This window comes from Chiloscyllium punctatum, chromosome 2 (genome assembly GCF_047496795.1).
Source record: "Chiloscyllium punctatum isolate Juve2018m chromosome 2, sChiPun1.3, whole genome shotgun sequence".
NCBI classification, from domain to species: Eukaryota; Metazoa; Chordata; class Chondrichthyes; order Orectolobiformes; family Hemiscylliidae; genus Chiloscyllium; species Chiloscyllium punctatum.
The window spans coordinates 37,491,420-37,563,508 of record NC_092740.1 but is presented as its reverse complement, the minus strand read 5'-3'; the positions used below and the strand labels follow the sequence as shown (position 1 = coordinate 37,563,508).

Below are 72,089 nucleotides of genomic sequence, written 5' to 3'. Positions count from 1 at the left end.
GGCAAAGTCACCCTGAATCGCATGTGATCTAACCTTATTAATCAATATACCATGTGGAACCTTGTCAAACACTTTGCCGAAGTCCAGATAGATACTTTGGAGTACAGGTTCATAGCTCCTTGAAAGTGGAGTCGCAGGTAGATAGGATAGTGAAGAAGGTGTTTGGTGTGCTTCCCTTTATTGGTCAGACTATTGAGTACAGGAATTGGGAGGTCATGTTGTGGCTGTACAGGACATTGGTTAGGCCACTGTTGGAATATTGTGTGCAATTCTGTCTCCTTCCTATCGGAAATATGTGAAACTTGAAAGGGTTCAGAAAAGATTTACAAAGATTTGAGGTATAGGGAGAGGTTGAATAGGCTCGGGCTGTTTTCCCTGGATCATTGGAGACTGAGGGGTAACCTTATTCAGGTTTACAAAATCATGAGGGGCATGGATAAGATAAATAGACAAAGTCTTTTCTCTGGGATTTGGGATTCCAGAACTAGAGGGCATAGGTTTAGGGTGAGAGGGGAAAGATATAAAAGAGACCTAAGGGGCAACTTTTTCACGCAGAGGGTGAATGTGTATGGAATGAGCTGCCAGAGGAAATGGTGGATGCTAGTACAATTGCAACATTTAAAAGGCATCTGGATAGATGGTATATGAATAGGAAGGGTTTCGAGGGATATGGGTCTAGTGCTGGCAGGTGGGACTAGATTGGGATGGGATATCTGATTGGCATGGACGAGTTTGACCGAAGGGTCTGTTTCCGTGCTGTACATCTCTATGACTCTATGTCTATGCCTCTGCCTTCATCAATCTTCATTGCCACCTGTTCAAAAAAAACTCAATTAAGTTAGTGAGACATGTTTTCCCATGCAAAACGTTGTGCTGACTATTCCTAATCAAGCCTTGCTTTTCCAAATGTGTAAAAATCCTGTCCCTCAGAACCTCTTCCAACAACTTAAGGTGATTTGTGCCTTGGTTGCTCATGACTGTGACATTGATGTTATCAGTTTGTTTGGAAACTCAGCTCTACATCTGGCAGCATTGACACTGCGAGCTCCTGGCACAAAGAAGTACAGAAATGGAGCTCTTGAGCTGGGGGAAATGCATGACCAGAATCACCTGTTTTCATGAGTGAAGTCTTAACTTTTTGATGTGACAAGTGTACGCCCAGTGGCGTGTTGGGAAACTTGTTGGCATTTTAGCCATGCACCCCTTTAGAAACCACGCCCATCTCCTGTCTGATTCAGTCCATTTAATACGTGAGGAATGTGCAGAACACCCTGAACTCCGAGCTGATTTCCAGGGGAACCAAAGATTACAGGGACCATGCAGGAACATGGACATGAGGAATGTCAGCTCTACCATGATCCTAATGAATAGCAGCCGCAGGTTTGAGGAGCCCAATGACATACTCCTATCCCTATTTCTTATGGATTTATGACTCCTGCCCAACTTTAATAGGGATCTGCATTGGTCCATTGCTCAAAGAGAGAGGTGGCACAAAAGGTGGCTATTTGGCTCATCATGCCCAAAAGCTATGCAATTAGCCACAGTGCTTGTCACCCTGCCCCCCAACACTGTAAAGTTTCCTCCTTCAAGTATTCATTTAATTATCCATTTGAGAATTACTATGGATTCTGTTTCCACTGACCTCTCAGGCAGAGTGTGCCTAAATCCCAACCTGTTGCTCAGGTTGGAGGGTTTGAGCTATGAGAAAAGTCTGAATAGGCTGGGACTACTTTCTGAAGCTGAGAGATGACCTTATAGTGGTTTATAAAACCACGAGGGATATGGATTGGGTAAATAGTCAAAGTCTTTTCCCTGGGTGGGGGAGTCCAAAATAGAAGGTATAGGTTTAAGCTGAGAGGGGAATAATATAAAGGGGACTTCAGGAGCAACTTTTTTAAGCAGAAGGCGGTGCATATGTGGAATGAACTGCCAGAGGAAGTGGTGGGAGGCTGATGCAATTACAACATTTAAAAGGTATTTGGACAGGTACATGAATAGGAAGGGTTTAGAAGTATATGGGCCAAATGCTGGCAAATGGAATTAGATTATTCAAAGTTTGGGAGAAGATTTGTAGCTCGGGTGCTCATTGTTGTGGTTCTGTTCGCCGAGCTGGGAATTTGTCTTGCAAACGTTTCGTCCCCTGTCTAGGTGACATCCTCAGTGCTTGGGGGCCTCCTGTGAAGCGCTTCTGTGCTGTTTTCTCCGGCATTTATAGTGGCCTGTCACTGCCGCTTCTGGTTGTCAGTTCGAGCTGTCCGCTGTAGTGGCCGGTATATTGGGACTAGATTAATTCAGGATATCTGGTCAGCATGGATGAGTTTGACCAAAGGGTCTGTTTTCGTGCTGTACATCTCTATGACTCTATTACTCTGTAATGTTCAATGATGCCCAATTTGGTTCCACCAGGGGCACTCAGCTCCTGACCTCATTACAGCCTTGGTTCAAACATAGAGAGGAGAGCTGATTTCCAGAGGTGAAGTGAGAGTGACAGATCTTGATATTGAGGCTGCATTCGACCAAGTGTGGCATCAAGGAACCAGAGCAAAACTGGAACCAATGGGTATCATGGGGCAAGCGGTCTGATGGTTGGAGCCATACCTGATGCATAGGAAGATGGTTATGCTTGTTAAAGGTCAGTCATTTCAGCTTCAGGACATCTCTGCAGATCTTCCTCAGAATAGTATCCTAGGCTCAACCGTCTTTAGCTGCTTCAAGGACTTACCCTCCATCATAGCGTCAGAAGTGGGGAATGTTCACTGATGAATGCACAACATTCAGCACCATTTGTGACTCATCAGGTACTGAAACTGTCCATGCTTAAATGAAACAAGGTCTGGACAATATCCAGGCTTGGCTGACAAATGGCAAGTAACAAATGCCACGTTATGACCATCACCAATATGTTCAAAAGTCACACAACATCAGGTTATAGTCCAACAGGTTTATTTGAAAACATAAGCTGTTGGAACCGAGCACCTGAAGATGGAGTGAGGCTCTGAGAGCTTGTGTTTTCAAATAAACCTGTTGGACTATAACCTGCTGTTGTGTGATTTTTGACTTTGTCCAACCCAGTCCAACACCAGCATCTCCACATCATGGTCATCATCACCAGTAAGAGACAATGTAACGACTGTCCCTTGACATTCAATGGTGTTACCATCACTGAATCCTCCACTGTCCATATTCTGGGTGTTATCATTGACCAGAAACTCGACTGGACTCACCACATAAACACAGTGGTTACAAAAGCAAGTCAGAGGCCAAGAATACAGTGGCAAGTAACTCACTTCCTGACCACTGCACCCCCAGCCCCCACCCCCCACCCCCAAGCCTGTCCACCATCTACAAGGCACATGTCAGGAATGTGAAGGAATACTCCCCACTTGCCTAGATGAGTGCAGCTCCCCAACAATACTCAAGAAGCTTGACACCATCCAAGACAAAGTAGCTCATTTGATTGGCACCACATCCACAAGTATCCACACCCTCCACCACCAACACTCAGAAGCAGCAGTGTGTACTGTCTACAAGATGCACTGCAGAAATTCATCAAAGATCCTCAAGACAGCATCTTCCAAACCCGAGACCACTTCCACCTCGAAGGACAAATGTAGCAGATATATGGAAACAGCACCACCTTCAAGCTCCCCTCCTAGTCACTCACCATCCTAACTTAGAAATATATCACTGTTCCTTCATTGTCTCAAGGTCAAAATCCTGGAATTCATTTTTTTATGGCACGTAGGTCAACCCACAACAGGTTTAAGAAGGCAGCTCACCATCACCTTCTCAAGGGCAAATAGGGACAGGCAATAAATACTGCCCAGCCAGCAATGCCCTAATTTCACAAATGAATAAAAACAAACTGACCCACCCCTAATGCAAGGCCCACTAGTCTATGGTTCCCTGCCTTTTCTATGCAGCCTTTCTTAAATAATGACACCACTTTAGCCAACCTCCATCTCTGGCACCTCACCCACAAACATCTCAGTAAGTCACTTAGAAATCTCTTCCCTAGCTTCCCTCAAAATTCTGGGAAACACCTGTTCAGGTCCTGGGATTTTTCTACCTTTATCTAGCACCACTCCTTTGTAATATGAACTCTTTCCATGACATTGCTATTTATTTCCCCAAGTTCCCTAATTTCTAAATCCTTCTCCACAGTAAATACTGATACTGACTTAGTATCTCACTCATCTCCTGTGCTTCCACACATTGATAGTCATGCCAATCTTTGAGAGGTCCTATACTTTCCGTAGTTAATTTTTGCTCTTCATGTATTTATAGAAGGGAAGACTGAAGGAGGGACATGATTAAGGTGTACTAAGTTATGGGATAGGGGAAAAATGTTTCTCCCTATGTACCCTTAGAAGTCAATAGCGGGGAGCACAAGTTTTAAGGTAAGGAGCAGGACGTATAGAAGGGACTTAAGGGGAAAAAATATCAACCATAAGATGGTGGGAATCTGTAACAGAAGGGTAAGTTTTCCTGCTTAAAAAGGGACTTACCTCAGGAGTTGGGCCTCTACTTTGACAGAGTGGCGAGGAGAGAAGGTAAGGTGAAGTGAGGGCTGCCGGGAAGGTAAAGGCTTAATTTATATTTGGGCAGTGGCTAAACCCGAGATACTACACGTGTAGTATCTCCCTCCCACCCCCCCCCCCCCCCCCTCCCCCCCCCCCCCCACCTCCTCTAACTGAAAGAAAGAAACCCTGTAAGGTAAGGCTTTTATTTCTTTCTTATCTTTTTATCTTTCTTTTTCATATATTTATGTGCATTGTTTGGTTTTAGTTAGTTCATATAAAGCTAAGCTTACAATGGCAGGGGACCTCAGACCCGCGGCATGTGCCTCTTGCTTGATGTGGGAGCTTAGGAACATGTCGGACATTCCTGACTCTTACACTTGCAAGAAGTGTGTCCAGCTGCAGCTGTTGTTTGACCGCATGACAGCTCTGGAGCTGCGGATGGACTCACTAAGGAGCAACTGCGATGCTGAGGAGGTCGTGGATAGCACGTTTAGTGAACTGGTCACACTGCAGGTTAAGATTGCTGAAGGAAACAGTGAATGGGTGACCAAAAGACAGAAAAAGAGTAGGAAGGCAATGCAGGTGACCCCTGAGGTCATCTCCCTCCAAAACAGGTAAACCGTTTTGGATACTGTTGGGGGAGATGGCTCACCAGGAGAGGGCAGCAGTTGTCAAGATCATGGCACCGTGGCGGGCACTGCTGTTCAGAATGGCGGGAAAAAGACTCTTAGGGCCATAGTCATAGGGGATTCTATTGTGAGGGGAGTAGATAGGTGGTTCTGTGGCCGAAAACGGGACTCCTGGATGGTATGTTACCTCCCAGGTGCTCGGGTCAGGGATGTTACCGATTGGCTGCAGAGCATTCTAAAAGGGGAGGGTGATCAGCCAGTTGTCCGGGTGCGTATAGGCACCGACAACATAAGTAGAAAACGAGATGAGGTCCTGAAAGAAGAATTCAGGGAGCTAGGGGAGAAGTTAAAGAGGAGGACCTCAAAGGTAGTAATCTCAGGATTACTACCAGTGCCACGTGCTAGCCAGTGTAGAAATAAAAAAATAGGCAGGATGAACACATGGCTTGAGAGATGGTGCAGGAGGGAGGCGTTCAGATTTGTTGGACATTGAGACTGGTTCTGGGGAAGGTGGGACTATTATAAAATGGACGGTCTACATCTGAACCAGACCAGAACCAATGTCCTTGGAGGAGTTTTTGTTACTGCTGTTGGGGAGATTTTAAACTAATGTGGCAGGGGACTGGGAACCAGAAGAGAAAACAAGTAGGCAGTGAGGTGGAGACTGGAGACTAAGAGTCATGAAGATAACATTAACAAAGGGAAGAGTAGGCAGGGAGCAGATGCCTGCAAAAGAACTGGTGGCCTGAAATGCATCTACTTTAATGCAAGGAGTATAGTGTGTCAGGCAGGTGAACTTCGGGCTTGGATTGGTGCTTGGGAGTGTGACATTAATGCAATCACAGAGACCTGGTTGAAGGAAGGGCATAATTATTGGCAACTGAATGTTCCAGGATATAGATACTTCAGACAGAACAGGGTGGGAAGTAAAAAGTGGGGCGGTGGTGGAGTTGCATTGCTGGCCAGGGATGATATCATGGCTGTGCTAATGGAGGACACTATGGAGGTCTTGGGTAGTGAGGCATTATGGGTGGAGCTGAGAAATAAGAAGGATGCAGTTACATTGTTAGGGCTGTATTACAGACCTCCCAACAGTGCATGTGAGGTAGAGGAACAAATAGGTAAACAGATTATGGAAAGATGTAGAGGCAATAGGGTAGTGGTGATGGGAGATGTTAATTTTCCCAACATTGACTGGGATACACTTAGCGTCAGGGGTCTGGATGGGATAGAATTTGTAAGAAGTGTTCAGGAGAGTTTTCTAGAGCAGTATGTCAATAGTCTGACAAGGGAAGGGGCCATATTGGATCTGGTACTGGGGAACGAGCCAGGACAGGTGGTAGAAGTTGTGGTGGGGGATTTCTTTGGGAACAGTGACCACAATTCTGTAAGTTTTAGAATACTCATTGATAAAGATAAGAGTGGTCCTAAGGGAATAGTACTACACTGGGCCAAGGCCAATTATATAAAAATTAGGCAGGAACTGGGAAATGTGGATTGGACACAGCTATTTGAAGAGAAGTTCACTTTTGAGATGTGGGAGGCTTTCAAAGATAGGTTAAAGATAGTGCAGGATAGGCGTGTCCCGTTGAAGACAAAGGATAGTAAGGGCAAGATTCGTGAACCATGGATGACAGGAGAAATTGTACGACTAGTAGAGAGGAAAAGGGATGCGTACATAAGATCTAGGCAGCTAAGAACAGAACGGGCCCTGGAGGAATATCGGAAGAATAGGACAAGTCTTAAAATGAAGAATCAAGCGGGCTAAAAGGGGTCATGAAATAATTTTAGTGAGCAGAATTAAGGAGAATCCCAAATCATTTTATTCTTATATAAGAAGCAAGCGGGTAACTAGAGAAAGGGTTGGCCCATTAAAGGATAATGAAGGAAGGCTGTGTGTCGAACCTGAGAGAATGGGTGAGATTCTGAATGATTACTTTGCATCAGTGTTCACTGAGGAGAGGAACATAATGAATCTTGAGATTAGAGATAGAAGTTTGATTAGTCTGGACCACGTTGACACAAGTAGGGAAGATGTGTTGGGTCGGCTAGAGGTTATTGAGGTGGACAAATTCCCAGGACTGGATGGGATCGATCCCAGGTTGCTAAGGGAGGTGAGAGAGGAAAGAGCTGGGGCCCCGACAGATATCTTTGTGGCATCTGTAAATACAGGTGAGGTGCCAGAGGACTGGAAGGTTGCTCATGTTGTCCCCCGTACAAGAAGGGTAGTAGGGATATTCCAGGTAACTACAGACCAGTGAGCCTGAGGTCAGTGGTGGGAAAGTTGCTGGAGAGGGTACTGAGGGATAGGATCTATTTATATTTTGAAAAGAATGGGCTTATCAGTGGTAGGCAACATGGTTTTGTACAGGGGAGATCGTGCCTTACCAATTTAATAGAGTTCTTCGAGGAAGTGACCAAGTTGATAGATGAAAGAAGGGCTGTTGATGTAATGTACATGGACTTTAGTAAGGTGTTTGATAAGGTTCCCCATGGTGGACTAATGGAGAAGGTGAAGTCACATGGTGTGCATGGTGTTCTAGCTAGGTGGATAAAGAACTGGTTGAGCAACAGGAGACCGAGAGTAGAAGTTGAAGGGAGTTTCTCAAAATGGAGAAAGGTGATCAGTGGTGTTCCACAGGAGTTAGTATTGAGGCCATTGTTGTTTGTAATATACATAAATGATCTGGAAGAGGGCACTATCGGTATGGTCAGCAAGTTTGCAGATGACTCGAAGATTGGTGGAGTAGCAAAAAGCATAAGGGACTATCAAGGAATATAGGAGGATATAGATAGACTGGAGAATTGGGCAGAAAAGTGGCAAATGGATTTCAAACCAGACAAATGTCAGGTGATGCATTTAGGCAAGACTAATTCTAGAGCGAATTATACAATGAACGGAAGAGCCTTGGAAAAAGTTAATGGGCAGAGAGATCTGGGAGTGCAGGTCCATTGTACCCTAAAGGTTGCTGCACAGGTGGATGGAGTGGTCAAGAAGGCATATAGTATGCTTGCCTTTATTGGACGGGGTATTGAGTATAAGAGCTGGCAAATCATGTTAAAATTGTACAAGACATTTGTTCGGCCGCATTTAGAATACTGTGTACAGTTCTGGTCGGCACATTACCAAAAGGATGTGGTCACTTTGGAGAGGGTGCAGAGAAGGTTTAGGAGGATGCTGCCTGGTATGGAAGGTGCTAGCTATGACGAGAGGTTGAGTAGGTTAGGTTTGTTTTCATTAGAAAAAAGGAGATTGAAGGGGGACCTGATTGAGGTTGACAAAATTGTGAAGGGTATAGATAGGGTGGATAGAGACAAGCTTTTTCCCAGGGTGAAGGATTCAATAACAAGAAGTCATGCTTTCAAGGTGAGGAGGTGGAAATTTTAAGGGGATACATGCGGCAAGTACTTCACACAGAGGGTGGTGGGCATCTGGAATGCATTGCCAGCAGAGGTGGTAGAGGCAGGCACAGTTGATTCATTTAAGATGCATGAGTAGGTGGGGAGCAAAGGGATACAAATGCTTAGGAATTGACTGACAGGTTTGGATCAGCTCAGGCTTGAAGAGCCAAAGGGCCTATTCCTGGGCTGTAAATTTTCTTTGTTCTTTGTTAGATAAAAAAGGGCAATTGAGTCAAGAACCCTCAAGACATTTAAGCAGTATGTAGATCACCACAGAAATGCCATTGCGTGGAAGACTATGGGCATGGACTAAATGCACTAAAGCATCTCTTTCCATGCTATAAAAAACTGTGTGACATTTACATTTCTCTGCTGGAGACACAAGAGTATATACTCAAATCAATTCTCTCATACTGCCGCGAGCCCAGTCTGGCAGCCAGACCTGGTTAACTAAGTCAATGGGACTACTGGGAAATGCTCATACCCTCGTGGTAACGTGAGGTGAATTGATGGATGTTTTATTACAGTTGGTCTCTGAATGTAAAGCCAGATATCTGAGATTAGAACAGACATGCAGTTGAGGGGAATAGATAAGGCACCTTGTATAATGAGCTGGGCATCTATTTAAAAGGACGGATAACTGAAGATATTAGCGAGTTTTGAGAAGATTTATAGCTCAGGTTAAGGTTTTGGATGTAGGTTTGCTCGCTGAACTGGGAGGTTCATTTCCAGACATTTCATCACCCTACTAGGTAACATCTTTAGTGGGCCTCAGGCAAAGCACTGCTGAAAATTTCTGCTTTCTATTTATATGTTTGGGTTTCTTTGGGTTGGTGATGTCATTTCCTGTGGTGATGTTATTTCTTGTGGTGAAGTCACTCCCTGTTCCTTTTCTCAGGGGTGGAAGATGACGTCTAACTCAATGTGTTGATAGAGTTCCGGTTGGAATGCCATGCTTCTCGGAATTCTCGTGCGTGTCTTTGTTTGGCTTGTCCTAGGGTGGATGTGTCGTCTCAGTCGAAGTGGTGCCCTTCCTCAAATGTACAGAGAACTCAGAACATAGAAAAGTACAGCACAGAACCGGCCCTTTGGCCCACGATGTTGTGCCGAGGTTTAATCCTAATGTAAAATATAATAATTTAACCTACGCACCCCTCAACTCACTGTTACCCATGTGTATGTCCAGCAGTCGCTTAAATGTCCCTAATGACTCTGCTTCTACCACCACAGCTGGCAATGCATTCCACAGCTCTCTGCGTAAAGAGCCTACCTCTGTTATCTCCTTTATACCTTCTTCCTAATATCTTCAAACTATGACTTCTCGTACCAGTCAATTCTGCCTTGGGGTAAAGTCTCTGGCTATTGACTCTATCTATTCCTCTCATTATCTTGTATACCTTGATCAGGTCTCCTCTCTTCCTCCTCCTCTCCAGAGAGAAAAGTCTGAGCTTATTCAACCTTTCTTCATACTGCAAGCCTTCTAGTCCAGACAGAATCCTAGTAAACCTTCTTTGCACCCTCTCCAAAGCCTCTGTATCTTTCCTATAGTAGGGCGACCAGAACTGGACACAATATTCCAAGTGTGGTCTCACCAGGGACTTGTAGAGCTGTAGCAAAACCTTGCGGCTCTTAAACTCGATCCCCCTGTTAATGAAAGCCAAAACACCATATGCTTTCTTAACAGTACTATCCACTTGGGTGGCAACTTTGAGGGATCTATGTATTTTCACACCCAGATCCCTCTGTTCTTCCACACTGCCAAGAATCCTGTCTTTAATCCGATATTCAGCATTTGAGTTCGACCTTCCAAAATGCATCACTTTGCATTTATCCAGGTTGAACTCCATCTACCATTCCTTAGCCCAGCTATGTCGCGCAACGTGAGGATACCAGTCAGAGAGGGTCATGTCTTTTTGTGGCTAATTGGTGTTCACGTATCCTGGTGGCTAGTTTTCTACCTGTTTGTCCAGTGTAGTGTTTGTTACAGTCCTTGCACGGTATTTTGTAAATGACAACTGAAGATTTGTAGAGGTCAGGTTCAGGATTGGACGTGTACAACTGCATGGTTTTCGTTGTGCTACAGCCAACCAGACAGTTTAATAGGGTAAAAAGAAAGAAGTCTCTGAGGATCTGTGCAATCAAAACTGTTGCAAACCTTGCAAAGGAGGTTTAGCCCAGGTGTGCTGTTTGGGAAACAGCCTATTTGTTTGTAATGGTCTATTTTTCTAATCAACCTGTTCAGATATATTATTACACATCTCTGGAGCAGGTGTAACTTGAACCTGGGCCTCTATGGTCAGGGCAGGGACACTACCACTGCACCACAAGAGGGGCCTGGGCAACAGGTATATCTAGGAAGTTTGGACAGAATACAGCTCTTAATAGAAGTGATTTAAAGGTTCTTGATCAGTTGGGAATGTGAGGGAATATAGGCATTGAGAGTTGGGTTAGAGGACTGTAGAACTACATCTGATGACATAAATGTGTGAAATTACACATGAATGTGTTCTTGTAAAATGCATCTTTATTGTACTGACTAATGTGAAATGTATCATTTTATTTTAAGTATTATTAGTTTATGAATGTTTGAATTAAGTTAATTTTGCTGGGTTATAGTAGTTTTAAATAATGAAATCATTCAATTAATTTCATTGGATTATTTGCAAAATTCATCTCAAAATTACTGGTTTCTACAGGGATCATAATAATAGCAAAATGTTAAATAGATTAAATGCTTACTTTCAACTAAATATAACTGATTGTACAGAATCTTACTGGAGCTAATATAAACACAAAGCTTGTGTTTAAATGTTGTGTTAATTCTGATCATGTGATAGAAGCTACAAGTCTTAACGTCACCAAATCACAGGATGGTAGATAATGTAACCAAAAAACTTAATCTTATGCTTAGAATAAATCCATACAAGGGAAAGTGCAGGAAGGAACAGTGTGGTGGCAATTAAGAATGTTCATGGTAACCAATCTTTCCCTCCCTTCCCAAAACTGATTAGGCAAACTAAAGCAATAACATCTGGCAATAACTCAATAACAGGGGATTTAATCTGGGACTTCTTATTCACGGCTTGTACTGTCATAATGTGCCATTGTTTATGGATTTATGGATAACTGTCCTTGCCTTTGAAAATTCCAGCACATACACTTTTCTACGTTAGTTCTTCTCTTTAAGGATGCCCTAAATACAACTTTTATTCAGCTCAACCTTTACATTGTGAATGCATGGTGCATTGAGATGACAAGTATTCAGCCTGGAGCTTGGTGTCCCACAAGGATATGTTCTGGCACCACTGCTCTTTGTGATTTTTTTATAAATTACTTGGATGAAGAAGTGGAAGGATGTGTTAAGTAAGTTTGCTGATGAAATGAAGGTTGGTAGAGTGGTGGATAGTGTGGAGGACTGTTGTAGGTTGCAATGGGACATTGACAGGATGAGTCCTGAAGAAGTTACCCCCGAAACGTTGAGTCCTCCACCTCTTGGTTCTGTCTGGCTTGCTGTATTCTTCCAGCCTCCTGTTTGTCTACCTAGAATGCATAACTGCACTGATATTTGGCAGATGGAATTCAACCTGGAAAAATGGGAAGTGATTCATTTTGGAAGATCTAATTTGAAATGCAGAATACAGGGTTAAGGGCACAATTCTTGGCAGTATGGAGGAATCTTGGAGTCCATATCCATAGATCACTCAAAGATGCCACCCAAGTTAATAGGGTTGTTAAGAAGGCGTATAGTGTGTTGGCTTTCATTAACAGGGGGATTGAGTTTATGACCTGTGAAGATATGCCACAGCTCTATACAGCCCTGGTCAGACCACATTTGGAATATTATGTTCACTTCTAGTTGCCTCATTATAGGACAGATGTGGAAGCTTTAGAGTGGGTGCAGAGATTTACCAGGATGCTGTCTGGACTGGAGTGCATACCTTATGAAGAAAGGTTGAGGGAGCTAACACTTTGCTCATTGGAGCAAAGAAGGGTGAGAGGTGACTTGATAGAGGTGTACAAGATGATGAGAGGCACAGATATAGTGAATAATCAGAGACATTTTCTCAGGCTATCACAAGGGGGCATAATTTTAAGGCGAGTGGATGAAGATTTAGGGGTGATGTCAGAAGTCAGTTCTTTACAGAGTGGTAGGTGCATGGAATGCACTACCAGTGGCGGTAGTAGAGTCAGATACATTAGGGACATTTAAGCGACTCTTGAATAAGCACATGGATGATAGTAAAATGAAGGATATGTAGGTTAGTTTGATCTTAGAGTAGGATATAAGGTCAGCACATCAAGGGCTAAAGGGCTTGTACTGTGCTGTACTGTTCTATATTTTATGTGTATTCCTCCATGATACAAGACGAGATGATGCAATCACTCTTCACAACTGATCTTAATTACTTTGCTTATTAATGCCACTATTCAATAATCACACTGAATACCAGGTTTCAACATAAAGATCAACTACTCTGGAGAAAATCAAAGACTCAGCTTCTACCACTCCTATAGCTTGAGACATCCATAAATTAACTCAATTACCTAATCATAACTTTTGAAAAAGTTCATTCATGGGAATGGCCAGCATTTATTGTCCATAACTAATTGCCCAGAGGGCAGTTGGAGAGTCAAACACATTGCTGTAGGTCTGAAGGCACACATAGGCCAGACCAGGTGAGGATGGTAGATTTCCTTCCAGATGGATAATCAGTAATGGCTTTAGTCATTATTTGACTCTTCATTCCAGATTACTTTTTAAAATTGAATTCAAATTCCACCATCTGCCATGATGGGATTTGAACCCAGATCCCCAGAACAATATCTGAATTAACTATCCTGCAATAATATAGGTAGGTCATCCCTTCTCTAAACCGCCTGCCCTGAAAAACCTTCTGAATGTGAAGCAACAATTGGGCTATCAAGCCAACTTCAGAGCTCTTCCCTGTACATTCTTTCAAGCTCCTCACTCTGCATCACTTATGGTCTCTGAATCCAAATGGAAAAATGCCAAGCAGTGTTATTGATAATTGTCATCCTCAACAGCTACTGATCAAGATTTAAGAGACAATTTGTTATTCAAACTGTTATGGATTGTGAATTCTGGACAAGATGAAATATCTTGGCTGCTACTTTAGAAATTTCCCAAAAATAATGAAGGTTTGATGCTATAATGATTCAATCTCTTTTCTTATTTTATTTCAACCTAGGCACGTTACTTTTTGTTTCATACCAACATGACATACAAATGACTGTTTGAAATGTTGAAACTAACTGAAGTGAGGAAGCACACTTACTATTTGTTGGGAAGAGCATAAATTAGAAGCCATCAATATAAGGTAGGCATCAAAAAATCATGTAGAAACATCTCTACCCAGAGGATGGGAGATTGTGGAATCTGCTACTACCGGGAATAGTTGTGGTGAACTGTGTGGATATTTATGGAGAGGTGGTAGCATAGTGGTAATTTGACTAGATCAGTAATTTAGAACTCAGATGGTAAAATTTAAATTCAATGAAAAGTTTAAATTAAGAAATACCCTAATTGTAAATACTTTTGATTGTTGCAAAAACCAAGGAAATCTGCTATCTGTATGGTCTAGCCTACACGTGACTCCAGATCCACAACAATGTTATTGACTCAACGGTTCTCTGTGCAATTAGGGAATGCTAGTAAGTGGGCAGTCATGGACAACTAAAGAGAAAGGTCTAAAGAGAAAGGTAATTGAGGATTGTGTTGACAGTTAGAAACAGCAGGGCTGCAAGGACACTTCACTGGAGTGTTGCTGCCAGTATGTTGCCTACATCTGTGCTCAGGTATTGAGAAATAATATGAAACAGTTTTCTATGACTCAATGTTACTTCAGTTTTCTGCAATGCTGTCCTGTCCATCGAAGCCTTACAGGGTGGATGCAAGCCATTCAGCACATCGAGCCCACACCGATCCTCTGATAAATAAAACCCATCCAGACTACCCTCCCCCCTCTGCCCCAGCCATCCCTGTAACCCTGCATTTACCATGATTAATCCATCCAACCTCCACATCTTTGGACTGTGGGAGGAAACCGGAGCACCTGGAGGAAACGTAAGCATACACGTGGAGAATGTGCAAACTCAACATAGGCAGTTGCCCAAATATGGAATTGAACCCGGGTTCCAGCTGTTGTGAAGCAGCAGTGCTAATCACTGTGCCCTCGTGTTACCCTTGGATCTCAAAACTGATTTGATAAGAGAAAGATTGTTCAAATAAAACGCTCTTTTATATTTCTGAAACATATTTAAGAGAACCATTATCTGTAGAAATTGCAACACACAATTGTGTGGACAACAAATTTATTAACATTTACATTCCATTTTAAACTTCAAAATCATTCTGAAAACCATCGATTTATAGGGAACCGTTTTCTACTTGAATATTAAGGTGGCAGAGTTGTGAAGTAGGTGACCCAAATTAAATTCCAGTTTATACAAGGAGTGATTTGGACAGCTTTGGCTAAGTATCTTGGAATAGGACAGAGTGAAATGGGAAACTTATCACAAATGCTGTCTCTTCCTCGATAATCAAAGTAGGTTTAGTAGCAAGACATGATTACCCCACCCAACCATCGCTGGCTTAGATTGAGAAAAATCAAAACAAAAGTTAAAGCTTTATTTGCCCAGGCTGTGGAAACCTGTGGTTAATAAAGTATAGCACAGCTACAGAAGTCTGTAGGATAGTCAAAGGCTTTTACCTTTGCTTTACTAAACATCTTTATGTGAGAAAAGATGATTCAATATTTTCAACACATGAATTAACAGAGAAAAAATCCACAGGATTTTGGACATGAAATAGAGAAGCAAAATATAAAGGATAGACACAACTGGTATTACCAGTTAATTGTGGGTACATCATTAGCAATCTAATTCCACATAAAACAAACTGAGTTTTAAAAGTAAGCACAAGTCTCATTCAAATGTTTGGAGTTTCAATCTATTTTGACACCTCTACTTTGAAACATAATGCAAACTTCGCATGACCAAAATGTACATAAAGGGAATTATAAATCTAATACTTATTGCTAAAATGTAAACATGAGGACAATGTCTGTAGGCCCATTTAATATAAATTCAGAATATACTTTTTATACAACACATTTAATGCTAAAGTTGCTCTTTTTACTGCTTTCAGATCTTTGAATTTCTGTTTAACCAATTCACATCAGAAAGAAAAACAAATATCAACAGAATGCATATAATTCTGCACAGTTTTTCTTAAAATAAATATACTTTATATAAAACCATCAGTACATTGAAGTGTTGTTGCTTTTCTGTAGCTTCCAGGAAGATGTATATCAGAGTTTGGTCACATAATATAAGTACCATCTTTTAAAAATTTTACAGCTTCCATTTGCTGTGTCATAGCAAGGATGTCTTGAAAACCTGTACTCAGACCGGACATATGTTGGAAGTAAGACTCCTTCTCCACCTGAATCGACAAGTTATTTACACCAACATCTTTTAAAGCAGCTGTCACCTGGTAATATTATAAATAAAAGAAGTGGTATAAACCATTAATGCATACTTTAATATTCTTTTCAAATCTCTTGCTGTCCAATTTTGATTTACAGTAAGCACAAAAATTCCAGTTCCAGGGAAGTTGGTCCATATTGAAGCTGGTGCAGTTGACTTGGTTCCAGAAGTATCTAGTTTTAGTTAATAATACTAGTTATGTTCTGGAAGTGGATTTTTGTTTGTTAATTGTTTAAAGGATAAGTTCACCCTTGTATTGGGTACAGATAGTTCTTCTATAACACGATGATTGCATTCTTGTGCAACCTCGCATTGTGTTCCTATTCATTCCAGGTATTGATATAATATGGCGCATAAATTTTAGAGTAAGTTCCAAGTTATTGAATGAAATAGCAAATGCAAATAGTTAATACAAGCTTCATATTAAAAGTTTTCTTAAAAGGCACAAGATGAAATATACAGCATACAAAACTAAGCAACACTATACCTGCTGTACAATTCTCTGCTCCACAACGTCTGGCATAACCTGCACATGCAAGGTTCCTGCTATTACATTAGCAGAGTGGCGCCAGAAATGAGGATCTCGATAAGATAGAACACCTTCAATTTTCTGGATCTGAAACAATTTACAGTATTCAGAAAAATAAACTTAGTTCTTTACAATGCAACAGGAGACTTCTAAATGCTAAAAACCTTTTTGGAGAATATTACAGTAATCGATAAAGGAGGAAACAATTTGATCTTCTGTAGTATAATTTCAAACTGACCACATTTCCTCCTCTACTTCAAACTTTTTATCTATCATTTTCTTCCTTAAAAATTGAACTGCTCTTTACCTCAATGATCCCTACTGTAAAACAACACTAACTTTCTAAACATTAAGCTGCCTTGTCTATGTCTTTATTTAAAAATAGCATATTTTGTATTTTTTATAAACACTCTACCTTTGCAACATCAGGAAATTCAACATCAAGTACTTGCACTTATTTAGTGCTTTGATCTTAGAAAAACTCAAAAGCACTGCAGTGGTGTAATCTAAAATATTACGTTGAATTAAGGGATATGTAATGCAAATCCATCTGTGAAAATATGAAACAGTAAGTGAGTGTGCTGGCTGCATTCTTTTAAATAAAATCTACATACAAGATTAAGACTGAGATTTGGAAATTTCGTTCAATATTATATGAAGTCATAACTTCAAGCAATGCTGAATGTTACACTAGAAATTTGACTTTTTAATAGAAGTAGAACATATTTTTTGTAGTTGGATGTTGAGAAGTAAACAGATGCTGACCTTATTCAGGGCACTAATGAGTTGCTTCTCAAGTTCTGGTGGGGTCCGTAGCAGCAATAATTGACAAGCATCTTTCATAAGTGGAATAACACTTAGAAATATTAATACAGCAATGAAGAGAGAGCAAATAGGATCAGCAATTAGCCATCCAAATTGACGAATTAGAAGAGATGAGATGATCACTCCAACACTGCCAAGCGTATCTGCCAGCACGTGCAGAAATACTCCTGCAACAAAACACGTAGTTTTACAAAGGAAAGCCAGCAATGTAAAATAACACAAGTCTAGTTTGACAGTTCACTCTCTGGAAAATAGGTCACAAAGTATTTGCTTTTCTCTCTTTGTAACATTTATTTTGTTATTCAACTGCTTTCGACTGTTTCATTCTAAATGTCCCTTTGTTGTGACTGACAGACTCACATATGTATGTCCCCCATAAATCAATTCTCTCCTTTTCACCCTTCCAAGTTTATATTTATGCCTTTTTGATTATAGACTGTTAGATACATTGAAGTTGAAAATATACAGGGTTAAACAAAAGCCTTGCATCTTTCTGGATTTTTGGATGCTTTAAAGCAGCTTCACAGTCAAAGACCCCATCTGAATTGTGGTTGATTACAAATTGCAAAGTCCCAGAAGCAGTAACATGAAAATGACCAAATAGTCTGTCTGAATGAAGTTTGAAGAATAATAAGTATTGGCTAAAACACCAGAGAGAACTCCCCTGCACTTCTTTAAAATAGTATGATAGAATAATTTATGGTCACCAGAGTGGGCAGACAAGACCTTGGATTTAAACTTTTGTTGAAAAGCGGAGTGCCAGATTTTGCCCTAAAGTCATAGAGAGTCATGGAGTCATAGAGAAGTACAGCGTGGAAACAGACCCTTCGGTCCAATCTGTCCACGCCAACCAGATATCCCAGGTGTCTGATTTGAATTCACAATTTTGAGTTCGTGATGAACTTGCCACCAGTTCAGAGACATCATTAGCTGTACTGAAACGATGGCAGTCAACATAGTTAAAAAAAAAATCCACTCGTTTCTCAAATGTTAGTGGATCAAACAAGTCACTTCAATTACACTTAAGTACATATGAAGGAGCAAATGTTGTGTAGGCTAAAAAAAACCTTAAAGAAGTGATGCATATCCCACTTTTACATTCTGGTAGTTTCTGTATTTTCGTTGAGAGTCAATCTTGGTCTAAGAGGGATTTATATTTCTATATTTGACTCTTTTCCAAAGGGAGTGTAGTGGCAACTCCTCCTTCCATTGCTCCTAATGCCCTATAATGCCCTTAGAGTCAGATTCATGATCCATAAACACTGGATCGCCATTATAGAAAAAACTCAAAACTGATATTCTAATGGACATGCAGTGGCAGAAATGCAATGTCTTATGTGCACTGCAGTGAGAGAAGTTGAAAAGATTTCACATTCTATTTAAAGCACACCAAAAAAAGTATCACAGACAACTTGTTGCTCATTTAACATGAAATACTTGGTAATACACTTTTTAGAATATAATTTTACAAGTGGGATTGTGGCGAGGTGGCTCTTTGAGAAAATACACTAGCCAATGTCCAGTTATGCTGCAGAAATCTGTGATTCATGAATCTTAGTTTAACATGACTGCTCATACCGTCTAAACTTTATAGATATAAGCTACTTCCTTCAAGTGCATTTTAATAATCATTTAAAAATGCTTGCATCTAAATTAGTTTTACTTTCTGCTGAATTTAACTGCACTACAACTGTATGCATGCTTTACCTCTCATATTAGCATTCATTCCACCACCTGAAGATCCATGGGAGTGACCATGGTTGTGGCTGTGGCTATGTCCTCCTCCATGTCCATGGTCGCTATGAGAATGTCCATGTCCATGACTGTGGCCATGCTCATGTGAAGGACAACTGCTTCGTGAACCACCATGGGAATGAGCGTGGCTAAAGGCACAGATACCAATCAGGTTCACTATCAGTCCCCCAATGGAAACAGGCTGTTCAAGAATAAGGAAAATATAATGGAATAAATACATCCATTGCAATATTGTTTCAGTTTACAATTAAAACATCAATTTCTGGGATATATACTTTACACAAAATTATTATATTCCTACACAATATTCGTTGTCTCTCGTTCTCCTTTTTTAAAATCTCGTCTCCCTCCTAGCAGAAAGATGTTGTGAAATTTGAAAGGGTTCAGAAAAGATTTACAAGGATGTTGCCAGGGTTGGAGGGTTTGAGCTATAGGGAGAGACTGAATAGACTGGGGCTGTTTTCCCTGGAGCATTGGAGGCTGTGAGGTGACTTCAGAGGTTTATGAGATCATGGTGGGGCATGGATAGGTTAAATAGACAAGGTCTTTTTCCCAGGGTGGGGAGTCTAGAACTAGAGGGCATAGATTTATGATGAGGGGAAAAGTTTAAAAGGGACCTAAAGGGCAACGTTTTCATGCAGAGAGTGGTGCATGTATGGACTGAGCTAGAGAGGAAATGGTGGAGGCTGCTATAATTACAACATTTAAAAGGCATCTGGATGGGTCTATGAGTAGGAAAGGTTTAGTGAGGTATGGGCCAAATGCTTGTAAATGGGACTAGATTTATTTAGGATATTTCGTTGGCATGGATGAGTTGGACTGAAGGGTCTGTTTCCATGCTGGATATCTATACGACTCATTTGTACACAATTAAATAATATTGAAATCAAAGTTAAACATTATTTTTATTGATAAAGTAAAATTACAAAATTAATGCACTAAAACATTGCCAAATACCCACACATGCTGATAACACTAAGAAGCACTCACTGTTAACATTTCTGTATCAATGTCTGGAGGATCAAAAACTCTCGCCACAGACTCAATAAAAACAAAAAATGCTATAACCATTAGAAAAAGTCCATTAATAAATCCAGACAGAATTTCAAGACGTCCATATCTGCAGAGGGGGAAGGGAAAGAGTTATAATTCAATTTATTTGAGAAATAACCATCAAGATCAATAACTACTTAATTACAACGCCAGAATCAAATATAATATTTCTCAAAGGTGTACATTTATTCACTATCCTTTCTCTTAATTCTAAACTTGATCATATTTGTAAATTGAAGGGAAAGAAAAAAAATTAATGTTAGGAAAACTAACCCATAAGAGTAAATTCGAGTTGCCTTCCATCTGGTCATTAGGGCTGCAAAGAGGCCCAAAACTAGTGCTGAGCAGTCAAACAGCATGTGGAAACCATCAGAGATAAGGCCAAGACTGTTGGTCCACACACCATAGAACAATTCCACAAATGTAAAGGCCTAAAACAAAAAAAGAAAATGACTGCTCAATGTGTCGATCTGTTGTTCAGATCCAGCTTAATAGTGAAGAGCATTGCTCATTATATGCATTGCAGTTATTATTTTCTCACAAATGAATGATCTAACTTCTTAAAAATATGGAGTAACTGTAAGACCAAATGATACAAATGGGCAAATATGTCACAAAATGTGTCTGTTTATATATAGGTGCAACTGTCAGGCCTTCCTTTCACATCACAAAATGCTGACTTTTTTAACATCGTTTTCATTAGGCAATCTTCTTTAAGCCCTGAGTAAGCTCTTATGCTGAAACCGTCAGAGGTTTCTTTGTCACCTACATGTTCAATTATTGTAGCACCAAGAGAAAGTGAGGACTGCAGATGCTGGAGACCAGAGTTGAAAAGTGTGGTGCTAGAAAAGCACAGCAGGCCAGGCAGCATCCAAGGAGCAGGAGAATCGACGTTTTGGGCATAAGCCCTTCTTCTGAAGAAGGGCTTATGCCCGAAATGTCGAATCGCCTGCTCCACTCTTGTAGTACCATCCTTGTAAAATGTCGACTTGCAGTGTTCTCAGCCAAACCAAGTCCTGCTTATCCATTATCCCCTGTCCTTGTTGAACTTCAATGGTCCCTAAACATCTAAAATTTAAAAGGACCATTTTTATGTTTAACTTGCTGAACAATCTCTTCGTAAGTCTTCAATCTTCTTCAATCATACTTCACACTGGGACACATTTTTCAAGTTTTCCTACTGTCCCTTTCATTTCTGGTTTAAGATGACTGTTCCTTTGGTAGCTTGGTGATTCCATGTTTTGGAATCACCTCCACAAGATGCTTTGCTTTCACTCACCCTCTCCCTGATCAATTCTTGTTTAAACTTCAATCTTTGACCAAGTTAGGGTTCAATTCTAATCTCTACGTTTATTTTGCTTTTTCTTTGTAGTACCATAGCTTTTTGAAAAAAATTAAAGGGAATAAATAAATGTCAAGTTAATGCTGTTGAGTTTGTTCACTTTTCCAAATAAATTATAAGATCTCAAAAGGGTTATCTCAATAAGAGATTGCCTAGTGATCAGTTGAATAACATAAAAAGGCAATATTGAGGAGCCTAGATGGAAAAGTAATCTTTTGCATTACTTCTTTAACTTTTAGTTGTCTGTAATCTAACATTTTAAAATTTGTTCCTGGGATATGGACAGTGCTGTGAGGACATTTATCTGTGAACCTTAGTTACCCTAAAGACATTAAGAGTTGACGACAAATACTCAGATAGACAGAGTATAATATTAATTTGTTGGCAGAATTCTAATTTGTATGTCTCACTAGTCGCGTATTATACATAGTACAGCATTTCATTCTCAGTAATTGACATCAAATCTGCATTTCAAGAGGAGGAAGAAAAAATTAAAAGCAGTACATTTTTCTTCATATGAGAAGTTATCAATCAAAAGAACTACAGCGTCATGAAAATCAGGAATTATTTATGAACCTGCTAAATTAAACACTGAAAAAAAAACTTTAGGATCTTTTCATGGATAAACTCATGTGAGCTGAATAACTTCTCCATCTAGAATCATCTGTTGTCCAGAATGGTGCAGATTCTTGGATGTTGCAGCAACTGCACTCACTGAGGCAAGTGGACAATATTTTATTACACTTGCGACTTTTTAAAAACTATTCAATCATGGATGGATGGGATGATGTGGAGATGCTGGTGTTGGACAGGATCAAAAATCATACAACACTGAGTTATAGTCCAATGGTTTTATTTGAAAACACTTGCTTTAGGAATGCTGTTCTTTCATCAGGTGCTAGTGACAGAGGAAGACCTTAGATGCAGAATCATAAGGAAAAGATCAAAGGCTCGTACAATTCATGTGAATGAATTGAACAACAATGTTCATTTTGTTTGTATGAATTGTATGACCTTTTAACCTTTTCCTCAAATTCTGTGTCTAAGATCTTCCTCCCTCACTAGCACTGGATGAAGGAGCAGTGCTGTGAAAGCTAATGTTTTCAAGTAAACCCATTGCAATATAACCTTCATGTATGTGGGCATCACTGGATTATTCAGTTTTTAATTCCCATCCACAACAGCCTTGAAGAAAATGGTGATGATTGCCTCCTTGAACCACTAATTTTCAGGTTATACATAAATCCATGTTGTTAATGAGTGTTCCAGTATCTTAACACACTCACTGTGAAAAAATTGGGATATAGTTCTGAGTCAGGATAGTGTGTAACTTGGAGGAAAACTTTCAGTAGGTATTGTTTGTATGCATCGCTGTCCTGGTCTTTCTCGGTAGTAGAGGTCAGCGGTTTGGAAGATGTAGTCAAAGGAGCAAAGTTGAATTTCTGCTGCCTTTTGGACAGACACTGGGAAGAGAGATGTGATGAGTTACCCGCCAGAGAATTCCCAGCCTCTGGGCCGCCCTTCTAACCATTATTTAATAGGTGTCCAGTTCAATTTCTAGTCAATTGTAACCTAGATTTTGGTAGGGGGTGATGGTAATGCCATTGAATATTAAAGGCAGATAGCTAGGTTGTTGCTTGTGGATGATCATCAACTTGTGTGTTACTTGAAACTTATCAGCTCAAGCATGAATATTGCACTTGTCTTGCTGCAAATAGAAGTGAACTGTTTCTTTACCTAAGGAGATGCAGATTGCACTGATCACTGCAATCGTCAGTGAATATCCTCCTTTTGACTTTATGAGGGAAGAAAATGAAGATTGTTTGTTTAGAACCCTGGAGAACTCCTTCAGTACTATCCTGGGCTCAGATGATTTTATTTAGCCTCTAACAGCCATACCTTTCTTGTGCTGGGTAACTCATGCAAGATTGTTTTAGTTTCTTCACCAAACTCCATAATACCATCCCTTTGTTCATAAAATGTAGAATGTTCTTTTATTTCGAGTATGAATCACAACCATGAAATACTCACTAGATTAAGGCAAAGAAAGTAGAAGATCTGTCTGGAGTCATACTCTTCAAGGATTTGTTTCAAAGATTCTTTGATAAACCTGGGCAGTGACTGGGAAGTATGTTGTAAGGCATCACCCATAAAGTTATACAATGGGGTACCTTCAGGTGAGTAACCAACTAGAGTACCCTTTTGCCCTTTTTTGGAAGGTGAGGATAAGATGCTCGCAGCTAGAGAGATGGATAAACATAAGTGAATTAAACTAAGCTTTTTTTATATTCAACCTTTATAAAAAACTCTACATTTTAGCCTTTTTTCCCCAAGTCTCTAACACTTAGAAAGTTTGTATTCCTTTAAGTAACACTGTATACCAATAAAAGTTTAAAACAAAGCTCTTCAAATACAACTACTTTAGTGACTAGTCACATCTTAAACAACCAATGGCAAAAAAAAAAAATTTGTGGTGGTGGTGTTGGTCTAGGGAGGAATATCGCTCAAGAATTCTGCACCTGACTACCTGATATACTTGATTTCAGGTGCTGATGCATGCTGCACGAAGTACAACAGAAAGCATTTCCTGAATTGACATGACATTGAATGAAAGAACTTTTGCCTTTAAGAGAAACCTTTTGTAGTTACAAAAGTGGTTGCACTGAAAGGAAAAGTGAACAGATCATATCAATTAATTAGCTAAAGCTTTTGTGCAAATATTTCTCAAATTTGTCCTATCCCATTGTAATTTTAAAAATAATGCAGAAAAATCACTTACAAATTGGAACGATTAAAGGGGATCTAATAACATTGTTCAGTATTGGATAAACAATAAATGATTTTCCACTTGTTGCAATTCTAAGGTGATGACTGGAAGCTAAAGGAACAGGTTACAGGAAATAACTAGAAGGAGTTAGACAATTCAGCCCCTTGAGCCTGCTCCACCTTTCAATATGATTATGGCTGATCTCGTCTTGGCCTTAAGCTGACTTGCTTGTCCACTCCTCATAACCCTTTAACAGGTACTATTAATTAAAAATGCTTCAGCATCCACAACCATTCTGGAGCAGTGAATACCACAGACTCTTAACCCTTTCAGAGAAGTAATTTCTCCTTATCTCTGCTTCAAATCATCTACCCCTTATCATAAAACTACAGCTTTTGGTTCTAGATTTCCCCAAAGAGGAAACATCCTCTCTCTACGTTAAATGTTTTTATCCTCAAACTCAAAGCTTTATAATTCATGGCTGCTGAGGCATCATTCAAAAGAGAATTGACTAAGTGCTGAGAAAGAAATAACAAAAGAACATAACAAAAAGGAAATGAACTAAGAATGAATACATAAAAGCTGGCAATGGCACTAACAAAATAAGCTTTGTGTTCTAGTGACTTAAAACAAGAACACTCACCCAGTATGAAGAAAATGGCACTAACCACGACTCCACCTGACAATACATGTTCAGTGCTGTGCTGCAGGGTTTGCTTGTTGATTACACGTAGCTGATCAGTTATTGGATGCGTCCAGAAATTAGCAAGAAGTAAAGCTCCAAAAAAGACAAGAACTGAACCATACTGTGCACACTTTGGAGCTTCCAATTTTGCAGAACATATAGATTCTACATAGAAGTCCAATATTAGCACACAGAAGATGATGGTCCCAAATGGCATAATAAGGGAAGACCAGGATTCTATTTTACTCTATAACACAAAAGACAAAACATTGAAGAAAAACATTAATTTAAGTTACTATAATAGGGCAAAGTAATAATTGTAACTCATTGTAGATTTCAATGGCATGACGCTTTATAAAACTCAGAAGATATATCATCACTACTGGTACAATCCATCAGTTTAACTGATTATCAGATTAGGACAACTGTAATAACAATACTAAAATTATTTAAACTCCTAGACATTTACAGCCAGTGAACAAACAACATTCATTAATATTAATTTCTCAATAGAATTAACAGGGATAAAATGTTACTCACTGCAACTTAAATCAGATTTCTAATGTAGCATTTTTTTTTCAGTTGCAATTATCATAAAGCAGAGGAACATACAGGATATAAATTGATCATGCAGTTCATCTGCCCAGTCTTAAGTACGGACAGAAGTCAACTGCTCACTCCTAGAAATACTTATTCCACAACTGTCTACACTGTCTCTTGGAAAGTCTATTCTACTTAATAACATGGTTATATGCTTGATTTAATGTTGAAAAACATGCCTTGAGGCAGAAAGAGCTAAATCACTTGATGAAATGGTTTTAAACATGGAACTAGGTAGAAAAGCAGTGAGATTTATGAAGGGAATTCCAGAAGGTAGAGCCAGAACAGTCAATAACTCTTCCCCAAACAATGGGCAGAAGGATTATTCAAAAGCAGCCAGAGTCAGGGAGCCCATTTGATCACTATGTTTGATTGCCAAGAAAACCAATATAGAAATTCATAAATAGAATGAGGATTCTAAATCTGATTTGTTGGGGCCTGAGAACAGAGTTTAAATTAATAAGAAGAGTGATGACCAAGTTTATGGTGAAATAAGCAGAGTTTTGGATACCATACATTAATGGAGAAATATATTGGAAGGTTAAGAAGAACATACCAGGCTATAGGTGAAGCTGTGTAGAGTAGCCTTTGGCAACAGTGCGGAGGCAGGAATTAATGCAGATGATGTCAAGAAGAATGAAATAAGTGGTAATGGTAATTTCATACAAAATGAGTTTAAAACACAGTGTGGAGTTGCACAGGTTGTTATTTGAACAGCTTGCCCAGCATGGTCAAAACCAAGGGAAGGGATGGAGTCAGTGATAATGCAGGTGAGGTTTTGATGCAGAATAAAAATGACATGATTTATTTATTTTAAACCAAGGAGCAAAATTTGTTAATAATGAACAAACTTGCTTACCCAACATTTTGATAATTGCAACCACTGTGATAAACATACTATATGTATTACCTCTGTAGTTGCAGTCAATATGACTACCCATGGAAACAATAACACTGCTGAAGTTAGGGTAGATAATGTATGCAGGCGTTTGGCTCCACCGACATCCACAGACAGCTTTCTAGAGGCTGTATGAAAACCAACTTTGAAACACAGCGACATCACCAGTAATAAAACCCCACCCTAAAAGAGACAAATTACAATTCTGAGATGGTTAGCTTCAATCAACATCACCATTTTAAAAACATGTATGCTGCAAATTAAAATTCCACTAACTGAATATGGGTCAGTTTTTATATTTCTACATCAGAAGAACATTTCCTCGGCCCCAGTCTTTAAAAGTTGTTGTTTTGTTTAGAGTAGTACTTTATGCTTCAGTCTCTGGCTGCGACAGTGAAGTCTTAAGCTAGTCAGCTCTGACATTCATCAAAGTGCTCTCCTCTCAGGGCAACTAAGTTATAATTGTGTGCATAGCCATTTTGAGTTCATTCTGTACTTCCCTTGGATGAAATATTCGAGATAGACAGTTCTTTATGTGGGAAATCAAAAGCATGAATATGCACGTGTCAATTTCATAAACTGATTACAAAACTATTGGGCTCCCAATGTTGCCAGCTCAATCAGAAGGCTGAACTTCTTATTAGCCCCATTTTTGGACATGGATGCAGCTGAGATAAGGAAGAGATCTCCAAGGCATCTCAGGTATAAACACAACCACGATGGAAGGGGAAGGTGTATGTCATTCATTTAAGAGACGGAAACCTATTTAGTTAGGATTGAGGACTGAGTGGCCAGTCTTCAACTGTTGATCCCTGAAACAGACGTAGAACCTCCCCCTCTAGTGCCTCCTGATTTGTTGCAAGGAAGCCACCCGCATTAAGCTGGCAGTGTTTGCACACGACAGGTCGTCATTTTAAATTTAAAATCACTCCTAGTTAATGCCTGAAACTGACAGGCACTCTCTCTCTCCAGAGGACTGGCAGTAAAAATATCCACCAGAAGTTAATTGCTCATTGGGAATCCCCATTGCTCACCCAGTTGGTTTTGAAATTCCACGATCTTTAAACCATTTCTGGACTAGTTAAGGCCTGTGCTGTTGCTCAAAATCAGTTTGCTCATCAAGACCATCTTGTGGTGTAGGCTAAACAATGACTCACATGGTTGATGACTGTATGTAAACTACACTTGACAAGGGAATTGTATGGTGCTGTGATGGAATATGATGGAAATAGTAAACAATGATTTATGTATTCTTTAAACAGCAAGTTTTAGCAAACAGGTTTGGAAAAAGTATATGATTTTGGAATGCTGAGCGATACTTCATTTGACAACTTTTAAATACAGATTAAAATATGGATGTAGGTTTGCTTGCTGAGTTTGAAGGTTCATTTCCAGACGTTTCATCACCCTACTAGGTAACCTCTTCAGTGGGCCTCAGGCTAAGCACTGCTGAATATTCCTGCTTTCTATTTGGGTTTTTTTGGGATGGTAATGTCATTTCCTGTGGTGAAGTCACTTCCTGTTCCTTTTCTCAGGGGGTGGTAGATGGTGTTTGTTGATAGAGTTCCGGTTGGAATGCCATGCTTTTAGGAATTCTCATGTGTGTCTTTGTTTGGCTTGTTCTAGGATGGATGTGTTGTCCCAGTCGAAGTGGTGTCCATCCTCATCCATATGTCAGGATACTAATGAGAAAGGATCATGTCTTTTTGTGGCTAGTTGGTGTTCATGTATCCAGGTGGCTAGTTTTCTGCCTGTTTGTCCAATGTAGTGTTTGTTACAGTTCTTGCACGGTATTTTGTAAATGACATTAGTTTTGATTGCTTCCAGACAAAACGTCTGGAAATGAACCTTCAAACTCAGCAAGCAAATCTACATCCAAAACCTCAAACTGAGCTACAAATCTTGTCAAAACTCACTAAAATTAAAATATATAAATGCTAATTGCTTAAAATGGTTTAGAATATTGAGGCGATACCCAATCAATATTGCTAGCCAATGTCACCCTTGCTATTATAAAGAATTACCTTGTGGTCTGCTACTCCAAGTAGAGAGATGACTGTGTATAGTGCATGTGTTAAAGCACTGTCATGATGGCCCTCAGCTACAAGGTAGAACTTAGTTATGGAAATAAGCATAGTATGTATATAAAATACTGATTAAATAAATCAGTCAGATTTCGTTATCCAACAGCAGGATATTGTCCAATTAAAAAAGAGAAACCCACACATACATCTTACGCAATGTATTCTTAACAGAAAGGATACGGTGTTCAGCCATTTTCGCCATCAGATCATCGTTGTCAAACAACAATAAACATATGACAGCGATAATGAAGAAAGCTGCTCCTCTTGTCTATGGATGGATAAAAATACGTATTTTGATTAATAAAATGTAACTTGACCACATACAATGGTTTAAACCAAGAGCCACAACCTTTCTGGCTGGAGGACACCATTTATACATGCACAGGGTTCCCTTGCCCTACAGATTTGAAAAAGTCTTCGAAAAACTGCAAAAAGAAAGTGCTAAAATGGAGAAAATAGTAATGTTTATATTTGCTGGTAAACTAATAATACTGATAAATGCAGGAAATTCATCAAGTAGTGCAATCTCAGGTTCTTTCAAAGGCTTCAAGGTCAAGAGCCCTAAATTACTGGGATGGCAGATGCTTGAAACTCTCTTCCACAAATAGCAGTGGATGCTAAATCTAAATTGTTAATTTTAAATCTGAGATTGATGGACGTTTGTTAAGTAGAGGTATAAAAGATATGAGCCAAAGGCAAGTATATGCAGTGAGACCATAGATTAAACAGGATCTCATTGAATGGAACAGGTCTGAGGAGTTGAAAGCCTACTCCTGTTCCTAAGATAATGCTCATGGAACTCAAGTTAGTTTGTGCTGCCATCAGTTGAGGAATAGGATAGCTCCTGGAAGGACAAAACATGAAATTCTTCAAGAGGAAGACAGTTTTGAAGGACTTTATGACTCAGGTTGATATCCTACATATTAAGTGAATTGCAAAGACAATTCACAAAGTCTGACGTTTAATGGTGGTGGCCAAGTGGTATTATTCCAGAGACTTAGATAATGTCCTGGGGACCTGGGTTCGAATCTCACCATGGCACATGGAAATCTGGAATAGTCTAATTATGACCATGAATCCATTGTTGAGTGTTAGGGGAAAAACTTTTGTGGTTCAGTATGCTTTAGGGAAGGAAACTGTTCTTCTTACCTGGTCTGGCCTACATGTGATTCCAGATCACAGCAATGTGGTTGACTCTTAAAACTGCCCTCTGGGCAATTCAGGATGAGCAATAAATGCTGGCTTAGCCAGTGATGCCATCATCCCATGAAGAAAAATTATATTTTATAACTGACTGCAAATTGCTCATTAACTTACACTTAATTTTTATCAATTTTTGGTGTTAACAGAATATAGATAGATAGAAAAGATGTTTTGCTTGACTCTTCATAAAGTTAAAGAAACTATTTTAAACAATGGAATCTTGCAGCAACTTTCTTTTACTAAACAAAAGAGATTCAGATTTTTCAAAAAACAAGTTACTGCTCTGTACACATAATGCAATTAGAACCCAAGGTATTGTTTACCCCATAAAGATCGACACTATCATGCTGCATAAATAATACACAATATTTATAAATACAATTTGTTAACCCTGCAAGTGATGATTTTCAGTTTACAATTGGCTTCATTAAATATCCTCTTCATACCACAATATCCAAATGCAGTGGGGAAAAAATGAAACACACAAGCATTACACAAATACATGACACAGCATAGGCAACAATGTTTAGAAAATGCATTATTCAATCTTTGGTCACACTACAGAAGCCCTCTGATTGTATTAAATGTGGCTATGAATAAAATTGTTCAAGCTGAATAAAAAGACTAACTAAAATACATTAAATTAGTTATAGTATCACAATCAATATAAGGTCTCCTAGAGGAAACCCATCCAGACACAAGGAGAATGTGCAAACTCCACACAGTTGCCAGAGGCTGGAATTGAACCCAGCTCTCTTATACTATGAGGCAGCAGTACTAACCACTGAGCCACTGTGCCTGATGTGGCTTAGAATGGAAACAAAATTGAGGAACACAACAACTTTCTTGTCTTTCTTAAAATAAAAAGTAAAATTTTCAATGGACACCAGATTTTATTAGTGTCTAGATATTCATGAAACATTTTTCTTGTGTTGATGTGATTGCGCTTCAGAGATACTGTAATGTGTATTTGAAAACGTTAAATGTTTCTTCAAATAATATTATTTGGGTCTTCCATAACCTTTGATAGTAGTACTGTTTCAGTTTGTTCATAATGTGTGCAGGGTACTGGATTAGGGCTTGCCCTAATGTCCTCATGCACATAACTTTGTAAAAGACCAGGATATTATTTCCATTGTTGCCACTTTGCGTGGCACTGTTTGTAACATAATCAGATTCCAAATACAGTAATCTCCCACTTATTTGGTACATGGGAAATAGGAGATGCCTGTTCCTGAGTCTGCTGACTGCATGAGATATACTCATGGCAACTGGGAGAATGCAAGTTGATTTGTCACAACCACAAGATGAACGTGTGTTTTAGAATCCAGTGGTGCAAACCAAAAGTTTCCATTTGAATCTGGGAATTCTCACTGTGAGTACATAAGAGAAACTTCAGGTCAGTCTTGAACTAACTTTAATAAAACAGTGGATCCATTATTCCCATCCAATTACTTATACTGTCATGTCCCCATCATCCAGGTCTTAAGCATCTGGAATTCCTCTTTTGAATCTTTAATGCCAGTGCATGATAATTCTGAATATTTGGGATCCAGGTGACAGGGACTTTAGTCAACTTTGTGTTTCTACATTGATGATAATCCACTGGAATAAAGCAGTCAGCCACTGTTATTTAACAGTCAACATTACAGGGCTTAGTGCTTTTTTTTGAAAACATGGAACACTATGTCCAGTTCTATAGGAAGAATATTATTAAGCTGGAGAGGGGTCAGAAGAGATTTACCAGGACGTTGTGGGTATGGCAGGTTTGAGTTATAAAGAAAGGCTGGATTCCCGAGAAAGTGGTGGATGTGGGTACAGTTACAACATTTAAAAGGACATTTGGGTAGATACAGGAATAAGAAACGATTGAAGGAATATGGGCCAGGAGCAGACAGGTGGGACTAGTTTAGTTTGGGATTATTTTTGGCACGGACTAGTTGGACCAAAGGATCTGTTTCCATGCTCTATGACTCTATATGTATCTATATATGTATTATAGCATCATAAACAAGATCATCTACATGTAAATTATCTAATTCTCAAGATGCAAATACTAAACTTGTCCAACATATTAAATGCTCGTTTTAGCAGTCAATGAAATTTCAAAGACATAATAATTTGGCTCTCAAAATGTCATTTTACTTATTGTTCAACGTTTAATCTGAATGCTACATAGACATGAGTGATGTCATTCCTCAAAGCATTTCAATTCATCAAAATTACATAAAGGTACTTTAATTAAACAAATCAATTAAAAAATTTTATATTAATGCACTGTGCAAATTCATTCTTACTAATGGCAGATATTGATTAAATTTGCATTTATTTTTCTCAGATTAAATTTAGGTTGTGATCACAGCACCATGAAGTAAATTAAGTAAATGTTTATATGTACTGATTAGTACGCCATTCAGAAAACAGGTTTTATTATGTTCATCACTAGAATTTTAGAATGCTAATTGGTAGCTATAATTAAGCAATATTTCTTTTGTGGCCTTTTTTTAGACCTATAAGCATTTGCTCCTAGGAGCAAATTAATAACTTTATTGTTTTAAATTTAATCTAATAAATTCAGATTTGTAAGTATTCAGCACATAGTTTCACAAATACATTTCTTTAATTAAAAAGATCCAAATACCTATTTTTAGTGTACACTATACTTCTTAGTTAGAAATTCTTTTTGCAGAAACAAACAAGCCAAAACAATTACCAAATCTCTCCACAAACATCACAGTTGTAAAAATGTTTTCAGTTAGATCATCTATTTAACTTATGAACTGATTTAACCAGTTCCAGAATATAATCCCTAAATTTAGAAGGGCAACATTTCCAAGAACAATGTTCTTTGTATTTTCACAGTAAGAAAAAGTGTATGGAATGCATTCGAGATGGACTGTACCTTTGCTGGGCCTCCATCAGAGCTGGTAAACAAAACACCAAGCAGAGAAATGACAACAATGTCACTATGCTCAAAGAGAAGTACTGTTCTGTCAAGAGAAAATGTAAGGGCACACATTTTTAGTATTCAAAGTCTTTAATTAAGATGATCAGAACAGAGAAGTACCATATCACACTAAAAATGCCACACCAAAGTACTGTAGAACTGACTCACATTCATAAATATTATTACAAAAAGTATGGATTGAATTGGATGATCATTGAAAAGCAGCAAATGAACGCAAGGACACTTCCTCACAGGAAGGAAACATAGATAAAAGGAGGAGTAGGTAATTAAGCCCATCAATTCTGTCATTCAATATCATACTGGCTGATCCTCTAACTCAATGTCTCCTCAAGGCCTCTGTCTCGCTCTCTCCCTTTACCCCTTGACACCTTTAGCTTTTAGAAATCTATTGTGTGTGATAAAAGACAGGCAACATAAAAACAACATTTGCCTATTTCGTTATATTTTGCTAAACAAGGCACTTGCAGATGCCTACAAGCAAGTAGGAATAGCTGTACAGCATGAGATAACCTAGAGCAGGCAAATTTTAGGCTGTGGAAGCTCTGCTTGTGCCAATGTTATGCCAAGAAAAATACACTCTAAAGGAGCAAAACAGGTCTAAAATGTAAAACAAAATTCTCTTTCACTAATTATTTTTAAAATGCACTGACCACCTCATGATCTTACCATCTGGTGCATCTAAATGAGTTTCTTAATATCATGTGTACAGTCCTACCATTTTGAATATTATATCTAATGCTGCTGTGCTCAGAATCTCAGGATAATTGTCAGCTAAGAGACAAACACTTATACCACACAGAGTTCAAGCTAGAATTCAAGTTTCAGATGTACTTCACTGAAAAGCATAGCCATAGTTTGCCCTGCTCACTTTCATTTGTATCACAATTCCAAAACAAGAGTGTTCCCGGAAAACTTTAAAGTGAAGAGGAGGAGCGTAACCCAAACCAGTAGAATTAGGCCTGTTACTACATTTACCAGGCAGAGATCATCTGCAGAATGAGAGTTTGGCCACCATGTAGTAGCATACGTGATGGAGCCTGGAGAATAGCACACATTTGCAATTGTTTACTGCAGTTTTGGCTTTTCAACTGAGTACATTGGAATTTCAATGCATCAGTTTAATGTTCACTCAAGTTTTAATCCTTTTTGAAAAAACAAGTCAATGCTAATATAGTTTTGTTTGTGCACTCTTATCATTCCTCTCTGAAGGTGCTAATTCTGGCATAAGGTGAATACAGGAAATCATTAATTTTTTTTAAAAATGTGACCGTTCTTCATATGCAATTCTGCACAGACTGCACTAGCAAGATATTTGCTACTGTAGCTAGCCCCGACCTATCCCAAACTGATGCACATTTTTGAGAAAATGGAACAAGTTCCCCTCTACCCCAAGATTGCTGAGGACAGCAGTAAAGCAATAGCTGCCACTGCCTTGGTTTTCATGTACTAACAGCATAGACAAAAGTTTAAGCCAGATCTGCATTGGCAAAGTAAAACATTGAAGAATGCCTTTTTCCACTAAAATATCGTTGCAGGCCATTAAAAAATGATGTGTCCTGTCAATTGTTTTCATTATAACAGGTAAATGTGGAGAAGAGGTTTTTCGTAAGTGATTTATTAGCATAATATTGCAAGAGTGCTGATTGGCAAAAGGATGTATTAACATAGCAGAAAAAGGCAGACATAACAGAACATTTCTAACATCAAAGTACCACCTTCAAGAAAAATAAATGATAGAAATACAGAATGACCTTAATGCTTCCTCGAGTTAGTCAATTTCCCAAATATCTGCAATGTGGCACAAAAAGCTTTAGTTTTGTCTAGTTTCACCTAAATGTGGAGCAAGTTATTTACCTGCTGCAATACAACAAATCTGGCTACTAAGCCAGTAATGCAGCTCCTTATTGTGGATTTCCACAAGTGAGACACTGGATTTTGATACCATTGTAGAGTGCTAAACAACTGCATTGTTAATATTAAGGGATGGGGAACAAATGCTGGCCCAGCAAGGGACACAATACAGAAACAGGTAAAAACAATGAAGCCAAAATGACATGAACAGGGGCATAGCTTTGGTTCAATTATTGTTATGATGGTATAATTGTTAGAATAAAGGTTTTATGTTTATTTGTACTAACATTTATCTTTCGACCCAATTTTCACGCCCTCTACAATTATCTGAAATTGTATTACACCCTAGTTGCACCTTTCATCTGTTTTGGTTCATTCGCCATTACTACATTCAATTGTAAATCTTCCCTTCTTGAACTTCTTACACAGTTTGTTAGAAGGGACACTGTACACATTGTAGGAACTTCATTTCCTTATTTACCTTTCCAAGATCTTCTGCTCAATTAAGTTTGGGGCATACTAATACCAATGATTATTATTCTATATTGATCATTCAATTCTCAGTTTGTCTGTATATTTCTTCTTTAATTCCTTTTCATTGGTATGTGGTTTGTGGACCACACTAATTATAGAAATGAACCTATATTGTTTTTATCTCTATACACATGGATTCTATTTTTCTGTGCTGTTAGCTGTGCTCCTTTCTTCTATTGCCAATAATCCCTTTTACCTAGTCACTCCACATCGCTATTATCTATCTTTTCAAAAAAATGCCAATGTTTAATTACTGGTCCTGTTTTCTATGTAACAATGTCCCAGTGATTTCTACAATTTATGGTGCCTCCCAAGACACAGTGCTAACAGCTACTCTGTGTGCACTAAATGCATTGGTGTACAGACAATTTAACTCATTCCTAATAGAATTTCCTCTCACTTTGCAGTTAACCAATGTTTATAAGCTCCTGTTCTACAGCTCTACTTACTCCCTTGCCATCAATGTTTTAGAACCTGCAACTAAAGCAGCCTTGCTGCAGTGTATTTGAACATGGTACATTCTATGGCCAGAAAGTGTTGACAGCGGAGGAGCTTTTTCATTCTGGACAGTGTTGATCTTATTGAGTGTTTTGGAATTGCAATTGCAATCCTCCAGACAAGTCACACTGCACCAAAATTATTGCACAACAGCAAAACTAAATACTCAATACATAATTGAAAAAAAATTACCTCAAGGGTCCACAAAGTGTGAGTCCAAAGAACCACAACAGCAAAATAATGCAACCGCCAATTGCATGTTTACCAATCTTGATCCACTGCAAAAAAATATAATCATCGGGTCATAGAGATGTACAGCACAGAAACAGACCCTTTGATCCAACTAGTCCATGCCGACCACATATCCCACCCCAATCTAGTCTCACCTGCCAGCACCCAGCCCATATCCCCCTCCAAACCCTTCCTATTCATATACCCTCCAAACCCTTCCTATTCATATACCCTCCAAACCCTTCCTATTCATATACCTATCCAGAGGTCTTTTAAATGTTGCAATTGTATTAGCCTCCACCACTTTCTCTGGCAGCCCATTCCACACACGCACCACCCTCTGCTTGAAAAGTTTGCCCCCTAGGTCTCTTTTATACCTTTCCCCTTTCACCCTAAACCTATACCCTCTAGTTATGGACTTCCCCACTCCAGGGAAAAGACCTTGTCTATTTACCCTATCCATGCTCCTCACGATTTTATAAGGTCTATAAGGTCACCCCTCAGCCTCTGATGCTTCAGGGAAAACAGCCCCAGCCTGTTCAGCCTCTCCCTACAGCTCAAATCCTCCAACCCTGGCAACATCCTTGTAAATCTTTTCTGAACCCTTTCAAGTCTCTCAATATCCTTCTGTTAGGAAGGAGACCAGAACTGTGCACAATATTCCAACAGTGGCCTAACCAATGTCTTGTATAGCGTCGACATAACCTCCCAAGTCCTATATTCAATACTATGACCAATAAAGGAAAGCATACCAAACGCCCTCTTCACTATCCTATCTACCTGTGATTCCACTTTCAAGAAGCTATGAACCTGCACTCCAAATCTCTTTGTTCAGCAACATTCCCAAGGACCTTACCATTTAGTGTGTAAGAGCTGCCCTGATTTTCCTTTCCAAAATGCAGCACCTCGCATTTATCTGAATTAAACTCCATCTGCAACTTCTCAGCCCATTGGCTCATCTGATCAAGATCCCATTATAATCTGAGGTAACCTTCTTCACTGTTCACTACACCTCCAATTTTGGTGTCATCTGCTAACTATACCTCTTATCCTCACATCCAAATCATTTATATAAATGATGAAAAGTAGAGGACCTAGCACCGACCCTGTGGCACTCCACTGGTCACAGGCCTCCAGTCTGAAAAACAACCTCCACCACCACCACCCTCTGTCTTCTACCTTTGTGCCAGTTCTGTATCCAAATGGCTAGTTCTTCCTGTATACCAGGAGATCTAACCTTGCTAACCAGTCTCCCATGGGGAACCTTGTTGACCTGAAGTCCATATAAATTATGTCTACTGCTCTGCCCTCATCAATCTTCTTTGTTACTTCTTCAAAAAGCTCAATCAAGTTTGTGAGACATGATTTCCCACGCACAAAGCCATGCTGACTATCCCGAATCAGTCCTTGCCTTTCCAAATACATGTACATCCTGTCCCTCAGGATTCCCTCCAATAACTTGCCCACCACCAACGTCAGGATCACCGGTCTGTAGTTCCCTGGCTTGTCCTTATCACCCTTCTTAAATTGTGACACCACGTTAGCCAATCTCCAGTCTTCCGGCACCTCACCTGTGACTATCGATGATACAAATATCTCAGCAAGAGACCTAGCAATCACTTCCCTAGCATCACACAGAGTTCTAGGGTACACCTGATCAGGTCCTGGGGATTTATCCACTTTTATGCGTTTCAAGACATCCAGCACTTCCTCCTCTGTAATATGGACATTTCACCATCTATTCGCCTACATTCTATATCTTCCATGTCTTTTTCCACAATAAACACTGATGCAAAATATTTATTTAGTATCTCTCCCATCTCCTGCAGCTCCCCCCAAAAAGCCACCTTGCATAGAGGACCCACTTTGAGGAGTCCTATTCTCTCCCTAGTTACCCTTTCATCCTTAATGTATTTGTTAAAACCCTTTGAATTCTTCTTTACCCTATTTTCCAAAGCTATCTCATGTTCCCTTTTTGCCCACCTGATTTCCCTCTTAAGTGTACTCCTACTGCCTTTATACTCTTCTAAGGATTCACTCGATGTCTCCTGTCTATGTCTGACATATGCTTCTTTTTCTTAACCAAACCCTCAATTTCTCTAGTCATCCAGCTTTCCCTACATCTTCCAGTCTCTCCTTTCACCCTAATAGGAATATACTGTCTCTGTACTCGTTATCTCATATTTGAAGGCTTCCCATTTTCCAGCTGTCCCTTTACCTGCAAACATCTGCCCTCAAATCAGCTTTTGAAAGTTCTTGCCTGAAATACCAAAATTGGCCTTCCTCCAATTTAGAACTTCAACTTTTAAATCTGGCTTATCCTTTTACATCACTATTTTAAAACTAATAGAGTTATGGTCGCTGGCCCCAAAGTGCTCTCCACTTGACACCTCAGTCACTTGCCCTGCCTTATCTCCCTAGAGTAGGCCAAATTTTGCACCTTCTCTAGTAGGTACATCCACATACGAAATCAGTGGTAAGATTATTAGGCTAGCAATAATGTCCTAGACTGATCAAACCCAACACTCCAGATTGCGAAATTTTAATTTAATGAAATCTGGAATTAAAAGCTAGATAATGGTGATGTGAACACTGTCAACTAATGTAACCACCTATCTAGTTTACTAATGTCCCTTTAGGGAAGAAAGCCTCCTAACTAGTATCTGGAAACCTATGCCAAAATTTATAGAGCTGTCCCACAGACTAATAAAGCAACAAACTGAAATAGTCATTTCACAGAATCATGCCTCTATCATTACCATCAAGCCAGGAGGCTAAACCTGGTTCAAGCATGACTTGCTCAGCAATAATCTGTTAATCTGTACTCAGCTCTTGACCTTTTTAAAGCCTCAGTCCAAACACTGGCAAAACGCTGAACTTTGGAGATGAGATAAGAATGACCTTGACATCATGGCAGCATTTGACCAAGTAAGAAATCAAAGACCCAACAAAGCTGGCGTTAGTGGGATTAAAGGGAAAATGTTTGACTGGCTGAAGTCATACATTGCAAAAAAGATGGATGTGGTTATTGGAGGTTAATCATCTCAGTTCCAGGATGTCACTGCAAGTGCTCTTCAGAACAAAGCCCAGTCCATCATGCAAACCAGCCTGTCATCCACTGACTTCATCTATACTTCCTGCTGCCTTGGGAAAGCAACCAACATAACCAAAGACTCTCAAACAAAGGAAAATCTAGCCATTATCCTTTGATATCCAGATCCCTTGAATTAGATTAGATTAGATTACTTAGTGTGGAAACAGGCCCTTTGGCCCAACAAGAAGCACAACCCACCCAGACCCATTCCCCTACATTTACCCCTTCACCTAACACTACGGGCAATCTCGCATGGCCAATTCACCTAACCAGCACATTTTTGGACTGTGGTAGGAAACCGGAGCACCCGGAGGAAACCCATGCAGACATGGGGAGAATGTGTAAACTCCACACAGTCAGTCGCCTGAGGCGGCCGTCCAGTTCCTGGTAACTTATAAATATCAGTGTGCAATCTGTTTTTTTGCAACAGGTTTTTTGCCAATGGAGTGTGAATTATATAGCTTGTCATATGATCCTCTCTCTTCAACTAACCAGTGACTTTCACATGTAATGGATTGGGTACTCCAGGTGGATGGTTAGTGTATGGCTGGGATGAATTCCTTTCTCAGCCTCAGCTCATTGCCCAAGGAGATTACATCTAATGCCCCCACCTAGGTGATTGTCTAGATCTTCTGTAAATATATCTGCTTGGGTTGATGCTGCTGAATGGTTTTGGAATTTGTATTGCACAGTGATGCAAATATTCAGCCATCTTAGAAGCAGTGGTTTTCTGTTACTGGAATGTTGGTTCAGTCCTTTTCAAAAAATCAGAAGTGTTTTCCAACCAGTAAACTAATAATGTATTTTTTTCATAAAGCATGGCTTCATAACATAGCTCAGTTGTTAAAAATGTTTTTAAACTTTGTATTTAAGATGCATTCTGAAAGGAATACATTAAATCTGCTGGGGCATATGGGATGAATCAGACCAATGAGGCTAATGTACAACTCAATAAATAAAATTGATCATAAATTTGTCATAAACTCAATAAACTCTACCTGATTACATAATCTATTGAGTAAAGCTTTAAGTAGGAAATGCTGAAACCTGAAAACAAAAGAAAAGCACAATTACCTATCTGACCATTTCTACAATGTATAGATGCTACTGCTAAATGTTTAAAAATCCAGTTCTCCTTTATATATTTTTTTACATTCACTAAGAAGCAACAGTGTAATCAACTAGGTGAAACTGATACACATGGCTCTTATATTGTCATCCCATTATAAATTAAATATGGTCAGAAAGAGCTTTGTGCTATAATCTATAATTGGTCTACCATGGTATGTCTGCATTCCTAGAAAAATATCTCCAATGGACTGGCTCACCACCCTATATAAATGTCAATAAGCACGTCTGGCTTAGTGCATAAATTATACTTGAGAAAACTAATTTTCAGGTTGGGTGCGGGAATAGACAAGTTTTGATCATCTGTTAACTTTGACATTGTCTAAAACATTAATATCTTTCGAGAAAATCAGTGCTCCTCAGACTGAACTCTGGGGGAACACAACTACAAATATTTCTCATGTTTGAAAAACAATCTCAAAAACCTCTATCAAATTAGTTAAACACAAGTTGCTTTACAAAATCTAATCTGACTTTCCTTAATTAATCCACCTTTGATCAAATGATTGTTAACATTGTCCAAGATAATAAATTCTAAAATCTTTCCCATCATGTTAAACTGACTGGCCTGTAGTTGCTGGGTTTATCCTTGCGTGCTTCTGTAAACATTTGCAATTTACCAATCCTCTGGCACTACTACTTCCATACCTTAGAGGAATTAGACAGTCATGCCCAGTGCTTCCACATTTTCTACCCATACTTCCCCGAGATGCAGCCGTCCAGTTCCTGGTAACTTATAAATATCGGTGTGCAATCTGTTTAATTCCTTCTCAAACAATTCTTAGCTCATCCAGTATTTCAACTGCCTCTTCCTCCACTATGACTCAACTATGAAGTACCTCAGCAATGCCTTTATTGGCACATACCCATTTTAGTCATTAATCACTACCACCCCTCCTTCTACCTAATGCTCATTTGGCATTGAAGACTTTCGGATTCTCTGATGTTAGCTGCCTGTCTCTTCTCAATCTCTCAAACTCATTTTCTTATTTAATATCAGTCTGAACTTTCTCTAATCAGCCTGGTTTTCAGTGGTATTATCAATCTGATATTTGTTACACTTGCTTTCACTTAGGAGCTGGCTAGCTGGTTGTTGATAATGCAGAGTGATGCCCACAGCGTAGGTTCAATTCCTGCAACTGGTTAAAGTTACCACGAAGGACTCTCCTTTTCACTATCTCTTCTGCCTGAGGCATGGTGACCTTCAGGTTAAACTCCAATGAGAGATTAGACCAACAGTCCAGTAGGTTTATGGTAACTTTACTTTGAGTCCTGCTTGTTGCACATTATTGTACTCCACTGAAACTGTGGAATGAACATATATTGACAAACAAAATTTAATGTAGAGAAGTCCAAAGCAAAACATGTAGGTCAGAAGAACGAGGGGAGGCAATTTAAAATTCAAGGTACAATGAGGATGTAGGAAGAGGAAGACATAGCAGTACATTAGCACAAAATTAGTAAAGGTGACAGGGTATGTTCAGCCAACAGTTTAAAAGGCACACTGGATGTGGGCTTTATACAACTGCTGCCTCAGCGCCAGAGACCCGGGTTCAATTCCCGCCTTAGGCGACTATTTGTGTGGAGTTTGCACATTCTCCCCGTGTCTGCGTGGGTTTCCTCCGGGTGCTCCGGTTTCCTCCCACAGTCCAAAAATGTGCAGGTTAGGTGAATTGGCCATGCTAAATTGCCCGTAGTGTTAGTTGAAGGGGGAAATGTAGGGGAATGGGTCTGGGTGGGTTGTGCTTCTTGTTGGGCCGAAGGGCCTGTTTCCACACTGTAGGTAATCTAAGTAAAAAGCATGGTGGAGGAACGCAAGGGGAGGAAAATATTTGGAACATTACACAAAAAAGGAGAGTGTGTACAGCCAGCTGGATCTGTGCAGCAAATAACATGCACGCAATTGGCCAAAATAGCCTCCTGTGATGTGACCACTTTGGGTAGTATAGTTTGCACTGGTTATGTTGCTGGAAATAAGAACTTAAGAAATAGGAGCAGGAGTCAGCAATTCAGTCCCTCAAGCCTGATCCACCATTTGATACAGTTATTTGAAACACTAGCTAAAGAACAAAGTAAAGGTACAAACATTTTCAAACATGACGTCGACAGCACAACATAAATCAGAGGTAATTTCCAACTCAAGTCTCGGGCAGAATCATAGAGATGTACAGTACGGAACTAGACCCTTCAGTTGAACTTGCCCATGCCGACCAGATATCCGAAATTAATCAAGTCCCATTTGCCAGCACTTGGCTCATATCCCTCTTCAACCCTTTCTATTCATATATCCATCCAGATGCCTTTTAAATGTTGTAAATGTACCAGCCTCCACCACCTCCTCTGGTAGCTCATTCCACACGCACCACCCTGTGTGTGAAAAAGTCACCCCTCAGGTTTTTTAAATCTCTCCTTGTTCACTTTGAACCTATGCCCTCCAGTTTTGGACTTCTTTACCCTGGGAAAAGACCCTGGCTATTCACCTTATCCATGCCCCACTATAAGGTCACCTCTCAGCCTCCAACGCTCCAAGGAAAATAGCCCGGCCTATTCAGCCTTTCCCTATAGTTCAAACCCTCCAACCCCAGCAACATCCTTGTAAATCTTTTATGAACCCTTTCAAGTTTCTCTATCGTTCCAATAGCAGGGAGATTAGAATTGAGCACAGTATTAAAAAAATGGCCTGTACAGCCAAAATATGGCCTCAACTCCAATACTTGATGCACTAACCACCTTCACTACATTGTCTACCTGCAACTCCACTTTCAAGAAACTATAAAGCTGCACTCAAGCTCTCTGTTTGGCAACACTCTCCAGGACCCTACTATTAAGTGTTTAAGTCCTGCACTGATTTGCCGTACCAAAACCTCACATTTATCTAAATTAATCTTTCACTGCACAAAGGACAATGCTGTGTTAACATACAACAAAGAAAATTACCTCGTTCATAATCATTGAATTCAAGTGTCCAATGTCACTGACTCAAAAGTTTTAAGTAAATCCTTGTAATGGAGCACATTAAAAACAATTACTGTGTTGGGACAAAAAAAACTTTGATTCAGCAATCCAACTACAAAGGGAAAGGACTAATATTATTTCACCATGCTAAAAATTGAATCTAGATACAAAAAATATTCAGTTTTAATAAGTGCAAGCAGGATTGACAAGTGTAGGAATTGCAACATTATTTTATTTGATGTTTGAAGCAAAGACAGCACAGTAAAATGAATAATTGAAATAATTATCTTAATATTCATATATAGAATGTGGTGCGCTAACGTGTACAATGCTAGGACGTTTCTGCAGATTCAAATTTTGTATGCTGTAACTAGTGCTTCAAGATTGGCAATTTAACAATCCAAATGACAGTGCAGATTACATAAATGAGCTTCTAATAAAATGACACAGTACTCAAGTAATATAAATAATCAAAAATACGTTTTTAATTTTAAGTATTTGTCAACAAATATTATGCAAGACCAATAGGAAGTGGTCATCATTCCAACTAAATATAAACTCTTCACTACTTTCATGATTTTCCTACATTTAAAGCTTTGGCTCACAAAGACAATGCCCTAATTCAGAGTGTCAAATCCTAATTAACAAAATTAATAACAGAATTAAATTAATTTGGTCAGCAGAGGGATAAGCCTGGGTCAGGTTATTGTGAATAACAGCTGCAGTTATCTTCTTGAAACACAATGTAACTCACCAGCCGTCTTGATATTGGCTTGCCAGTAGAAAATGGTTTTTGAAATAAAACCAAGAATATTGCAGACCTGACAACAAAGAAAATATAATAAATGCTTAAGAATGGTCTAATTTTCCAACTGGGATAAATGATAGTTAAGTAAACCAGGAGGTGGATGTAGTCATTTCCATTCCTCACTATCAGCTGGATGGGTTTATGGATGCATAAGAAATGAAATTTTGTTATATTGAGCCTTTCCTCACAAATTAATTATTTTATATTTATTATCTTATCCACAAGCATTGTTTATTGAATCTGGGTACTGCTTCAGCCTTAGAGAATATGTACGCTCCAAATGGATACCCACCTTCCTTGAGCAGATCTGACACATTGGTTCCTTTTGTAACAGAAGGTACAAATACAGAGCATTTAACACTAACCTCAAGAGTACAAACAATTTTATTATATTGTAACACAGTACTGTACTTGGAAAGAGCATTAGGCTATTCAGCCTTCGCTAACATTCAACAATATGACTCTATAAACTCATGGCTTACCGGATACACGTTCATTCTCACTGTCTTCCAAAACTCTATCCAATTCTCCAAGATGGTGCTGGAGTTTGGTGACCGTGAGCTCTCCCAACAAATCACCCCCTCACATCTTTTATAGTTATTCTACTCTTAAATCTCAACACTAAGTCTGTCAGAATTACAAATAATGATCTTTTAAATCAGAGGTGACAATCTTTCTTTTGACCTCCAGAAACAACCAATGGCCTGAATGGATCTGACTTGAAGACAACCAGAATCACCCAGAGCAGCCCATTGCAAAAACCAACAGGGCCGGACTGCCGACACTGGAACTATGATCGCCATCTCGAAGTGACCAGCCACTTACAGACTTCACAAAGGCCTGACCAGGACATCGCTGAAACCACCAACCCTGATATGGAGCTCAACCAGACCGAGAACAAGACCATCCCCCCCCCCTACAATCTGAGGGTTTCTCAATTTACCAGCTGGACCACATGGTGTCCTTAGGCAAGGCAAAGGGCAGAAGGGCCTGCCTCTTGGCATTCGGATGTGATGACTCTGGCGAGTTACTGCTCCCCGGACCTAGAATAGACAGTGAAGTTCCGTCGCTATTATCTGCTGCGGGAGTTTACTTCTTCTCTCCTGATCGTAGTTTACGTCCTACTCCATGCAGAAGTGAAGAGCGCACGTGATGAAATATACACTGCCACAAACAGTGCAATACCTCGAGTCCCTGTTCATTGTAGCCAGTGACTTCAACCAAGCCAACCTCAACAGTGTACTACCAAAATACCACCAAGATTGCTCCTGTCCCACTCGAGACCAAAACTTCCTAGACCATGGCTGGACAACCACCAGCGATGCCTACTGCTATACCCTCAGCTCCATTTTGATAAATCAGACCATAAGGGTGTACTCCTCCTCCCAGTTTACAAGCAAAAACTGAAGCGTGAAGATCCATTATGGAGAGTTGTACAATGCTAGTCTGAGGTAATGGATGAACGTGGAGTGCTTGGAGTCCATATTCAAGAATAACGCCAATCTAAATGAGTATGTCACTGCCGTAACAAACTTCACGAGTAAGTGTGTAGAGGACTGAGTGCCAAAGAAGTTAATCCAAGTGTTCCTGAATCGGAAACCATGGATGAACCAAAAGATTCACTCCCTAATGAAGTCCAGGTCTGCGGCGTTCCAAGCCAGGTCACCCTGATCTATACAGGAAATCTAGGTACAGTCTTTGCAAAGCCATCATGGACGCTAAAAGACAATACCAGATTAAACTAGAGTCCCAGATTAAACTAACCGCACGAACACATATTGACTGTGGAAAGGCTTACATGATGGGCCAAGCGAAGTGGAGTAGGGTGGTGTATCTTTGTCTTATAGGTGGAATGTGGGAGGTTTACACGGCTATTTCCATGTTCATCCTCTATTCAGAAATCAATGAGAACATTACAGTTGGAATTTGATTACTCCCCTATAGTTACAAAACAATACAATTCACACCAGATCTGGCTGTTAAAGGATGATTTGCATTACATTGTTTCTGGAGATGAGGTGGTCATTGTATTGTGTCTTGAATGGCATGTGACTGTGAGGGAGTGGCTGGGGGCTGTCTTGTGGGCATTACTGACTGTGATGTAAAGATTTTGTATAAAGGAAAGACTGTTTCCTTTGTTCAGAGAGAGAGCTTCCATAAGCATGGCAAGGAGTGTTTAGGGTTTCTCCAAAGTTTGTATTGTACTGTGCTTAATAAATTTTGTTTGTTCACAGAAATTGGCACATTGCAGTAGCATCAAATGTGTGAGTACCTCACGAAAAAAGAACTCAACACATTGACAATGCATCCCTCCCCAATGAGCTCAATGCATTCTGATTCTAAATTGTAAACATTCTAAACTCAGATACTTAGAACTCTCCTTCCCATTCTGCAACTAGATTACAGTCTGCATATTAGGAAATCAATCAGTAAGGATAGGTGACAACATCTCAACACCAGGGCCCTGCAATATTGTGTACTCAGCCCCTTACTATACTCCTTACACACTCACGACTGTGTGGCTAAATTCAGCTGTAACTCCATTTACAAATTTGCTGATGACACGACTGCAGTGGGTTGGATCTCAACAACGAGAGGGAAGCCAGGAAGTTTATAGACAGCTTAGTGGCATGGTGTAAAAACAATAACCTCTGCTGGCAACATTGTCAGCAAGACAAAGGAGCTGGTCATTTATTTCAGGAAACAGAGCAAAAGACACCTTCATTTCTGTATCAATGGTGCTGAGGTGCAGATGGTTCTGAGTTTCAAGTTCCTAGGGGTAAATATCACCAACGATCTACCCCGGTCCATCCACGTCAACGCTACAGTCAAGAAAGCACATCAATGCCCCTCAGAAGGCTAAGGAAATTATACAATGACTCACCGATGTTTATAAATGCACTATAGAAAGCATCCTATCTGGCTGCATCACAGCTTGGTATGGCAACAGAGCTGTGAACACAGTCCAGTCCATCATGAAAACCATCCTTCTTTCCACTGACTCCGTCGACATTTCTGCTGCCTTAGGCAAGCAGCCAACATAATCAAAGATCCCTTCACTCCGGTTACATACTCCTCCATCAGGCAGAAGATACAAAAGTTTTTAAAACAAACGAACATATTTAAGAACTCATCATCCCTGCTGTTATCAGACTTATGAACATACTGGTGTTGATCTTTCTCTGCAACCTCTCTGCAGCCATAATACTATATTCTGCATTCTGCTCTATTACCCAAATGTACTTATGTAAGGTATGATTTGTTTGGTTAGCATGCAACACAATATATTCCACTTTATCTCAGTAGGTGACAGTAATAAATCAAAATCAAATAATTTTGCCTTGAGTAAGTTTGGCTTCCACTACTTTCTGGGAATAGAGAATTCCACAGACTAGCAACCTTGAGGAAAAAGTAAAACTCAACTTTTCGCATAAAGGGAGACATTATATTCTTAAACTGAGTCCCCTAGCTCTGCTCTCCTCTGTCCTACCCTAAAAAGGAAACATCCTCCCAGTCCCACCCTTTCAAGTTCCTTTTGAATCTTGTGTTTCTGCAAATTAATCTCTCATTCTTATAAACTCAAATGAATACAGGCCCAACCTAATCAACATTTCCTGACAGGATAACTCCCTTATCTCGGGAATTAATCAAGTGAACATCTTGGGGCTGCTTATAAAGCAATTATATAATTTTTCATCATTTTGGAGAGCAAAACTGTACATAATAAAACAGATATAGTCTCACAGTAAGATTTCCCTCCTTTTATGCTCCACTCCCCTTGCAATGAATACCACTATTTCATTTACCTTATCACTTGCCATAACTGCATATTAACTTGGTGATTCATGTATTAGCACATTAGATCCCTCTTTACCTCAATGTTCAGCAATCTTTCTTCACTTAAATAGCATTCTGCCTTTCTATTCTTAATATCAAAGGATAATTAAACAACTTATTTACATTTATCTCATCTACAGCATCGCTTATTGAATCTGGGTGCTGCTTCAGTACATCACCTGAAGGAGCAACGCTTTGAAAGCTTGCGATTTCAAATAAACCTATTGGGCTATAATCTGGTGTTGTCTGACATCTGACCAGATCTCGAGAATAAGTGCTCTCCAAATAGATACCCCCTTTCTAGAGCAGATCTAATAAACTCATTAATTAATTACCAAAGTGGCAATGATAATTTTGAAACTTGAGATTATTTATTTTCCCACTTGCTCCATGTTGCCATCAGGTTGCCCAGATGTAAAGATATCACCAAGATATGTTAAAATTAAAATAATTACACTGTCTATTCCTTGCTTTTCATTGCAATTAAGAAAAATCTTATGAACTTCTTATTGCTATATTAGTCCTTGTGAATCTCTACAATATTACTAAAATAGTAACATATTTTTAAGCAACTGCAAAGTTACAGAATCTCAGACGTTCATCCAATCTTTCTTAAATTACTGATGGTGTCTTTGAATGATTTTCATGTTAAAAACTTACCCCAGCTGGATTATGAAGACAAACTGGACAATATGGACAACTTTAAGGAGGTCATACGATTCGAAAATTCCAATAACCTTAAGGAGCTTTGCCAGGCATAGCAGTGTGATGTATCGTGTTAACCTGCTGCAAGAATACCAAAAGTAGATCAGTTTTTTTTACATACCCTTGAATTAAATAAGTCAAATGTCCAACCATAGTAATCGTCTAATTTTTAAACTATGGATACAAATTCAGCAGCATATGTGCAGATTAAGAAACATTTTATTATTTATACATTGAAAATTATAGTTACGCCTTTCAAAATTTCCAGTGCACAGCATTCTTCGCCTTGAAGAATCATACAGAAGTGGCTCTTCAGCCCAATAAGCTTCTCTTTGAAAGAGCTAGTTAGCTCACGAAAAATTTACAATTTTTCCCAATTCCTCTCAAAAGTTGTCATTCAATTTGCTTTCAGACAATACATTCCAGATCATCACTTGCTGCATAAAATAAATTCTTATTTTCTCTTGGGTTTATGCCATTAATTCTGTTAGATATTAAGATGTTAAGATATTTGTAGTCTTTGCCTACAATGCTGTATATTAACATATTTTCCCTTCATGGTCAAATCTGCTCCTCTCCAACACTTAGTGAAAAAGCCTTTACGTTTCCACGTATTATTAAAGATTATTGGGGGTATGTGGAAATATGAAGCTGAGGTTAAAACCAGATTAGCCACCATCTCATTGAATGGTGAGGTAGGCTTGAAGGGCTAAACAGCCCTCCCTTGCTCCTTGGTTGCATAATTACTTGATACTAAGTGAGCATTAGCAACCCATAAGCTGCTTTCTGTCAAAAGCTCAGGGTTAAAAAGCATTTGGCCCACAATGTCTTTATGAGGCACCATACGGAGATGAAACATTTAGCATGAACCAGCCAAATCTAGTCAGATTAGATTAAATTCTCTACAGTATGGAAACAGGCCCTTCGGCCCAACAAGTCCACACCACCCCTCCGAAGGGAAACCCACCCAAACCCATTCCCCTACCCTATGTTTACCCCTGACTAACACTGTGGGCAATTTAACATGGCCAATTCACCTGACCTGCACATCTTTGGATTATGGGAGGAAACCGGAGCACCCGGAGGAAACACACGCAGACCAAAGGGAGAATGTGCAAACCCCACACAGACAGGTGGGAATTGAACCCAGGACCCTGGTGCTGAGAGGCAGCAGTGCTAACCACTGAGCACATTTATATTTGAATACTGTAAATAAAGTGACTAATTTAATGAAAGAAAATTGAGGTGTTAATTAAATTAAAATGAATTACTGGAAATATAATACATAATACGCAGCATCTCAGTACATGCTAAGAAAGTCAGAAAACATTAGAAATGAATGGGACTTTTAGGGGCCTTGAAGGGTAGACATCTTTGACAGAAGCCAGACAGGAGGACTAAGTAAATTACAAAAATTCAGAGACAGCATAAACAAAGTGATAGGGCTCTGTGTTGCCATATACATTAGAAGACAATGGAGGTCTGTGTCTTTCTGCCATAAAAACAAGCTCTAAATTTTAAAAGACAACACATATATACTTAAAAACAAAGAGCAGCTATTTTAGGACCCAATATGGTCCTAAAGGCTGAGACAAAGACATTCTAAAAGAATTATACTACATTATGATTACAGTTTTCTTTAAATCTTCTTGGAGTGAACACCCATTCTTTTAAGGTGGCTTCAAACACTTCATAAATTTAAAGTAGAATAATAACAATTATACGATACAGTATTCATTCCTATTTAATTTAGAACTGATTCTTAACAAATATACATATTCATAAGTTTAAAAACTTAGCCATCTCATACTTAATTCCTCACTGTGCACATCTAGTTAACAATACCTAGAAATATTAAGTCAGGAAACAGTTAATTGCAGGACCCAGTCTATACCGAGTAAAGCTGACTTAGACCCTACTAATGATTTGAATTTTTTTAGTTATGCTTTTAAGCTATTAAGTTTGACTGAGTAATTACCTTGCTGCATATTAACATATTTTCCTTTCATGTCAAATCCAACCCTCTCCAACACGTAGTGAAAAAGCCTTTATATTTCTAACTGTTATTAAAGATTATTGAGTGTATGTAGAAAAGTGGATAGTTAAAGATAGAAAAACTATTAGCAATAGAATTAAATTAGATGAAAATTTATTTTACCTTCCTACAAGTTGAACAGCAGAAATAGAACTTACAGAATTATGGATCATACCAACATTTTGTATATGGAATATGAACCCTGGTTTCCCAAGAATCATGAAAAGAGATGAGAAAACTTTAAATCTGCAAGCCAGTTTTCCAAACCTCTCAGAATTTGAGAATTGGACCCTGAGACATAATTAGTACATTTCAGTTTTTGGTCAAGGATAAGCCCTGGCATGTTGACGGTGGTGGGTAAATAATGTGCACATCAAAGTGAACGCAATATGACAGCTCCAACAGCTTCTTAAGGCGTTCCAATCATCCTTTGGGTGAATAACTTACTCAATTTTGCTCTGACCCTGCAAATTTAAATCTATTATCCCGGTCATTGACTACTCGCCCCTTCCTGTTTATTCTGTTGGTTCCTCTGATATTGTGATCGATCAGCTTATTGACCGCCCCCAGCCACATTTACCTGGAGCTGGGCGCATCGACAGGGCCTAGCCTGGTGCTGGAGATGATGTTGTTGCTGTATTTCTCCTCCATCCTTCACCCTCGGCTCGGTGCCACCGCCACCACTTCCTCCTCACATGATACCCGCCGACATTCACTTCTCACAATCACAGGCCCGAAGCCTGCGGCTCCTGCACCGAGGAACCAGCCACGTCAAGGGGAAGGCACCGAGAGACCACGGTCCGATTTCCCGGAAACCGGTGAGTCTGCGCGAGGAGGACCAGCGGATTCAGCACCGACACTGACCCTCAATCAGCCGCCGCACGGACAAACACAACCGAGCAACCGGAATCAGGACCTCACCGGCATCCCCACACACCGCCCCCTGCCGTCTATCACCGCACAGTCCTCCCCACACACCGCCCCCTGCCGTCTATCACCGCACAGTCCTCCCCACACACCGCCCCCTGCCGTCTATCACCGCACAGTCCTCCCCACACACCGCCCCCTGCCGTCTATCACCGCACAGTCCTCCCCACACACCGCCCCCTGTCGTCTATCACCGCACAGTCCTCCCCACACACCGCCCCCTGCCGTCTATCACCGCAGTCCTCCCCGCATACCGCCCCCTGCCGGCTATCACCGCAGTCCTCCCCACACACCGCCCCCTGCCGTCTATCACCGCACAGTCCTCCCCACACACCGCCCCCTGCCGTCTATCACCGCACAGTCCTCCCCACACACCGCCCCCTGCCGTCTATCACCGCAGTCCTCCCCGCATACCGCCCCCTGCCGTCGACCACCGCACAGTCCTCCCCACACACCGCCCCCTGCCGTCTATCACCGCACAGTCCTCCCCACATACCGCCCCCTGCCGTCTACCACCGCACAGTCCTCCCCACACACCGCCCCCTGCCGTCTATCACCGCACAGTCCTCCCCACATACCGCCCCCTGCCGTCTACCACCGCATAGTCCTCCCCACACACCGCCCCCTGCCGTCTACCACCGCATAGTCCTCCCCACACACCGCCCCCTGCCGTCTATCACCGCAGTCCTCTCCGCATACCGCCCCCAGCCGTCGACCACCGCACAGTCCTCCCCACACACCGCCCCCTGCCGTCTATCACCGCACAGTCCTCCCCACACACCGCCCCCTGCCGTCTATCACCGCACAGTCCTCCCCGCATACCGCTCCCTGCTGTCTATCACCGCACAGTCCTCCCCACACACCGCCCCCTGCCGTCTATCACCGCACAGTCCTCCCCGCATACCACCCCCTGCCGTCTATCACCGCACAGTCCTCCCCACACACTGCCCCCTGCCGTCTATCACCGCACAGTCCTCCCCGCATACCGCTCCCTGCCGTCTATCACCGCACATTCCTCCCTGCATACCGCCCACTGCAGTCTATCACCGCACAGTCCTCCCCACATACCGCCCCCTGCCGTCTATCACCGCACAGTAATCCCCACACACCGCCCCCTGCCGTCTATCACCGCACAGTCCTCCCCGCATACCGCTCCCTGCCGTCTATCACCGCATAGTCCTCCCCACACACCGCCCCCTGCCGTCTATCACCGCACAGTCCTCCCCACACACCGCCCCCTGCCGTCTATCACCGCACAGTCCTCCCCACACACCGCCCCCTGCCGTCTATCACCGCACAGTCCTCCCCACACACCGCCCCTTGCCGTCTATTACCGCTTAGTCCTCCCGACACACCGCCCCCTGCCGTCTATCACCGCACAGTTCTCCCCACACAGATTCTGGATTAGTGGTGCTGGCAGAGCACAGCAGTTCAGGCAGCATCCAAGTAGTTTTGGGCAAAAGCGTCAGAATAAAGGCAGTGAGCCTGAAGCGTGGAGAGATAAGCTAGAGGAGGGTGGGGGTGGGGAGAAAGTAGCATAGAGTACAATGGGTGAGAGGGGGAGGGGATGAAGGTGATAGGTCAAGAAGGAGAGGGTGGAGTGGATAGGTGGAAAAGGAGATAGGCAGGTAGGACAAGACCGGACAAGTCATGGGGACAGTTACTGAGCTGCAAGTTTAGAACTAGGGTGAGGTGGGGGAAGGGGAAATGAGGAAACTGTTAAAGTCCACATTGATGCCCTGGGGTTGAAGTGTTCCGAGGTGGAAGATGAGGCGTTCTTCCTCCAGGCGTCTGGTGGTGAGGGAGCGGCAGTGAAGGAGGCCCAGGACCTCCATGTCCTCGGCAGAATGGGAGGGGGAGTTGAAATGTTGGGCCACGGGGCGGTGTGGTTGATTGGTGCAGGTGTCCCGGAGATGTTCCCTAAAGCGCTCTGCTAGGAGGTGCCCAGTCTCCCCAATGTAGAGGAGACCGCATCGGGAGCAACGGATACAATAAATGATATTAGTGGATGTGCAAGTAAAACGTTGATGGATGTGGAAGGCTCCTTTAGGGCCTTGGATAGAGGTGAGGGAGGAGGTGTGGACGCAGGTTTTACAGTTCCTGCGATGGCAAGGGAAATGCCAGGATTGGAGGGTGGGTTGTTTGGGGCGTGGACCTGACCAGATAGTCGTGGAGGGAACGGTCTTTGCGGAAGGCGGAAAGGTGTGGGGAGGGAAATATATCCCTGGTGGTGGGGTCTGTTTGGAGGTGGCGGAAATGTCGGCAGATGATTTGGTTTATGTGAAAGTTGGTAGGGTGGAAGGTGAGCACCAGGGGCGTACTGTCCTTGTTACGGTTGGAGGGGTGGGGTCTGAGGGCGGAGGTGCGTGATGTAGACGAGATGCGTTGGAGGGCATCTTTAACCATGTGGGAAGGGAAATTGCGGTCTCTAACGAAGGAGGCCATCTGGTGTGTTCTGTGGTGGAACTGGTCCTCCTGGGAGCAGATACGGCGGAGGCGGAGGAATTGGGAATACGGGATGGCAGTTTTGCAAGAGGTAGGGTGGGAAGAGGTGTAATCCAGGTAGCTGTGGGAGTCGGTGGGTTTGTAAAAAATGTCAGTGTCAAGTCGGTCATCATTAATGGAGATGGATAGGTCTAGGAATGGGAGGGAGGTGTCAGAGATGGTCCAGGTAAATTTAAGGTCAGGGTGGAATGTGTTGGTGAAGTTGATGAATTGCTCAACCTCCTCGCGGGAGCACGAGGTGGCGCCAATGCAGTCATCAATGTAGCGGAGGAAGAGGTGAGGAGTGGTGCTGGTGTAATTACGGAAGATCAACTGCTCTACGTAGCCAACAAAGAGACAGGCATAGCTGGGGCCCATACGTGTGCCCATGGCTACCCCTTTGATCTGGAAGAAGTGGGAGGATTCAAAGGAGAAATTGTTAAGGGTGAGGACCAGTTCGGTGGAAGGGTACTGTTGGGGACGTCTGGACAGGAAAAAACGGAGGGCTTGGAGGCCCTGGTCATGGCGGATGGAGGTGAAGAGGGATTGGATATCCATGGTGAAGATGAGGTGTTGGGGCCAGGGAAATGGAAGTCTTGGAGGAGGTGGAGGGCGTGGGTGGTGTCTTGAACGTAGACCGCAATTTCCCTTCCCACATGGTTAAAGATGCCCTCCAACGCATTTCGTCTAAATCCTGCACCTCTGCCCTCAGACCCCACCCCTCCAACCGTAACAAGGACAGAACGCCCCTGGTGCTCACCTTCCACCCTACCAACCTTCACATAAACCAAATCATCCACCGACATTTCCGCCACCTCCAAGCAGACCCCACTACCAGGGATATATTTCCCTCCCCACCCCTTTCCGCCTTCCGCAAAGACCGTTCCCTCCCCAAAACAACCCACCCTCCAATCCTGGCACTTTCCCCTGCCACTGCAGGAACTGTAAAACCTGCGCCCACACCTCCTCCCTCACCTCTATCCAAGGCCCTAAAGGAGCCTTCCACATCCATCAAAGTTTTACTTGCACATCCACTAATATCATTTATTGTATCCGTTGCTCCCGATGCGGTCTCCTCTACATTGGGAAGACTGGGCACCTCCTAGCAGAGCGCTTTAGGGAACATCTCCGGGACACCCGGCACCAATCAACCACACCGCCCTGTGGCCCAACATTTCAACTCCCCCTCCCATTCTGCCAAGGTCATGGAGGTCCTGGGCCTCCTTCACCGCCGCTCCCTCACCACCAGACGCCTGGAGGAAGAACGCCTCATTTTCCGCCTCAGAACATTTCAACCCCAGGGCATCAATGTGGACTTCAACAGTTTCCTCATTTCCCCTTCCCCCACCTCACCCTAGTTCTAAACTTCCAGCTCAGCACTGTCTCCTTGACTTGTCCTACCTGCCTATCTCCTTTTCCACCTATCCACTCCACCCTCTCCTCCCTGACCTATCACCTTCATCCCCTCCCCCACTCACCCATTGTACTCTATGCTACTTTCTCCCCACCCCCCTCTAGCTTATCTCTCCACACTTCAGGCTCACTGCCTTTATTCCTGATGAAGGGCGTTTGCCCAAAACGTAGATTTCGAAGCTACTTGGATGCTGCCTGAACTGCTGTGCTCTTCCAGCACCACTAATCCAGAATCTGGTTTCCAGCATCTGCAGTCATTGTTTTTACCACTCCCCACACACCGCCCCCCGCCGTCTATCACCGCATAGTCCTCCCAACACAGAGCCCCCCCGGCTGACTATCACCGCACAGTCCTCCCCACACAGAGCCCCCTGCCGACTGTCACCGTACAGTCCTCTCCGCATACCGCCCCCGCCGACTACCACCGCACAGTCGTCTCCGCATACCGCACCCTGCCATCCTCCCAGTATACTGCCGACAGCCAGGGCCCAGTCCTCCCAGTATACCGTCCCCTGCCGACAGCCAGAGCCCAGTCCTCCCAGTATACCGCCCCCTGCCGACAGCCATGGCCCAGTCCTCCCAGCCTCCCGCCCCTGCCGACAGCCAGGGCCCAGTCCTCCCAGCATCCCGCCCCCCCGCCGACAGCCATGGCCCAGTCCTCCCAGAATACCGCCCCCTGCTGACAGCCATGGCCTTGTCCTCCCAGAATACCGCCCCCTGCTGACAGCCAGGGCCCAGCCCTCCCAGTATACCGCCCCCTGCCGACAGCCATGGCCCAGTCCTCCCAGCCTCCCGTCCCTGCCGACAGCCAGAGCCCAGCCCTCCCAATGTACCGCCCCCTGCCGACAGCCAGGGCCCAGTCCTCCCAGCATCCCGCCCCCCCGCCGACAGCCATGGCCCAGTCCTCCCAGAATACCGCCCCCTGCTGACAGCCATGGCCTAGTCCTCCCAGAATACCGCCCCCTGCTGACAGTCAGGGCCCAGCCCTCCCAGTGTACCGCCCCCTGCCGACAGCCAGGGCCCAGTCCTCCCAGCATCCCGCCCCCCCCCCGCCGACAGCTAGGGCCCAGTCCTCCCAGAATACAGCCCCCTGCCGACAGCAATGGCCCAGTCCTCCCAGAATACCGCCCCCTGCTGACAGCCAGGGCCCAGTCCTCCCGGAATACCGCCCCCTGCCGACAGCCAGGGCCCAGTCCTCTCGGAATACCGCCCCCTGCTGACAGCCAGGGCCGAGTCCTCCCACAATACCGCCTGAAAGGCCTCTGTGCAATAAGTTTACTCTCTGAGTAGCTTTGAACAAGTAGGCTTTCTCTTTCCATTTTCTAGCATAACATACGGTGAGAATAAGTTCTGGTTTTCTGTCAGGAGGAATCAGCACTGGGATGAGACTGAAATAAAACACTGTCGCTGTTGGAATTACAGAATTGTCACAGGGCAGATGGAGTCTATTCGGCCCCTTCAGTCAGTGTGGGCTCTCCAAATGAAAATTTCACACTGTACCATAATGCTGTGTAACACTCCATGTTCCTCTTTTTCTAATAACCATCTAATTCCCTTCTAAATGCCTCATCTGAACCTGTCAGAAACATGCTCTCAGACATTGTCTTCCAGACCTGAACCGTTTACATCAGGAAAGGTTTTACTCGAATCATTTTAGAGTTGAGAGTGTGGTGCTGGAAAAGTGCAGCAGGCCAGGCAGCATCCGAGGAGCAGGAGAATCGACGTTTCGGGCAAAAGCCTTTCATTGGGAGTGAGGGGTTTATGCCCGAAACGTCGATTCTCCTGCTCCTTGGATGCTGCCTGACCTGCTCCGCTTTTCCAGCAACACACTCTCAACTCTGAGCTCCAGCATCTGCAGTCCTCACTATTCCCTCATGTCATTTTAACCCCTTTTACTAATTACTTTATCTGTTTTGTTTTGGGATAGAAGTATTTCGTTTGGGATTTTCTTCCCAATTATTCTGTCCAGACCTCTTATGATTTTGCATAATAATCTGATTTTTCAGTGATTGGACTTGGAATCTTACAATCCACTATTAATTGTTTTTGCCAAACTACATGAAGTCCAATAAAAACACAAAACATTTATGGAATAGTAAAGGCAGTATGATAGTTTATGATGGCACGGTGGTTCAGTGGTTAGCACTGTTGCCTCACAGTACCAGGGATCCAGGGTTTAATTCCAAACTCCATTCTCCCCGTGTCTGTGTGGGTTTCCTCTGGGTGCTCTGGTTTCCTCCCACAATTCAAAGATGTGCAGATTGGATGAATTAGCCATGCTAAATTGCCTATTGTGTTCAGGAATGTGTAGGTTAGCTGCATTAGTCAGAGGTAAATATCGGATAATAGGGTCTGGGTGGGTTACTCTTTGGAAGGTCAGTGTGGACTTGTTGGGCTGAAGAGCCTGTTTCCATAGTGGAGGGGTTCTATCTTTTCCAAAGACAACAGTCCCTGCTTCTCCAAATAACATTCATGCTGCGCAAGCGCCAGATAATCACCATCTCCAACAAGACAGAATCTAGCCATCACCCCTTGACACTCAAATGGCTTCACCATCACTGCATCCTGCACTGTCAACATCATGGAGCTACTATTGACAAGAAATTAAACGGAACTAGTCATATCAATACTAAGACTTCAAGAGCAAGTCAGCAGCTAAGAATCCTGCAGTAAGTAACTCACATCTTGACTCAATGAGGTCAAGTCAGCTTTGTGTAGAAAACTTTGCACTTGTTTGAATGAGCGTAGGTCTGACAACATTCATGAAGCTTGGCTCTATTCAGGACAAGGCGGCCTACCTGCTCACATCCACAAGAATCCACTCCCTCCATCAGCAGCACAAATGAATAGCAGTGTGCACCATCTACAAAATTCACTGCAGAGATTCATCACAAACTCCTTAGGCCCCACCTTTAATAACCACAGTCACGACTATCTAGAAGGACAAGGGCAGCAAATACATGGGAACACCACTACCTGCAAGTTCCCCTCCAAGCCACTCGCTGTCCTGACCTGGAATTGTTTTCTTGTGTGTTTTTTTAAGATTATTATAACTGTCTCTATTTTCATAGCTTTTTTAAAGATGATTAGACCTGTCTTCTATTTTTGTTGTTCTTTTTAAAGATTATTATAACTGGCTTCTGTATTTCTCATAGCTTAGCTTTTTACAATTAATTTCTTTGTGTAATAAACTTCTATGATATGAGAAAAACATGCAGCCTTATTCGAATATGTTTCATTGACTGAATCTGCCATTAACTAAACTAAACACAACAAAATAAGTGAATGATCTTTCAAGCCAAGATTTGGTCTGGATATGACTTGTCCAGTAGTATTATCAGCTATCATCAAATCATCTATGAAAATGTACCTTTGTTATTATTTTTCCTGGGATGTTGGTGTCACTAGCTAAACTACCATTTATTACCCAAAGTGCTGGTTTGCAACTTACCAAGTTCCCAAAATAAGTTTGGAAGGAAGGGAGTAATTTTGGTACAAGTCTCCTACCTAAATATTTTTCCATGAAATTATTCTAACATATTAGGATAAATTTTACCCTCATTTCTTATCCTAATGGGAATTCAATATTTTATTTTGTTAAAGTTGCTTGAGAGGTTTCGAGCCTCTCATTTTTCTTCTCTTGATGAATGACTAAATGACTGAATTGTATTGGATTGAAATTTTAGAATAAAAACGGTGCTGTCTGAATAGAGCTGCTTTAAGTATGAATTCAGATTTACTCTCTCACATTCTAAACGTCTTCACATGATCAAAATTATCCCCAAAATCAGCTCAAAGCTGGAAACGCAAAGCTAAAAGTATTAATATCATTTATTGAATGACTTTCCCACCAGCATGATAGCCTTTCTAATTTAACATTTAGTATGACTCTCAGATTGGCTATATCAACACCTGTTGCCCATTTTTAGTTGTCCTTAAGAAGGTGATGATGTATTTCAGTCCTTGTGTAGCTACTGTTATGGGCGGAGTCTATAACCCATTACAAATAGAAACAGGAGTAGGCCGTCAGTCCCCTTGAGCTCACTCCACCATTCAATAGGATCATGGCTAGTCCAACGCATTCCTCATATCAACTTTCTTTCTCTTTTCCCATAAACCTTGATTCCCCTACTGATGATGAATCCATCTATCTCAGCTTCAAATATAGACAAGGACTCTGCCCCATAGCTCTCTTTGGCAAGGGTTTCCAAAGACTCTCAACCCTCAGAGAAGAAATTGCTCCTTGTCTCAGTCTTAAATTGACACCCTTTATTCTGAGACAATGCCCTCTAATGTTAGACTTTTCCAGTATTTACCCTATGAAGTCCCTTAAGAATCCTATATGCGATCTCCAATAAGATCATCACTCATGCTGCGAAATGTCAGTGAGTAGAATTCCAAACTGTTTAACCTTTGTTCATTAGACAATCCTTCCACACTAGAGGTCATCCCAGTGAACCTGCCTCCAATGAAAAGATATCGTTCCTTAAATAAGGGAACATAACTGCACACACTTCTCCAGATGTGATCTCACCATCACCTTGCACAGTTACAGGAAGACTTCCCTACTCGTATATTCCAAATCCCTTGAAATAAGGCCCAACATTCCATGAGCCTTCCTGATTATCTCCTGCATCAGTCTGCTAGCTTTTTGTGTTTCATGCACAGATATCCCCAAGTCCCCTGTTGTTACAGCTTTCTGCAGTTTCTCTCTATTTACATTGTAATGCATTTTGGGAAAGCAAATCTTAGCAGGACTTATACATTTAATGGTAAGGTCCTAGGGAGTGTTGCGGAACAAAGAGTCCTTAGAGTGCAGGTTCATAGCTCCTTGAAAGTGGAGTCGCAGGTAGATAGGATAGTGAAGAAGGCATTTGGTATGCTTTCTTTTATTGGTCAGAGTATTGAGTTCAGGAGTTGGGAGGTCATGTTGAGGCTGTTCAGGACATTGGTTAGGCCACTGTTGGAATATTGCATGCAATTCTGATCTCCTTCTTATCGGAAAGATGTTGTGAAACTTGAAAGGGTTCAGAAAAGATTTACAAGGATGTTGCCAGGGTTGGAGGATTTGAGCTATAGGGAGAGGCTGAACAGGCTGGGGCTGCTTTCCCTGGAGCGTCGAAGGCTAGGTTTACAAAATTATGAGGGGCATGGATAGGATAAATAGACTAAGTCTTTTCCTTGGGGTGGGGGAGTCCAGAACTAGAGGAGAAAGGTTTAGGGTGAGAGGGGAAAGATATAAAAGAGACCTACGGGGCAACATTTTCACACAAAGGGTGGTATGTGTATGGAATGAGCTGCCAGAGTAAGTGGTGGAGGCTGGTACAATTGCAACATTTAAAAGGCATCTGGATGGGTATATGAATAGGAAGGGTTTGGAGGGATACGGGCCGGGCGCTGGCAGGTGGGACTAGATTGGGTTGGGATATCTGGTCGGCATGGACAGGTTGGACCGAAGGGTCTGTTTCCATGCTGTGCATCTCTATGACTGTGTATTTTGTCTTTTTTTTAACCGAAGGAAGGTTGAGGCAGAGGTGGTGAGGGGTCTGTTGCTAAGTCTCGAAGTCTAGGCTGCTGCAATGCATCTTGTATATGGTATATACTACTGTGCGTTGTAAAGGGAGGTACTGAATGTTTAATTGGTTGTTGGGGTTTCAAGCAAGCAGGCAGTTTGTCCAAAATGATTTCAGCTTCTTGTGTGTATTTCTAAATGCGCCCATCCCGGAAAGTGGAGTGTATTTCATCACACACTTGATATCATGATCTATAGATGCTGTAGGCACTCAGGAGGTGACATACTCACGATAGGGAGGTGACATACTCGCTACAGGGAGGAGATATACTCACTATAGGGAGGTGATATACTCACTGTAAGGAGGTGATATACTCACTAGGGGGAAGTGATATACTCACTAGGGGGAAGTGACATACCCAGTATAGGGAGGTGATATACTCACTATAGGGAGGAGATATACTCACTATAGGGAGGTGACATACCCAGTATAGGGAGGTGACATACTCACTATAGGGAGGTGATATACTCACTATAGGGAGGTGATATACTCACTATAGGGAGGTGATATACTCACTGTCGGGAGGTGACATACTCAGTATAGGGAGGTGACATACTCACTATAGGGAGGTGATATACTCACTATAGGGAGGTGATATACTCACTATAGGGAATTGACATTCTCACTACAGGGAGGTGACATACTCACTATAGGGAGGTGATATACTCACTATAGGGAGGTGATATACTCACTATAGGGAAGTGACATACTCACTATAGGGAGGTGATATATCCACTATAGAATTCCCAGCCTTATAACTTTTGTGTCTAAGGTCTCCCTCTCTTACTAGCACCTGGTGAAGGAACTGCGTTCTGAAATAAGCCAGTTGGACTAAAACCCAGTGTCATGTGATTTTTAGCCTTGTCCAACATCGGCACTTCCATATCTTAACACCAATAGGTTGTGAAATATACCAAGCATTGTGCAGTCATGAGCAAATATGCCCACTTCTGACTTTTGTGTGGGGAATGTTATTGATGAAGCAGCTGAACAGGATTGGACTTGGAACACAATGCCAAGTAACTCAAGGGCTCTTAGAGTTATAGAGTCATAGAGATGTACAGCATGGAAACAGACCCAACCCGTCAACGTCGACCAGATATCCCAACCCAATCTAGTCCCACCTGCCAGCGCCCGGCTCATATCCCTCCAAACCCTTCCTATTCATATACCCATCCAAATGCCTCTTAAATGTTGCAATTGTACCAGCCTCCACCACATCCTCTGGCAGCTCACACTTGTGGTACAGTGGTTGCGCCTCTACCTCTAAGATAGGAAATCCTAGTTAAGTCCCAGCTGGTCCAGAGTGCAGGTCAGGTGAATTGGCCATGCTAAATTGCCCACAGTGTTAGGTACATTAGTCAGAGGGAAATGCATCTGGGTGGGTTACTCTTCGGAGGGTCGGTGTGGACTGGTTGGGCCGAAGGGCCTGTTTCCACACAGTAGGGAATCTGATCTAATCCAAAGTGTATGATAACAGGTTGATAAGCATCTGTCCTGAGGAGCTCGTGCAATGATGTCCTGTGACTGAAACGATTAACAACTGCAACAGTGTTACTTTGAGCTAGGTGTGACACCAATTGGCAAAGTGTATTTCCATTGACCTCAGTTTTGCTAGGCTCCTTGATGCTCTTAATGTCAAGGGCAGTCAGTTTCACCTCACCTCATGACTGAGGAGTAATGCAACTGTAAGCCTTTTATGATATTACAAATGGTGAGGTTTATGGACATCAGCAGAGTCCTGGGACTGGATTATTACTTTAAAGATACTGCTAGATATTTATCACTAAGCTTTCCCTCCCTGCACATTTTAGTCACCTTTGTAGGAACACCATTCTCTTCTACAATGATCTATCAATTAGCTTCTGTTAACAATGTTCTGTAACTGTTGCTGCAAGCTTCATTGTGGCAGATTGGAGTCACCTTGGCTACTGGGATTTTCCCATTCTCTCTGGGGTAGTGTTTTAAGTTGCACTTGGCAGCTCCCTTCAATCATCACATCAAAGTTCAAAAGATAGAGAGGGCAAGGAGAGAACTGCAGGTTGAGTTCACATCTTACGAGTTCATGGAAGAGTGGTTGGAGTATCCAGTGTGATAAACTGTTATATAAATTGAATATTATTTCAGTTAATTATGACAATTTTCACTTCTATCATTCTTATCAACTACAGGGTATTGTAATCAAAGTGTTTTACAGTGAGGACATGACAGTGGACACTGCAAAATAGAAACATCCTCCAACATGGATGAAAGCATGCTAGCTTTAATAGTGGAATTTATATGATGCTTCTTGTTGACACATTGGCTGTAGCACAGAGACAGGAGAGACAAAGTGCACTGAAGCTATTATTCTACACAACACACATTCTGGGCACCAGAGCTCGGCACTGTTCCTCGTATGGAGCGCAGTGAAAGTTTCATAGACTGATACCTGGACTACAAGTATTCAGCTATAATAAGATACTAAACAAATTAGGATTGTATTCCCTGGGGTTTAGAAGGTTACAAAGTGATTTGATCAAATTGTTATGGTATTAAGGGTGAACAGACGGGATAGATTGGGAGTAACTATTTCCGCTTGTTGTAGAGTCTAGGACTAGGGATAGAAATTAGAGCCAGACCCACAAAATCATGAAGGGTATAGACATGGGTAGATAGAGAAAAGCATTTTCCTAGCGTGAAGGATTCAATAACGAGACGTCACGTGTTCAAGGTGAGGGGTGGAAGGTTTAAGGGGGATACACGCAGCAAGTACTTTACGTAGGTACCTGGAATGCGTTGCCAGCAGAGGTGGTAGAGGCAGGCCCGGTAGATTCATTTAAGATGTGTCAGGACAGATGCATGAGGAGGTGGGGGGCAGAGGGATACAGATGCTTAGGAATTGGGTGACAGGTTTAGACAGTGACTTGGATCGGCTCAGGCTTGGAGGGCCGAAGGGCCTGTTCCTGGACTGTAAATTTTCTTTGTTCTTTGTTCTCTCAGGAGTGGAATTAGGAAATGCTGTTGATTCATGTAAAGAGGGCGAACAAAATGTGGAACTTTCTTTTACAAATAGCATTTGAGGCCTGATCAAATGCTAATTTAAAAACTGGAATTGAAAATTTTTATCCAAACAGCATGAGAACATAGGCAAAAGTAGGTCACTTGATCCCTCAAACCTGTTCCATTATTCAGTAAGGTCATGCATATTCTGACTGGGACCTTAACCCTATTCTTCTGCCTGTTCTCCATAACACTTCACTTCAAAGTTCTGTCTAATTCAGCCTTGAATACCTTCAATGACCTATCCTCCACTGCTTATTAAGGAAGAGAAGTCCAAATACTGATAACATTCTGAGAGAAGAAATTCTTCCTCAGCTTAAGTAGGAAGTCCCTCATTTTGAAACTGCCCCATGATTCCAGTTCCCCAATGAAGGGAAACATTACATGAAAACTGAAAGAACTGTGGATGCTGTAAGTCAGAAACGAAAACAGGAATTGCTGTAAAAACTCAGCAGGTCCGGCAGCATCTGGGGAGAGATATCAGAGTTATGTTTTGGGTCCAGTGACCCTTTCTCAGAACTTTCAGGAAGTATATTCTCAGCATCTAACCTGGCATCCTCTGTTTCAATAAAGGAGAAAGTGAGGACTGCTGGAGATCAGATGCTGGAAAAACACAGCTGGTCAGGCAGCATCCGAGGAGCAGGAGAGTCAACATTTCGAGCATAAGTTTTTCATCAGGAGTGCCTGAATTTGGCCCTCAAAGGGCCTCAAAGATTTTTTATATTGTAAAAGAGCTGTAAAATTACATTTTGTTCTGATGTCACATTTTGTACTGCCACTCTGTAGCAAATTAATGACTTGATGGTAAGCCATTGGATTTGGAATTTTTCTTATTTGTAGGCAAAGCCCATACACAGCCCACTTCTGAATGTGAGTTTCTCAAGCTCTGTGATAAATTTGACATTCAGCAGCTTGTGGTTTGGGACTCCAGCTGTGACTGAAGCAAGCTATTAATGGACTTACTTTTTAAAGAAATCTTCAACAATCATCGTGCTTACCATGAAGGCAGAGTTACCATGAAGGTGGCAGTATCACCCACTATTCCCTCAGGTCATTTCTAAAACAAAAGTGCCCTTCACAACAGGTGAGTTAATTCAGTCGGCAGTTTAATATAAAACATATCCTGAAATATTTATCTTTCCGCCCACAAGTGAAAAGTGCTCTTATTGGCTAAAATTGGATTTTCCTGGAATAAACCACCAAAAATAAACATGTTATTACCAACCCTGAGGAAAACTGTGCCCGTGATGTCCTTGCTTTAGATGTAGTATGGATCGATCTGTGAGCAGACAGAACGGAAACAATCCTACAGTTTTCACAATCCTTATAAGAAACACTACAATTGAAGCCCATGAGAGATTGTTTGATTCTATGACATATGTGAAATCATTGATGTAAATCTGATAGACTTTGAAAGTAAATGGATATTTTGTGAGTTTGATCAGAGATACTTCAATGAAGGAAGAATGGTGCAAAGCGTGAACTCAATAATATACAGGACATGGTAACTGTGTAACATACAGCTTCTGTTTTGTCTTGTGGCCTGCCAGGAGATATATTTTACCAATATAGGACTTGACCTACTTGTCCTACATCCCTTGATTCCATCGCAGGTTATTTTTCCAAATGTCAGTGATTTGACATGACTGTATATTTGTAAAGGAGGCTATGCTGTCTTTAAAATTGATACAGCATCTTACAAGGTGGCTCCCAGAAGTATATGATTGCTCTTGTTGATTCAGTGCAGTCAAAAGCAGACAGACATTGACTTAAGAGTCAATCACAAAAGGTCATTAAATAATTCAATGAATTCCTGGACTCTCCATTGAAGCCTCAAAATATGTGAAGACTCAAAAGCTTCTGCAGTGTTGAACAGGAGATTGGAAGGACACTGCAGGGAATTTCAGGATAATTGACTTTGTGTTGTGGAACAATGATTTATCCAAGGCACCATCCAAAACCATTTTGTTTGATTTTGATTAAAAATTGGCTGACAGAGCCATTCTGTGTGAAGAGATCTCTGGAGGATATAAGAAGACAGCTTTAACCACAGCTGCAGCTGAACTAGCTGTGAACAGCATGTGAGAGTTGGGTTTTCTCTTTAATACTAGGAATTGCAGAGAAATAATGTCTCTAAAAAGCCTCTCGTTCTGCTGAGAAGGATTCCAGGCAGTTTTCAAGTGTCATAAACATTTAAAGAGAGGGATCATTTCCTTAGTCTCTGAAACAGTTATGTCTTCTGAATCCACTTACAAAAGTAGCCTCCAACTATTGAACTGCAGAAGTCATTGCAGCTGCTGAATTCTGACTTCAAGTTTTCGACACCTTTCCTTTGGAGGGAGAATCTTCAAGGGGCTTTCAATAATCTTAGCAATTGATCTTGCTCTAATCCTTATACTTGCTTACCTTAAATTTTTGGGTTTTTTTGTTAATAACATTATCAACTTTTACTTAAATAATTTTCAGTAGTAATTGAATAAGAAATTAACCTTTTATCTTGTTTAAAACATAAATTTATGCTGCTGTTACTTTTAAATTGACATGCTTGAAAACTAAAAGGGGCCTAAACAGGTGATACAAATTCATGGACCACATTGAGGGCATGCCTTCTGTTTGTGACAGACGTAATCATTTGAAAAACACACTGGCCTGTGGAGAAAAGTGTTCTTAACAACTACTTATATAGATGTAGCATCCAAAATCTAGAAAAAAATTTAAAAAGTGCTTCACTGCAGTGAAATCAGGCAAAATTGGATTGCCAGTCAAACTGGGAAATATCTGGAGAGGATGGTGGTGGAGATGAGATTTTTTTGAGGAGTTTCTTAAGGTAATAGGGGGTATTGGAGATCCAAGGGTTTTGAGGTTGGTGAGTGGGCAGCTTGGTGGCTCAGTGGTCAGCACTGCTGCCTCACAGCTCTAGAGACCCCGGTTTGGTTCCAGCCTTGGGTTACTGTGTGTGTGGAGTTTGCATATTAGATTAGATTAGATTAGATTACTTACAGTGTGGAAACAGGCCCTTCGGCCCAACAAGTCCACACCGCCCCGCCGAAGCGCAACCCACCCATACCCCTACATCTACATTTACCCCTTACCTAACACTATGGGCAATTTAGCATGGCCAATTCACCTGGCCTGCACATCTTTGGAGTGTGGGAGGAAACCGGAGCACCCGGAGGAAACCCACGCAGACACGGGGAGAACGTGCAAACTCCACACAGTCAGTCGCCTGAGGCGGGAATTGAACCCGGGTCTCTGGCGCTGTGAGGCAGCAGTGCTAACCACTGTGCCACCGTGCCGCCCACCGTGTCTGCGTGGGTTTCCTCTGGATGCTGTAGTTGCTTCCCACAGTCCAAAGATGTGCAGGTTAAATTGATTAGCCATGCTAAATTGCACCATAGTGTCCAGGGATGTGCAGGCTAGGTAGATTAGCCATAGTCAATGGAGGGTTGCAGGGATAGAGTAGGAGGGTCAGTGTGGACCTGACGGGCAAAATGGCCTGTTTCCACATGAGCAGGAATTTATGACTATATGACATTCTGCAGCTTTGGGGGCTAGACAGCTGAAGGCATGACCATCGATGGTGGATAAAAAGATAAAGGATTCATAAGAGGACACAGTCACAGAAATGAAAGGTTTGAGTAAGTTTTATGTCCAGAGGTGCAATTGTCCAGTGGTTTGGACCTAACATCCACCTGGTGCTGCTTGTTAGTAGGAGGCAATAGGCTGAGACTTTAGTTTAAGTTCCTCCCTGAAACACATTTCGATAGGATAAACACAGTCCTGCACTTCATTTGCACTGGATGATTTCGCAAAAATGGGCTGTACTTCTGTCAAGGATCTGCTGCTAGTTATTTGATTTGGTTTAAATGTGTGGAAAAGATCTGGAAAGACCTGGATTTACATCAGCTTTCAAGCTTGCCTTCAAACTACTGGGCTTCTCTCAACATCCAGGGCACAATTTTCCACTCTACTAATACCATAAGACACCAACTTCTGTGGTGCTGCTCTTTTGCAGTATTGAAAGTATCTACAATCAGCAAACTGCCCATCCTCTATGTTGCGAGGGGGACTTCAATCTTTGGCTAAATCTGTTTCTGGGTACTGCTTCGCTTGCTTTTTCAAGTTCAGATGGAGGAGCAGGAAACAAAGATTCCGAACCTGGAATGCCCGGAATTAGGAATCTTCTGATAAACAGGAAACCATTGTCAATTGTCAGAAAAACCCATTTGGCTCACTAATGTCATTCAGGGAAGGAAATCTGCTGCCTTCACCTGGTCTGACCTAAATGTGACTCCAGACCCACAACAATGTCGTTGGTTCTCAACTGCCCTCTGAAATGACCTACAAAGCCATACCGTTCAAGGGTAGCTGGGGATGGGCAACATATAATGGCCAGCCAGCAATGCCCATGTCCCACGAGTGAATAAAAAAAAAGAGGATTGGGAACTGGAGTCCAGTAAACTGAGGCTGCTGGCACAATGTGGCACATGTTGTGGGGTGTGTGTGTGTGTGTGTGAGAGATTGGGAAGGAGATATGTTTCTGCTTATGATAGTATAGCTAACATCATCTGATGTAAGGGCTAGAAAGATACCGTGGGTGTCTTTTAAGAGGAATGGGATATGATGCAGGGCTAAGAAAACGCTGAGCCTTATCTGACAAAGCTGCGAGGGAAGGAAATGCAAAATAGATAAATTAATGGTCTAAATTACAATGGCAAATAAGCCCATGAGTTCTTGTACAGCTGTGGTTGGTGGGAGATGGGATTTGGTAGGATGTGAGAAAGGGTTTAAGGAGATGGTTGGTTGGTGGTGTTGAAGCAGATCAATGGCTTCAGAGATATCATGGCAAATGGGGGGTAGTTAAGGTCAGTGTAGAGATGGAGGATGTATTGAATCATTTAAAGAAAAATTAGATCCGTCTTGCAATTAGGTAGGAAAATATCAAATTAAATTTTGTAGTGATGAGTGAAAAATATTAGACAAGAATGAGAGAGATATAGCACATCTGAGCCACTTAATGTAAAGACAATGTAGAAAAACAAAGGAACTGTTACAGTACATCATGTAATCTTCATTGGGTTGTTATATATAATTCTGGTTGCGACAGGTAAAATTGGTCTGGGTCAGTCGTGTAAAATGCGTGGCAAGTCAATAAGCAGAAAACTGGACACTCAGCTGTACTGTCTTTCCTACTACAACCAGTGGAAAGAGGGAATTGCTGATCCAAGTGCTAAAGCTGCATGAGTTTGGCTAGTCAGAATTTTTTTTCCACCCCAGCACTCCATCAAACAGAACTCGTAGTATATTTAGATTTAGATGACAGCCAAAAGTCACAGTGAAGCTGTCTGCCAGAATTCAAACAAGATCCTCAATCTTTTCCGTCTGATTCCAACTCATGCAACTCCAGACCGAGCCATATATTTTTGCAAATCGCTGTAAATATTTGTGGAATATACTGTGTGGATATATTAGTAATAAAATGTCTTCTGTGGGGCTACTGTCTATGTGCAGGGTTTAAGAGTAGAGTTGTAGAGAGGAAAACGTATAAGTAAAATTCCTTCAAGATGTGGGCACCATTATTTATTGTCCACATCTACAGGGAGAGGACCTCTCTCTTTCTGTGCACTTTCTACACTAAGTTCTTCTGTGCTGCACTACAGAAAATTGGAAATAGCTCTCTCCCATTTTTCTGCATTTCTACCTACTCAGACACTGTTCTGTAACCCATTGTATCTTCTGCTGCAGCCTGAATACACCATCCCTTTCAAAGGTAAGAGTTGGCTTTAAGTAACTGAGGCTAGTTTTAAGTGATGCTAGTCTCACCTGAACTTGGGTTCCCTAATGAGGCCTATGGCTACAGCAATAATGATGGTTAACACATTATTACCTTTATAATGAACAGCCAGCATAAGGCTTGTATGCTGTCTACAAGTCAACAAACAAGTACAGGTTAATCGAACATCATGATCCCCCACCCGCATTTTGTAACTTCATTCAAATTTTCACTTTATTTTTTTTTAACCCATAGAAAGGATAACATCTCTGGAAAAGCCAAAAGTTATATTTTCCTCTCTGTGGTAATGCTTTTGGAAAAATAAATAGACATGAGTCAGCAGCTGAGCATGACATGGAGAAGTTGGTCTTGGGCTTTTTCAACTGACTGTACTGCTGTTCCGTCCTACCTCATCTCCAAACGTATGGAGGAACTTGGTAGATAATTATTTTCCTTGCATGCTAAATTGCTTGGGGTTGGTGGTGGGGGCAATGTGAAAAAACAACCTGATTACTGCATCAATGCAGGAACTGAGGCCAACATTTCATCAGAATATGAGCAACAATGCAGTGAAAATGTAAGTTCTCATCCCTACAATGTATACACAATTTGCAGGTAGTGCATCTATGTTAACAGAAGAAACTGTGAGATATTCTGCGCTGTCAAATGCAAACTATGTTTTCAACAAGGTGGATCATTAATTTGCTATTTATGTTACAACTCAATCTGCAAGGGCAAAGCTCAAAGGTGAAGTGCTTAAATGTTGTCCAAGTCCTGGTAATATTTTGTGCAGTCACTCCATCTGATACAGTACCCTAAAAGTGTGTATCTGCAGATCCCTCCCTACAGCATTGTGAGTCTACCAACAGTGCAGGTACTGTGCAGCTTTTCAAGAAGGTAGCTCACAGCCACCTTCTCAAGGACAAGTAGGAACGGGTAATGAGTGCTGACCTGGCCAATGATGCCCACCCCCTCTGAATAACTTTTTTTAAAAAAGCAAATCTATAGATACATTTTTGGTCCTATGACAGAACTAAAAAAAGACAATTAAAAATCTGTTGTTAAGAAAACTATGATTAGTTTTTTTTGGCAATTCTGCCCTTTTGATTGATGATTTAATCTCACTTGGAGCTATTTAGAACATTCTTTTGAGGTGATTTTGAGGAACTGTCAAATAGTCCATTTTTATTTTAGGCCATAGGTCAATTAATAAGAAGTGTGAAATGTAATCAACAACAATATCATTGTCCTGATGCAAAAGCAGGATATATATTTTGTTTATTTTGTTTTATTTTAGTTTGTTCAGTAAAATCTGTTTCACTTCAAAAGATGTAAAAATGCTAATTTTTAAAAAGAAATTATTACAATCAATGTAGAACCAATTGATTCCATTTTGTTATCCTAAAAACGAAGAGGGTTTTAATGCATCTAGTTTATTGCAAGCTCATGTATCACATTTATTATTATTACCTAAAGTTGCCAATAGCATTTGAAGGAATTTCAATTTCCATTTGTCTTCTTTTACTTATAATGAATGATCCAATGTGATGATGACTGGTGTGTTTATTTCTGTAAGAACGACATAAGATATAAGGAGGTCGCTGATGGATATAGATAGGTTAGGTGAGTGGGCAAACATCTGACAGATGGAGTCTAGTATGGATAAAAGTGAAATTGTTCACTTTGGCAGAAAGAATTGAAAAAGAGTATTATTTAAACAGGGAACAATAAAGACAGAGATGAGGGGAAATTGTTTTCTCTCAGAGGTTGTAGTGACTTTGGAACTCCCTGCCTCAGAAGGCAGTGAAAGCAGGCTCATTGATTATTTTTCATTCAGAGGTGGACAGATTCTTGTAGGCAAGGGAATCAAAGGCTGTCGGGGGTATATGAGAATGTAGAATTTGAAACACAGTTGGTGTGGTGATGAGTGCCCACAGCCTGTCAGCCATGCTGAGAAAGTTCAGGGGTCAGTCAGTTCTGACTACCAGTGAGTCTGTCTCAGAGGGTTGGCTGGCAGAGTTTATAAAGGGTTTCAGGTTCACCTGTTCTGTTAATCTCTGCAGAGAGCAAGCTCAGCTAATATTCTTTACAAGGCGTGGAAAGGAAGCCCAGTTGAACCTACAAGTTCAACCATGTGGCTCAGAGTGAAAAGTACACCACCGAACCCAAACACGAACATTCAACAAAGAGCGGACCCAAAAAACGCTTTCTCAACATTTTTCCATCATAAAGAAATAACATTAGGTCCCTTGTACCCATCAATGCATGCCAACCATGAAGCAATATGCCAGTACTTTTAACTTTCTGATTAATCTAGTTTCAGCAAATCATGATAATGCACACATGAATGAAGTGAAACCAATATAATATGAAATGCTTACACATAATATTTGAATTTGAAAATGCTCACTTCAACTTTGCGCTTTCAA

At 41.3% G+C, this 72,089-nt stretch overlaps 1 protein-coding gene across 4 annotated transcripts; it reads right to left on the bottom strand.

Annotated features, from left to right (window-relative positions):
• Positions 1-14,870: 14,870 nt before the first annotated feature.
• slc30a5 (solute carrier family 30 member 5) lies at positions 14,871-55,741 on the bottom strand. 4 transcript variants are annotated; one of them, XM_072595911.1, is made up of 17 exons: positions 55,724-55,741; positions 51,029-51,272; positions 48,369-48,494; positions 43,818-43,884; positions 35,848-35,933; positions 32,707-32,794; positions 28,782-28,869; positions 28,542-28,618; positions 26,530-26,700; positions 24,978-25,266; positions 23,599-23,807; positions 20,499-20,656; positions 20,163-20,292; positions 19,125-19,353; positions 17,358-17,584; positions 16,551-16,679; positions 14,871-16,067 (listed from the first exon to the last, which is right to left on the bottom strand). In XM_072595911.1, exons 2-17 carry the CDS (start codon positions 51,097-51,099, stop codon positions 15,897-15,899), a joined length of 2,316 nt encoding a protein of 771 aa, XP_072452012.1. In that variant the 5' UTR covers positions 51,100-51,272; positions 55,724-55,741; the 3' UTR covers positions 14,871-15,896. The 4 variants fall into 4 exon arrangements, with proteins under 4 accessions (XP_072452012.1, XP_072452004.1, XP_072451994.1 ...); XM_072595903.1 differs by lacking the exon at positions 55,724-55,741 and adding an exon at positions 52,710-52,875; XM_072595893.1 differs by lacking the exon at positions 55,724-55,741 and having other exon boundaries at positions 51,029-51,386.
• Positions 55,742-72,089: the final 16,348 nt, after the last annotated feature.

Bases quoted from the DNA above. Each gene is read 5' to 3' on its own strand.
- slc30a5 (XM_072595911.1), bottom strand. From the start codon at position 51,099: ATGGAGGAGAAATACAGCAACAACATCATCTCCAGCACCAGGCTAGGC. The intron at 35,934-43,817 runs GTGAGTTACATT...ATTTTTTTGCAG, and splicing joins AGCCAATATCAAGACGGCTG to TGGATCAAGATTGGTAAACA. The intron at 28,870-32,706 runs GTACAGTCCATC...ATCCATCCATAG, and splicing joins CTGATGGAGGCCCAGCAAAG to ACAAGAGGAGCAGCTTTCTT.